Source organism: Myripristis murdjan, chromosome 13 (genome assembly GCF_902150065.1).
Source record: "Myripristis murdjan chromosome 13, fMyrMur1.1, whole genome shotgun sequence".
NCBI lineage: Eukaryota > Metazoa > Chordata > Actinopteri > Holocentriformes > Holocentridae > Myripristis > Myripristis murdjan.
This window is the reverse complement of record NC_043992.1, coordinates 15,211,500-15,279,506: the sequence shown is the minus strand read 5'-3', so window position 1 is coordinate 15,279,506 and position 68,007 is coordinate 15,211,500. Positions and strand designations below refer to the sequence as shown.

The 68,007-nt window shown below is 42.0% G+C and overlaps 1 protein-coding gene and 1 pseudogene across 1 annotated transcript; both read left to right on the top strand.

Moving 5' to 3' along the window:
- Positions 1–10,516: 10,516 nt before the first annotated feature.
- LOC115369671 (TRPM8 channel-associated factor homolog) lies at positions 10,517–24,337 on the top strand (annotated as a pseudogene).
- An 11,822-nt stretch (positions 24,338–36,159) lies between these two features.
- On the top strand, positions 36,160–63,096 carry LOC115369667 (TRPM8 channel-associated factor homolog). The gene is made up of 12 exons (XM_030066334.1): positions 36,160–36,247; positions 41,171–42,006; positions 53,688–53,901; positions 54,177–54,474; positions 55,545–55,846; positions 55,972–56,146; positions 56,273–56,367; positions 56,821–57,031; positions 58,112–58,348; positions 59,486–59,709; positions 61,072–61,185; positions 61,696–63,096. Exons 2-12 carry the CDS (start codon positions 41,360–41,362, stop codon positions 61,936–61,938), a joined length of 2,760 nt encoding a protein of 919 aa, XP_029922194.1. The 5' UTR covers positions 36,160–36,247; positions 41,171–41,359; the 3' UTR covers positions 61,939–63,096.
- Positions 63,097–68,007: the final 4,911 nt, after the last annotated feature.

Below are 68,007 nucleotides of genomic sequence, written 5' to 3'. Positions count from 1 at the left end.
CCCATCGTTGTTGCTCTGTGTTGTTGCTGCTGCTGCTGCCCTCCATATATTTTTCTGCACCTGCTGTTGTCTATAAGGCACAATTATTTAATATTATTAGACCTTTATTAATTTTATATGAGGACTTTATCAAGTGATATTTATAACATTTATAACATCTCATCTTCCTACTTACACAGGGGCGCTTTGGGCGAATAAAAAATCTCTTAATGTTGGAGTTTGGGAACGTTTGTGTACACACACATAATCAGTTATGTAAGGAATCAATAGACTGTGGCCAACACATTGTAGCTTTATATGATATGAGCAATGGGTGCTAATATAGGCTACTAGAGGCTATACAGTTATCTTAATACCTAGCTAATGTGAGCTGGACTGGATTGGACTAGTTTTTATGTCACTGTTAGCTAAGCTAAGCATGTTTAGTTACCTTACATGACGTCAATTTAAGTCAGAGAGAACTAAATGTCTCTCAGGATGTATTCAGACCTGTGGCTTGTTTGCCTTGTTCTGATTCTGGGGCAAAATCGATACAATAGTTGCATTTTTCTCCATGCCTGGGCTTTTTTAACGATATCACGGTATGACTGCAGTCTAGTGTCCCACAGCTCCCAACAGTGCCTTTCTGCCAAAATCCGCCTGTTTTTTTTCCTGATTACAATATTCTCTCCTATTGGACGCGCTGAGCCCAAGTTAAAAATTTTCAACTTCGATGAAGCACCCTGTCCAGCGGTGGCGCCAGCTTCGCGCTGCGTCCTTCTCGGCGCAGAGCAGAGCGCCCTGGCGCCCAGCAACCACATACACAATGAATGGCTACAGCGCCGAGGTTGGCGCTGAGTGCACGCTATGTGAAAGCCACTTTAGTGTGTGTGTGTGTGTGTGTGTGTGTGTGTGTGTGTGTGTGTGCGTGTGTGTGTATGTGCGCGTGCCAACCGTCCCTATTTTGGGTGGCTGTCCGTCTGTCCAGTGCCCGCACACCCATTCTGCAATTTTAATATAAGATTTTACATGTTAAAAATTGTTATTTTCGCTCAAAACACATTTATTATAGGCAATGTGGGCAACCACCCAGGGCACAATCTACTTGGGGGCGCACGAGCGCCCACCAAAAAAAAAAAAAAAAAAAAAAAAAATCGGCAGTTTTCTAGACTACCATATTGACCAGCATAAAAGACGACCTCTCTTTTTCAAGACCCTTTTTTGGAAAAGTAGGCTACTTTTTACATGGACAAAATCTTGTTTAAATAAAAAAGTCACCGGCCTGCATCAGGTGGGCTGGCCGCGGCACCGGTCGGTACCGCGCCCACCCGGTCAGGTCTGCCGGATCTGATAGGTGAGCGGCCGGCCCGCCTGATGCCGTGGCCGACTGGCGCCGCGGTAGGAGTAGTAACATGGAAGGGCGCAAGCCAGTAATTTTGCCTAGGTCGGCAACATAGGCAGAACCGCCACTGCTACTGGATAACCGCCTAAAACCTTAAAAGGCAAAAAAAAAAAATCACTGTTTCGGAACAACTGCTTGAAACGAAACTGGTCCGCTTGAAACGAGACAGGTCTGAATACACCCTCAGAGAACTTTGCCCACCGAAACGGAATCCGCAGACTTTTTCTGGTTTTCTTTGGTGATTCAGGAGGAAAATCTGTGGGATTCTGCCGGATGATTTTTTTTCGACTTCTTTTAGCGGTTAAAACAAGTTGTGTTCAAATTCCTCGAATTTCAGCAGTTTTCGTCGAAGCACCACGGGCGGGGATTCAGTTCACTGTAGCTAGCTAATCAAACACAGCTGCAATGTGATGTTACATGGATGTGATCAAACATAGCTGATGAAATCATCAACATAACTTCCTAAAATTAGTTTAAAAGCTTTAAATATGAAACCTGACTAGCTGCAGTGTGTTTACTTTCATTCTTTATTATTACTTACGATGCATCTTCAGGCTGCAAGCCAGTAGTCTCTGAGTGACGTTGTTGCGCAGGAGTTTTCGCTACAGTCCGGACTCTGGACCAAACCATTTAGCATGGATACAGGGGGGGTCCTGCTTTAAGAATCCTTTCAAAAATCCTTTAATCTCTTAAAAGTGGTGGTGGTGGTGGTGGTGGGGGGGGGGGGGGGGGGGGGGGGGGGGGGGGGGGGGATTTTGACCCTTTGACCCCCCCCGTGATTTGCGCCTATGCTGGCAGCAGCATTGGGACTACAGTCGTGTTAAAGGAGAGATCAGTGTGTAACAGCTTAGGTTTAAATAGACTGCCAGTTGTGGAAGACTGGATATGATTGGTCAGTGACTAATCAGCTGGCAGTCAGCTGACTACAGCTGGGGCTTAAAGGGAAATTCCTGAGTAAGTTTAACCCGTGGTCTAACACATCGTAACACTACGTAAGACCCCCAATAGAGAGATCACGTCTGCCAACGGCTTAGTTTTGGAGTTGTGGTAACTTCAGAAAAAAGCGCACCTTAGCAATATAAGGCTGTCTGTGTTTCATGTCCAAAAAGTGATGGGACGTTTGAAGCGAGGCGTGTACCGGGAATGAAGGGGGCGTGTCTGACGAAGCCCCGCTTCGAGGCTTGCATCGGTTTGCTGAAAGCCACGTGACGAATTACAAACGAGGCCTCGCATTACACAGGTAACTGACTGGTTCATTTTGCGTGTCGTTTTTCAAAATAAAAGCACGACAAAGCCGCAATGCTTTGTGGGTTGTAGGAGGTGGTATTTTGGTTTGCGCGTTCATAACACAGTTTGTATTATAATACAATATATAATGATTACCCTCTCCCCTCCCTGCCCCCCTCCGAACATACTGTGTCACCTAAGCACTGCACTTCCAACACACAACACCTAATGTGTTCAATAAATAGTAAACATTGATGGCCATGAAAAGCACAAACCTAAATGGGAAAGAAGTTATAGAAAATGTTTAGGAATAAAAAGGGAGAGCAGGGTTATATACAACACTATAGACTTTATTATTATTGTACAGGGATTAAACACTATTCTATATTGTGATAACATCCATCCATTCATTTTCTGTCACTGCTTAATCGCACTCGTCATTGTGATAACATTTGAAATCTATTTAAATGACTTGGCTGTCATAGTTTAACTCTAGCAACAGATGGGGCTAGTGAGCACTGAATGAAGCTTCGAGTAGCGAACCTTAAGGCAAAGCAATGGGCTGGAAAGCCTCATTGCTTCAGGAAGCTTCATTTTCCCATCACTACTCATAGCCACAAATAATTCTCAGAACAGCCCCAAACTTCACTAACAGTACAATTACAGTCCCAGCACACGATACGAGGCATCAAACAACCGACCGATTGCAGTAGCGTTCGCAGCTCATTTCCATTTGTGAGCTGCAAGCGCTACTGCAATCGGTGATCGACTCGTCAGGTCTTCCCCGCAACACAGATGCGGTCAGGGGAAAAAGAACATGTCATTTTCTCTCTTTCCAACAGAAACTAAGCAAAGCCAGGCTCTGCTTGAGCTCAAACCGTTAGGTAGTCACGCAACCAGTACGAGGTTTGTTGGACTGCTTAACCTGTGGCTTTCATTCAACCGTCAGAAAGGGTAGGGTTAATTAACCATAATTAGTGTTAACCCTAACCGTCAGAAATGTTTGCCTACGTTAAATATGTGGATGACGGTTCTAAAGACCTGCCCTGTGTTCCAATACTCATACTACCATACTATTTAGTAGGGGAAAAAAAGAATTAGCATGCATATTTCATACTAAACTACATACTTTGTAAGGGCAGCTGCAGTACATACTAAAAGTAAAAAGTATAAGTATGCGATTTGGAACGCAGAGATGGTCTCGACAACGGACATTAAAGACTTCGACATTAAACTTGTCAGCAGTGACAAAATTTACTGGGTGCGGTAGAAAGAGGCTTTTTACAAAGCTCAAATAATTTTCATCAAAGGTGAGTTAAGCTACATCTCATTTGATAGCGACACAGTTGTGTTAAGTTACGTTTAGCTATATGACTGACACTAGTGTGAGCCTTGCTTGTAGCTAAATGACTCGCTAGCTAGCCGTGAGCTAGCGAATAATTTAGCTAGCTTAAAGTAGCCGTTTCTGTGTCTGTTTTTTTTTTTTTTTTTTTTTTTTTTTTTTTTATTAGCAACAGATGGAGTAAGCGCTCGTGGTGTCTATTAATGTATGTATTATATGGAAAGCAAGTTCTTCCTTCACTTACCATTTGTGCTCTTTACCCTCGATCCAGAGAGCAGAGAGGCAGTGGAGGACGAACTGTCAATAGGGAAAACGAGTGAGGGTGCGGAAGGTCAAGGCGTCGAGCCCCGTACCTCCGCCCTCCGAACGGCAGGAAGCCAAGGCCAAACATGTAACGTTTGCAATGTACATAGATGATAACATTGGCATTAAAAATCCAGAAAACTTAAAGAGACACTATTATGTATTATTATCATTTCAGGGGCTTTTAATATGATACTGGATCTTAGTGGAGCACTACTGAAAGGGGAGGGGAGGTGGGAGAGACTGTGTGGGCCTGTCTCAATCAAAGGGCTAGATGACTACTAGGTGGCTGTCGACGGTGCCCACGTAGGAGGCGTCCGACGTAGGTGCCAATATCAGGTTTACCGGAACTAAAAGTTTAGTGAATTGGGACGGTGTAGCCTGAGGAGGATTCCTACGTCATTATTATCGAGGCTTCCCGAAGCGCATTCGAGTGATGCAGCGTAAAATGCCGAAGTAGGTTTGGGAGGTGTGTCAGTGAACACCTGTGCATGAAACAAAACGATAAGCAGCTTCAACGCACTCAAGATGGACAACATTGATTCTGTAGTTTTATGTATTTTAAAATTAAGATAATTGTTACACCTCACCTCAATTGCAAGACTATGCCAATTAAAGTAATTATTCACATGGCTACATTGTAACGTACCTGATGCGCTGATGGTTGCTATGGAAACATCATGCAAAATCCCTATCTAGCTTATCTAACTAAACTTGCATTTACAGGCGTTGTTCGGATGCAGTTAACAGCTAAACCGAATCTATGGTGGTAATTATAGGCATGAAAACTTATCAAAACGTCATGATATAAACATTAAGACGGTCTAAAACATGCTTAATAATTTCAGCAATGGTGGCTGATCCAGAAATTCAACCGGACCGAAATGCACCCTGGGAAATAGGCTGTAATGTCGGCCGCGAAGCATCGTGGAGGTGTATCCTGCAAATTAGTCAAAAATAGGCTGGATCTGTCTGCTGCATTTGCAGGACCTTGCGCGGTAAAATTGAATTGGGACAGCACTTGTCGCGCTGCCGTGACATAAGCAGCCTACAAATACGACCTAGGTAGCGTACAGCCTTTGAATTTGGACAGAGCCTGTGTGTGTGTGTGCGTGTGTGCAGGGGCGGACTGGCCATCTGGACGTTCTGGAGAATAGCTGGGTTTCAGTCACGAGATTATGATGACACACGAAGGGGGCGCGATTTCAGATGGAGGGCAGGAAGTAAAAATGGTGAGAACATCTATGGAGGAAACCGTTGCAGAGAGTCTGTATTGTACGGATTTAGATCCAGTTTCAAGACAAAGATACAAGCAATTAATTAACAATATGTTGGACGTGACCCGAAGCTCATGAAGATGAGTGAGTTTTCGACAGAACTTAAAGATTTGCCGACAAGGCTGTTGATATCACAAACTATCTGGTCCTTCAGACATCATACTACACCAGACAGCAGATGAAAGCCTATATAAGTCTGGAGGCATATAACTTTTTTGTCAGCGGGTGGGTCCACAACTTCGGTACCAAACGGCTCCACGATGATTATCGTTTGGTCTTCGCCAGGGTGAGTGTTTGTTCTTATATTGTTTTATGTGTTAAGATGCTAGCATTTAGCAGTAGCGGCTATAATCTCAACAAACATGCAACACATCTTAATGACGACGTTAGTCTGACAGTCGTTTTAGTTTTTTGGTAACCGAGGTTGACTGTCGGAGTCCAGTCTACCGACTCAACGTCACCCAACGACTACCGGTAACTTAATAATCATTACTAAGTAAACAAGCATTTAACGACAGCATAGTGCTACATAACACAGCCACAAAAAACAAGTTAGCTAGCTAACATACCTCTGACGAAGTGGTCGCTGCAGACACGGGCATTAGCAGACTCTGCTCCTCCCGACCGCAGACGTAGATTTAAAATCCACTTTTTACGGCGTTGTTCTGTGAGCTTTTTACATTTCTCACCTTTGTGAACGACAATCTTTGGCACTCTATAAAACCCCTTTTCCTTTTCTCGGTTAGAACATTTGGAGCAGCCGTAAACTACACAAAACATGGGCATTTTTTTCAGACAGCAGATCCTCAGTAATGAAGCTACTTCAGTTCCTGCCCTCCATCTGAATTTCGCGCTCTCACGATGCACCAATGTGACGTCACATGAAAGCAAGCTATACCAGAATGGCCGGTGCTGCTAGATGACCGGCGGCCGGCTGGCCGGCCGGTCTTTTTTTTCCCTCCCCTTTTTGCTTGTAATCTACTGTTGTTCCATGTCCAGACCGATAGGTGGCAACAATGCGCCGGTAGGCCCTTAGATGCACAGGCTTACACGCCACTCAGCCGTGTCAAAGATACTCGTGGTAGTGTGTGCAAGTTCAGATGACTAGAGAGAGACCATCAGGGCCGCCGCTCCCTATACGCAGACTATGCACAGCTCAAAAATTAAGGTTGATAAAATAATGCCATGATAATTATAACATTATTACATAACAAAAAATTAGTTTGGAACAGGCCCACCATTGTCTTTTTAAATTGTGTACCCCACTCAATTTGAGCAAAATAACACACACACACACACACACACCCCTTCCCTGAAATGGTACAGTCTTCAAGTGCACGTCTTTTTTTCCCATCGAGTTTGCTGCTCTGCCTCCGGTGCACCGTGCAGGAGTTATTGCCTTAATAGCTTGTTAGCCTTAAGGCTATGTTTTGGTGACTGAGGCAGGGCTCTAAAGTGTCACGCATTGGGAGAAGGGAAGCAAATCTGGGTGGCACAACCCCTCCAGTCATTTCACCTGCACCACCAAGAAAAAACATTACAACACCTGCACCGGCACCGTACGAGTCCAAAAGGCAGAGAAACTCTCCAGCTACAGCAGCGCACTGACAGATTGTGTAACAAAGTGAAGAGTTGCCACTCCACTCTATTTTTCACTGGCTAACAGCAGCACACTGGCTTAGCTTGTCTATTCATAGAAGAGGTATCACTGCGGCTTATTTTTCAATCTTATCACATGCATACTACTGCTCATTCATTGATGGCTGAATTATTAGGTCTGTTTGATAAGTAATTTACATTTTTAAAACAAACATTTTTGTGCATTTTAGTCATCCGTTGTTTTGGGCCGGGCTTAGTCAAAGTCCAAGGCTGTTTTTTAGTCCCAGTCCGCCCCTGTGTGTGTGTATGTGTGTATGTATGTGTGTGTGTGTGTGTGTGTGTGTGTAATTGCGACGTGCCACTGGACAACACACACAACTCATCCCCATCCATCATGCTCTGTTGTGGGAAAACTTTTTTGTATTCGCAGGTCATGGTTTTCAGCAGGAAAGTGTCAGATTGCTTCAAGTGAAAAGCCTGGGTGTTCCAACACTTGTTCAGATTAGAGCAGAGAGAGGAAGGAGCTATAGCAGAGGTTAGAGACAGGACTGTTTGAAAGCTTGACAAAAACATAAAAATGAAGTAAAGGTTGAGTAAACACTCAGAGCTACCGGACTTTCCTGCTACCTGTGGAAGTGCATGTTTTAGAAATAATGGAGGATTTTTTCTCAATTAATGTATGTGATAATACAATTTTTAATTCTTTGAATGAATCCCTTGCTGTGTTTATAAGTAATGAATATTTTGATATCATGTTTTATATTGATTTAATAGTTTGTTTATCTTTTCAGTCTATTTCAGGGAGTGGCTCCAATCCGAAAATGTGGACGACACAGATATACAGGCACGGTGTGGAAAGGCTGGACGCTACATTACGGAAAAAATAACGGACATTAACAAAAAACAAACAAACAAACAAACAAACAAACTCCAAACTGAACTTTATGTGCTCTTATGCCTGGGATGTTCTAATCTAATCTATTGAATTAACTGTTCTAATCTGTTACATCTATATTTTGTTTTATAGTTCTGTATTGTTATCTATGTATTATAGTTTTTAGTTAAAGACAGACTTTTGTAAAAACCTTACATTGTGTTTTTTATTTGAATAATTTTATTTCTAGTAAAGAATGTGATGCTGGTGACCAGCATGGGGTGCTGGACCAGCATCAAAACACAACATATGTTGGTATTGCTGGTATAACCAGCATACCCCATGCTGGTTTTGCTGGTGACCAGGTCTATGCTGGTTTTTCTAACAGGGCTGGCAGGCATCTCACGAGCTACCTTTTTAACCCTCCTATTATGTTTGGGGTCAATTTGACCTCAGCCAGTGTTTAACATCTCTAAATAAATGATTAACGTCATTTTTTTTGCTTCATATTAGTGAGTGTTCCTAATGTAATGGGCACTACCAGGTAAAGATGAAATTCACATGATGATATGTTTTCAATGTCCTGTACACACTTTGTAACGCCTTGGTTATAAATAACAAAAATCTGTACTTAGAAATAATATACAGCCATTAAAACATTTCCAGTTTTAGGTCAATCAGTGAGATTTTATGGAGATTTTATTTGAAATGGAGGTGGGAGGGAGTTATGTTTTATTTAAAGGGCTATTTAGGTAATCAACAAAGAAACAAAGTATTTGACACATAAACTTTGATAACAATTTTAGTTATAATAATTTTGTGGAAGTTTAAACTGCAGGGGTTAAAGCCCTGCCCATCAAGAGGAAGTAGACCACTCATGTTTCCAGATATTCTGAGCAGGGATACAGGACTGACTGTGAATGAACTATGTGCGGCAATGAACAACAGAGACCAGTGGAAGCAGCGTGTGTCACAGATCTCGAGGGCACTTGAACAATGATGATGATGATGAGAAGGAGCGCTGATGAAATTACACATGCAAGACAAGTTCACAAGAACAACTTTGGTGTTACACTGCTGGTCACCTCAGCAAGCGTTTCTCCTGTCTTTTACTAAGAAGCACGTAGACTGAAAATGTTGAGGAAGTGGAGAGTCACGTCCCCCACTCACATTTTCTCTGATAATCTAGAATTAGCACAAGTCAGCTTTTCTAACTGAGCTACCACCGCCCCAGATGCATACCTGACAAAATCTCTATATAATGCAATGCTTTATTTGTGTTTATCATGTGGCTACAGTTAAGAGTCGAGATCACTGTATCTGAGCCTGCAAATATGTTTATGTATGTCTTAAGCAAAAAACAGGCTTGATTGACAGAATTTGCTGCAATCTCTCCATTCACCAGAAACTTCTGAACAGACTCCCCATCAGATGTCCCTATCAAGAGATAGGGACATCTGAAAGTGGCATCTCATTGAATTTCCAACTCTCAAGTGATTTATTAAAAATTTGTATTGGGTAAAAAATTCAGAAAATGTTGGAATTTCAGCTAAAAAATGGCAGATTCGCATTCATCAAAGATCATTTCTGCAAAGTTTCAATCCAACAGACAGCAGCTTGTCATCACTCTGTCATTGTGACCATGACGGATATGATGATGAAGAGCTATGATGATGCAAGACAAGTTCCCAGGAATAACCTCGGTGTTAAACTGCTGGTCACTGCAGCAAGCATTTCTGCTGTCTTTTACTAAGAAGCACATAAACTGAAAATGTTGAGGAAGAGGAGAGTGAGCTTTTCTAACTTCAAAAATACCACTGCCCCAGATGCTACCTGACAAAATCTCTATATATTGCAGTACTGTATTGTGTTTATCATGTGGCTACAGTGAAGAGTCAAGATCACTGTATCAGAGCCTGGAAATATGTTTATGTATGAACCCAGTCACTCTGGCAAGAAAACAAAACAGACCAAAACGGAGGGTGTAGTGGACATTTCTCCAGCCTCCAAGTGCCCTCTGAGAGTCTGACATATTAAATGCTATCATTTTCGCTCTAAGTTGAATAAAAATGAATCAAAATATGTCAATTACATGCCCAGTTAACTTCACATTTCTACACAGCCGGTCAAAGCAGCTCTGTGCTGCTTGATTTCTTGAGTAAAATGTTGTCATCAGCTACTTTTATCACAGAGTTCATCCTGCCTTCAAGCAAAGGAATGTGTATACATGACAGGTAATTTATTTATTACTGACATGTTCTGACTTAGGAAAGTCTTTTCAGCCAAGTTTCTAAACCAGATTACCAGAAAAAATGTTCAAGTGTTCAGCTATTCACATATCCTTGACAGACAGATGACTCCCTCCAAACTGCCCTTGAGGTGTAAGCGCAGCTCTCCTCTGCTGGTAACTGGGTTTGTCATTAGACTTCACTGGAAGGCTTTTGTCATCTTTATCTGTTCCTATAAAATGCACTCTCTCGCTCTCATTCATCGTCTCTTTTCCCCTCTGCAACAGTGTTTGTGGTGGCTCTCTTCTTTGTGCATACTGGTGTGCCTGCGTGGAATGACATCAGCTAGACTGTCAACCTGAAGGTAAAAACTGAAGGATCACTGTGGTGTTAGCTGTAGTTTTAGTATCAGTACTATATATTTGCTAAATCTTAAATCTCACTTTTTGCTTTTTAAAGAGAGACTGCAGCTAAAGATTATTTTCCTTGTTGAATCTATCGATCATTTTTGCCATTTTTCTATTTAATCTTCAATTTGCCTAAATAGTCATTGTCATGGACTTGTTTAGTACTGATGTATGTGGATGTTTTCCACTGACACAGTCTGTGGGGGTTTGTTTAGTTATACTTGTCAGGCTGCAGACTTGACCCTCTGGGACGCCCAGCTCACCCAACTGGCTTATCCTCTCTGGTTTCTGAAAGTGTGAATTGGGTACTGCTGTGTTTGGCTAGAATGAAAACCTGCAGACTTTATTTGTCCTGACAGTGCCTGGTAGAGAACTACTGATTTTCTTTATTTGTGAATCATTTCACTGCTATAAATGTGTAACACATAGGTAGTCAATGATTATTTTACCTTCATTTTTAACTCTCTGAGCTCTGTTTCTCCTACCACAGGTGATCCTGGCTGACTGTACCTCCATCTGTAACCACACTGCTCACAACCATAGTCACATAAAGGATTAGACCTCAAACCTTTCAGCAGCACCTGACAACCGTTTCACTGTACTTTCTCTCAACGACTAATCTTGATTCTTATACCAGACCCTCTGCCTCCATCTAATCCTTATAGTTTGTCTAGTTACCTTTCAAGTATCATTAGTCCTCAAGATGTCCACCCAGCAAGCCCCTTCCCACCACGAGCAGGCCTACGCCTCCTTGACCAGAGGCCTGAAAGAGTTGGACATTCGTGGCCCCAGTGTTCCCTGCAACTTGGTCCTGATCGGAGATGACGCCTTCCCTCTAGCCATGAACACCCAAGGCCAGGTGCTGATGGCTGCCTCCCTGTATGGCAGTGGACGCATTGTGGTCCTGGGGCATGAAAGCTACCTGACCACCTTCCCTGCCCTTGTAGAAAACGCCCTGATCTGGCTGAGAGGGGACAAATCTGATAACCTGTCTGTGGCAGTCCACCAGGGTGTCAAGGCAGTGGCAGATAACCTCAGCAGATCAAGCTTCCAAGCTACTGTGGTGGAAAAGTTTCATGATAATCTGGGTGTTGGAGTGTATGTGACAGATGCCTACAGCGTGGAAGCTGATGGGAGAGACCTGGTGGCGTATCTGAAGGCTGGAGGAGGACTGCTGATAGCTGGGCAGGCATGTCACTGGGCTCAAGAGCACCCTAAGGAGAACACCCTCCTTAACTTTCCAGGGAATAAAGTGTCCAGTGTGGCCGGGATTTACTTCACTGGTCAGTATGCGGACGTGGGGTGGCTGCCAGTCTACCCTCAGATCCCAACCTCATTGCTGAGTGTAGGGTAGGTGTTTTCTTCTGTTCTGTGTCACAAAGACTTCGCCCTTTGGCAGAATCTATGGGCATAGGCCCTGTTCAAATTATATGAATGACCCCACTCACTGACCATTTGCATGGATTTGCATGAGCTTGACCTATCATGTGTGTGTCTTAGCACTCTGCAAGTTCCCTGTAAAAGAGGGAACTCCTCTGCTTTTTCTTCATCCTGTTTTCCTCAGGTTTGACAATGACTACACTCTTGAAACACATCATCCACAGGAAAAACGGATTCCTTGGACCAGACAAAGGAGAGCCACACCTGCCTGGGTTTCATCACCAGGCAGTGCTTCATGTGCCTTGGCGCTGAGCACACCTTATTGGACCCACTGGCTTGCAAGTCTTGCTGAGTGTTGTCTTCACTTAAGCTTTGACAGTTCTGGGAGCGCTTGTAGCGGCATCAAGACCTCCTTGAACTGTGCTGTGACAAGAATGAGGAGGAACATGACACTCCACTCAGATCACAGTCCCTGATAATGCTGGGACTGTTTTGGGACTGCAGTGCTTCCTCCCTCATTTCCACCATACAAGAGCGTATGTAATTATTTCCTGGTCTTCATTGGGGTCGGCAGTTTTCGCCAACCATAGTCAACCACCAGCCCAACATCTGAGGGTGGAGTTAATTCATGTGTTGACCTTGCTCAGTAATGTGGTTCAGGGTGGCATGTAGCTTTTCCTGCCACTTCATGTTGAACCTGAAGAAAAGGATGAAGAAAAAGAAAAAGAGGAGTTTCTTCTTTTATGGTGCTAGGACACACACAATTGGTTGAGCGCACACATGCAAATGCTCTGTGAGCGAGGTTGTTATTCAGAAGACATTTGAAAAGCCTTGTTTTGGAATATTTTGAAAGTTGCATTTTTTTAATATGAACATATTTAATATGTCACACAAATACTAATGGCATGCTGGAACATATTTTTACAAAACGGGAACCTGGTTGTCCTAGCGTATGCTAAATAACTAGTGGTGACAAACGCTCGTCGCTTTTAATTTGATCAGGATCAAGCCATTTATATCACATTTACACTATGTAATTAAGCTGTCACACATTTGTTTACCAGATAATCATTTGCTGAGAAGTTATTTATCATGCACAAAACTTTGTTAGGTTCAATAAAGGCCACACTGAAATTAAAATATACCTCTTTCAAACACCACTCTCTGCTTTCCCTTTGCCTCTTTTTCTCCCTCCTCTCCTCCTCCCCCTCCACATAAAGAATTGGTAAGGATTTTGAGGACGACCTCAAGTTCCTTCTCCAGGGTGTGTCAGAGTTTCACTTCAAAGATGGGATACCCTCTGAGGTGCTGGTCCATGGCCCACTGGCCTTCCCTATTGGCAGCAACGAGCAGGGACAGCCTTTCGTGGCAGGAGCGTACTATGGACGGGGTCGGGTCATTGTGGTCACACATGAAGCAGCCTTGGGGCATCAGGTGAATTTGAATTCCTGAAAGGTCTGTTTTATGTGTGTTTGCTATGTAATGAAGATAATATAACAAGACGTTTCTCTGGCTGCAAGTAAGTGCTATTGTTAAATGTTAACTTACAAGATTAGAATTTATAAAACTTAGACCCCAAAACATAAAGTTTGTGGTTGATGTGCCCTGATCTTTTCAATACATTCAATATCTTTAATTTTCTACTATGTCTCTCCAATAAACTGCATCATAGGAGATGGCTCCATTTTTGACAAATGCTATTCGCTGGTTGGATGAGGGTCGGAATGGAGTAGTCGGTGTTGTCCCATCATTCGATTATTCTTTCAACCTGCTGAGCAACCTGGGATTGCGCTGTGAGAAGACAAACTTCAGGAAAGACCTGAGTGTGTTTGTGTGTCAAGCATACGGCGATGGTCATGCACAGGAGATCCAGGAGTTTGTGGCAGAAGGAGGAAGCCTTCTGATTGGTGGGCATGCCTGGGCCTGGGCACAGACACGCCATGGGCAGAACCCACTGACAGACTTTGAAGGTCATTCACAGTTGATTCCACACTGACCAGAGCCACTTTCTTGATTTGATTTGATTTGATTTATTTATGGATAGAGTTAAAACAAATCCAAAGGATGACATGTAAAAGTGCATGCACTTATTTCCACATGGTCCTTCACTCATGGTTTAAAGAGTTACTAAATCAAATCCAAATCTCTCTCAAGTCCAAGCTTTAATGGTAAAAAGAACCGGGTCTTTAGTGGTAGGTGATGTCCCCTTTTACAGAGTGCAGAAGGTTGTGGCATCACCTGCCACCAATGACCTAACACCCTACTTTTGGGCTTTCACAGATATTTGGGTTTGGGATTTAGTAACTGCTTATTTAATCCCAGCTATTTTGATTTTAGCTGGTTGAATTATCTGGCTTGCCTCATTCAGCTAACTCAGTTCCTCTAAATCCTCTGAATTGATTACTTAAAACTGAGTAATGTTATGTTGGATAACAATGAGCTCCTGTTTTGAAATGGGTGGGTGTCATCCCTTCTTTCTGCCCTGTTCTTCCTTTCATTCCACTGTGACTATCAAATGGAGCAAATGATACAAAAAAAGAGTTTAAAAAGTTGTTAAAAAAAAAAAAAAAATAGAGATGATGAGTGAAGTCCAAACCAGAATTATCAGGTGTCTGATTGGCTGAATGGCACTGAGACTTCAAGAGACAGCAGCTTGTTTTACTGTAGCAGCAGCATTGCCATATGCTCTAAAATTAAAGAGCGATCATAGCAGAAATCTGCAGATTAAACTGTTGCTTGCATCTACAGCCCATATGGCATCACAGAACAGACTAGCTTTTAAAGATACTGAATATTGACAGGGGTTCCATTCTAAAAATACTGTTAGCAGTAGTAGCCTTGGATAAACCAAACCATCATCATAATAGATTCATCCATACCAGACAATCGAGTAATTCACCTCTTGTACTGCAGGGAACCACATCCTCAACAAGATGGGCTTGAGCCTGCTTGGGGCGACACTGGCAACAGGTTCCTACAAGGCTCCTGTCCATAGCCAGGCCGCTAAAGACAACTACCACTTTCGCCGCCTACTACGCCGCTTTGCTGGTCATGTTGTCAAAGGGGAGGCACTTACCAAGAATGAGGAGTCACTTCTTAAAAAGCTGGGCTCGGACTGTGCCAACTATCTGCACATGAAGGCTCATGACTGGTACCCCTACATGCAGATGGTGTCTACTCTTATGGACATGTTGAAGAAGTCAGGCATGCCGCAGGTAGGCAGCACACCAGTGTACCACTGTTTTACAGTCGCTGTCACTAAGGGTCATAGATTACTTGATGTTCTTTTAAGACCTATCTTCAACCAACATTTATTCATTATTGATGTGTTTTCATGAAGGTGGGTGAGAGCTGCCCTGTGCGCACCCCTGAGGACCACCTGCTCCTCAATTTGGGGTCAGAGGTCTACAAGGTGTGCCCAGACCCTGATGCCCTCCTGCCGCACCTCATCAAGAATAATCCTGTGATGCCTGTTGTCTACAACTATAAGATCAAGATTAATGTCAATACAGGAGGTCAGATCTCTTTGTTGATCACCAACAAGACAATATATGCTCAGCACCTTTCATACATTCACATTCATTTAAGTTAAACTGCTACTGCTGTTGTGTGTGTCTGCATGTGTGTGTGTGTGTGTGTTAGGAGCTGAGGAGTGGCTAAGTACAGGTCTTTACCTCTCTCCTGGTATGAGGACCTACATGGCCATGCCAGCAGAGATTGTCAACAAGGGTTGGAAGGTACAGTGCACTTCATCAAGGGCAGACTGCCGTACGGGGAAACCGGGGATTTCCCCAGTGGGATGATGGGCCGGTGGGCCGGGCCACAAGACAAAGAAGAAGCATAAGAAAAAGAAAAAGAAAGAGAAAAAAGTCCAGTGCAACGGCCAACAGCGTTTTTGTCCACTTGGAATTGGTGGTGGGGGGCTAGGTTGGGCAGCTATTGTTGTGATAGGCTATACCTGTGTTCACGTATCACTGCCTATGCTGATAGCCAATCAAATTTGGTCCATGTGGGTATGTCCCGCCCATTTCCTCAGGCTGTTGCAGCTGTCACTGTCACTCGTCAATCACTCTGTGCTAACGTTACAAGACAGCTTTGGTGGGTAGCGAGCCAGCGTGGGGGTGTCACGACTCGTGTGTGTGTCTGCCTGTGGAGGAGAGGAGAGGAGGCGGAAGAAAAGGTTAGAGGTGATTGAATTGAGGTTAATAAATTAATTCCCCAAATCCGGGGAAAATTAGAGGAAAGGAAGAAAGGAAAGAAAAGGCACTCCAGGAAAACGCAGTCCCGCATTGCACCCAACTTGCCCCGCACTTCACCATTGTAGAATCATACAGATATTAAATATATCAAAGTTGTCATTGTGATTCATGGAAGCTATAGACAACTTTCTCTAAAAGTTTTGGTAAAATGGAAGTTTACAGACAGAGTTGTGTCTGATGGGACTCCAGGGATTTTAGCTGCTTTTGTCCAGTTGTTTGAACAAATTTTGTATACAATCCAAAAGATGTGTCTCTGCATTGCCATCATTGTGAGACAGAGACGGCACAGTGCAGCCTGAGCCATGGTTTCACAAATCCCTTTGGACTGAAGAGTGGCACAGGGTGCATTAGTTTTTTCAGAAGCAGCTATGGGTGCAAACCTCATAAACTGCAGTGTTTGTTGGACTAAAACTCTTGGTGTATTATAAACAACTTAACCCTCTGGCACATGCTACTACAGTGGACAGCTGTTTAAAAGTAATTTTCTCCTAAATGCAATGGTTTCTATGGTGGAATAGCATATCAGCTGTTAGAATGCTCTCTGCTATACTAGTATGATGACATGGTAATACCAGTCCTGCATCCTTAAAGAAGTATGGAGACTCACAAAAGTGTTCATGCCCTAAGAAGAGTAAAAACACATAAGAAAAAAAATCTTGACTCAGGCTTTCATAATTCATGCATCAAAGGGTTAATGAGTGTACCAGAAAAACAAGTGGTTAAACACAGGATGTATGCTTCAACTCCTCAGTAGAAGTCAGTATATCACAACACACATATGTCTGCACGTATGTAAACATAAATAATGCGTTCATACATGTGTCACGTGGTGACGTTGACTCCGTGTCTTACTCAGGTCCAGATCGGCTGTCAGACGGACTATCTGAAGCATGGTGAGTTGAAGAGAGCACCACATGTCGTCGAGCACTTCCCTGTTACCTCAGAGGTGATGCAGGTGTGGAACCTGTGGGGGGGGGGCTCATCTACCTGGTGGCCCCACCCAATACACAGCTGGAGGGCCCAGAGGTCATTGTGCATATTGCCATATCTGCACCATATTACAAGTCTGGTAAGTGTGTGTGTGTGTGTGTGTGTTTGTGTGTTCTCTTCAAACTGTTTCAGTGCTCTCTGTTGAGCCCACCTGTCCACTAGACTGATGCTGATAGGCTGATAATTTGGAGCCTGTGTAGAACTTTGGAGATAACCAAACAGCCCAAGGTGGAAAGTACTTAACTGTCCAGCAGCACTTCGAACGTCAAACTCAAAACCTGATCCCCCACTCAACTGGTTGACTACTTTTTGGCAGTCGTTGGTGACTACTACTACATGTACAGTGTAGTGCACATTTAATAGAGCTAGGTAGTTTTAGACAACAAGAGGACACTGTTGCTACAGTTGTGTCTAGTGTCGGCTAGAGGTGTTGACCAGAGGCTCGAGATTTGGACTTGAGACGGACTCAAGTTGTGAAATTGAGACATGCTACTTTGAGTCCTTCAAGCAGCAACTTGACCAAGACTTGCAAATCCATTGATAATTAACACTTCAATCTGAGCAATTTCACTCAATTTCTTTCCAAAATCTGAGAAACAAGGCAATAAACAAATTAGCAAGAAATTACCTGTAAATTCACATGAAATTAGTAAAAAGTTCACTAAAGTGATCACCAAGAAATTCTTGAGGAGAATCTCTCAGCTTCTTCGTCCAGTGAAGAAGATCTCACACGAAAGTCTGAGGGACTAAAGACGAACCTGCTTGATCTGTTAAATAACTTCTTGGCAAATTGTGTTGAGTTTTGGTCTTGTTCAAGATAGCCAGGCTTACATGACAAGGAAAAAACAATACATGAAAAATAATTAAATGAGGAATCTTGTGCCATTGTAATAGGTAAAGTCAGCAGTCCATGATGCCAGTCAAGATTTACAACCAGAAAGACCTGAGATGCAATTTTCAACTGGCCCTGAAAGAGTTTCAGTATTTCTTACAGTAACATTCCCATAGCCAAATAAAACTTCACAATATCCCCCTGATTTAATCTTCAGGTGTGACGACAGCAGCTGATTGGTCACTGCTGCACAAAGCCCCGGCACCCTGGGCAGAGCTGAAGTTTGAGAACATCATCATTACCGTACCATCAGATGTTGTTCGGGGCCTGGAGCGTCCTGATGAGGTGGCAGCACTCTGGGATGACATCATGAGGGGCATCGCTGACCTGGCTGTCATCCCACACAAGTTGCCCCGCAAGGAACGCTTTGTGGCAGATGTGCAGATTTCCATTGGTAAGTGGGAACACAGCAACTTACCCCAACCTCTGATTTGCATTTTTTTTTTTTTCATATTACAGTTGCTAAAACACATTTCTTGAAACCGCCACCCATTTTCTCAAAACTTTAAACACATATCCAAAAACCCAAACTACATTCAGAAAACCCTAGACTTTTCCATCAAAATCAAACTATCTCCTCAAAACCACTTATCCTGTGTTCAAAACCAAACAATGTATTCAGATCATACACACAGCAAGTAAAAATACAGTCATCTCAGAGCATTGGTCAGACACTACATAAAATAATTTAGGACACAGCACCCAGGGCATGTACTTAACAGAAAATGTTTATTGTAAATGCATTTAGCAAAATAATATCATAGTCAAAGCAATATGTAGACTACATTCAGCACTTTCATACAGTTTTTCTCAATTGCTAAAACACTAAACTCTATTGTCTGAACCAAATGCTCCATTGCCTGAACCCACTGATTGAATCAGTCACTCTTTTGGCAAAACCATAAGCACTTTTCACCTGTTTAGACACAACTTACCAACACATTTTCATTGTGATGCACCTGTGTTGCATAATGGTGAGCACTGGTGGCAAAAGTCAAACACAAGTAAAGCACTGGTGTCACTGGTTGAACACAACAACTCAAAATTGATCACACTTGTGGCTAATGATGTGAGGGAACATATATAAGCCAGTTCAGAGAGCACTGCTTTGTGAGGCCCTACAATGGATAGAAATCTTAGAGGAGGAGTTCGTGTGAGAGGAGGTCGAGGAGGTCGAGGTGGTCAGTGAAAACAAAGAACAGTAATATCTGATGAAATCAGAGCTACTGTGATTGACCATGTTCTTGTCCATGGTATGAGCATGACAAAGGGTACAACCAAACATCAGTAGATTCACTGTGTCCACCATAATCTGAAGATTTAGAGAAGAGAACAGGTAATTACCTTTATTGACATTATAGTATGTAAATGTTGACAGCAATTACTGTATGACTATACTATATACTGTACCACAGTGTACTGTAAGTAAATATATGTTTCAGTACATCACTGTGCCAATGTACTGTAGTATTGTAATGGAGGGTTAGGCTAACTGTTTGTAGGCCTAGTATTCCATGTATATTTTTGTACTTTATTTTTACATAGGCTTACTATATACAAGTGCTAAATGCACAGGTTTTTTGTTTTGCACCATGCATTTAGCCTACAGTGAACAATAAACATTTATTTCTACAGCTTCATGTCTTGAGCATTGTGCTTTCTATTTTTCTATGTAGTGTTTAGTGACTGCTCAGTAGTGTTTTTAATTTTGATAGACTCGGGGCACAATTTGACAACATAGTTCAGGTTTGAGCACAGATTGAACTGTTTTGAGGTGAAAGTTTGGTTTTGCAAGAGGAGTCTGAGGTTTTGTGAATGTAGCTTGAAAATTGGGTTTTGTGTTCACAGATTAGAGAAAAGGAGAGCAACTTTCAAGAAATGTGTCTTAGCAATTGAGAAAAACTGTAACAAAAAATAAAACTAAATGAAAAGCACATTACTGCACAATCAAGTCACTGAGATTCATTCTCTAACATCATGTCTTTGTTGGGGGGCTGGCCAGAGGACTTCATCCATGTCACAGGCAATATTTACTCAAATTGTGTTGAACTCCTTGTCCTGCTTCCCTCATTGTCATCCCATGAACAAGGACATGGTGTACAATAGTTGCCCAGATTTTATCAGTGATGATAGTCCTTGGTGTTCCTTAGCCTCTTCCTCTTCCTCGCCCCCTTCCTCCTCGTCCACCACCTCTCATACATACGTACTCTTCCTCTTCTGCCTCTCTGTATGTTTCTGTCCATTGTAGATGGCTGCACATGTGCCACCTGTGCACTCTGAACTGACTTTTATCCCGTCCAACTAGTCTGATCTCATTGGAAACGCGTGTGTTCAGTTTTGAGTTGTTGTGTGTAAAAGGTGACAGCTGTGTTGGAGTTGTGTTCACATTTAGCTGTCAGTGTTTACAGTTTTGCAACACGAGTGTATGCCACTGTGAAATGTGTTTAGTGACTGAGAATGTGTTTAGGGTTTAGCAAAAAAGAGCGGATGAGTTTTGCAAATTGTGTCCAAGTACCTGAACAGTGTTTAAGGTTTGGCCAAAAGAGTGTTTGATTGGAAAAATGAGTTTAGGCCACTGAGAATTTGGTTCAGAAAATGGAGCTTAGTGCTTTAGCAACTGAGAAAAACTGTAAAATGGCTGAATATTCAACTTTCAAAGTGCACTCAGTACACTCAGTAGAGTGCACTCCAGGTGCCAGCTGTGGAACGGAATGAGGAGGAGACATTATGCACAGCTCATTATCATGCCACTATAAGTGATAAGTTAACCTACATAGGCATTTCTGCAGTTGAATCTACTTTCTGCTGGAAAAGTGTGTCTTGGTCATGGTGGAGCCGCCTTTTCAAAGGTCACCTTGTAAAAAGTGGAGGTCAAATTTCTTTTCCCTGACATGGCTAGATTCAGCAGAAGAAATTATACATATGTAGCCTATATGTTAAAACTGTGCAAACAACACACTGAGTAGCCTTTCACTGAAAGTCATGTTCTCCATGGCTGGGTGCAAAAACCTTGTCTAACTTAGCAACACTAAGGGGGGCAGGACTTAGGATTATGGTATAAAACAGGGTTTTTAAAGGTTTTGAGTGACCACAACCACAAGAAATCCTTGATTATTCAGTCATAACAGTGTAGTAGTTTAGCTGCAGACACATACACACAAACACACACTGTGACAGATACATGCACCCCCTCCACGTTGCAGCCTGGCAGAGATAATTATAAACATAAACATTTAATAATGGAAAGTAACAACACAAAATCACTATTACAAAGGGAAAAAAACTACAAAACCAAAAATCACTTTCGAGGAAGTAATAAACAACAATGGCAAACAATGGCAAAAAGTAGCAACAGAAAATCACTCATGCAGAGGAAAAAACCAACAAACAGAAAATCACTCTTTACGAGGATCTAGAAAACAAAAGACAAGGCAAGACAAAGTAGCAACTAAGGGAGTAAACACAAAATGCAACAATTCAAGATAATAGTCAAAAGCAACCTGACAAGGCTTGGTGTAGTTCATTGGCGAGATGACACAAGACGAACTGGCACAGGACAAAGGGAAATGTGCCCAATACCCACACTATCATACTATTTAGTGGGGGAAAAAAAAGATTTAGTATGTCCCAATACATAGTATGTCAGATGCAGTATGCCAAGAGTACCAGGATGTTCTACTACATCCGGTCAGATTTCGCAGTATGGATTTGAGCATGCTGCTCTGGCCATTCTGACCCACAATCCTTTGTGCAGCGGACGTTATGTGGCACTGACTGAGTTGCGTGTACAAGCCACGCCCACATATGGACAACAACAAAACACACATATCGCACCAAACTCGCTCAGTGACAGCAGAAGCGACAGGAAGACAGAAGATCAGAATATGACAGACGACAGCGCAGTATGAAACAGCACCGCCATTTTGACAACAACATTCAAATGTGGTGCTATGGACGGCGGCGGAAGTGAGCAAGAGTTTTGGACTTCAGGGACGATGTATGTAGTGTGTCCCAATAGTATGCATTTGCATGCATATTTCATACTAAAAAGTATAAGTATGCGATTTGGAACGCAGGGCGAGACTAAATACACACACAAGGTAATGGGGAACAGGTGGAAACAATCAGGGCGGCGCAGACAATCAGACCAGGGGAAACACGAGGAGAAGGGCAAGTGACCTGAAACGAGAGGAGAGTTAAATTTCCATATAAAACTGGAAGTGACGAGACAAGACACAACAACACTCAACATAATTTCTATACATGACAGAAAGAAATGAAATTCCTCACAATTATCTGTGAAGGCTTCATTACTGACGGAGTTTAATAGTAAAAGTCAACACTGAACAGTATCCTGAGGTTGTAACGATGAATCGTAGTAGTTTATTGTCTTTTCATGTTTTTATTCATTTTTATCCTCTTTGTTTCAATTTGTCATCTTTTATTTGCTGTGTTCCTTGTTTTTACATGAAGCACTTTGCAAACTCTTTCTAGCCATATAAGTATGCAGTATAACTAACATGTATTTTTGATATCACTCTTTCTCTCTCTCCTGTTCCTCTATCTTTCCAGAGGCCATGTTGGGGAGAACTCTGTCTCTCTAATATTCTTCCAAATTGAATGCATTTCCAGAGTCGCTGAACCATGAAGCCATTCTCTTTCTCTGTATTCTCTCCATCCAGGTTGGATGCATTCAGGCTATCCTATCATGATGCACTCATCTGACGCAGATAGCTTGGTCAACCTTGAAAAAATCAGACATACAGAGATCTGGGGTCCCATCCATGAGCTGGGCCACAACCAGCAGAGAGGATGCTGGGAATTCCGACCACACACCACAGAGTGTACATGCAACCTGTGGTCAGTGTACGTGCATGAAGAGGTGCTGGGGATCAACAGGGCAAAGGTGAAGAAAATCGTAGTGTAGCATTGTAACAGTATATATCATAGTATATTAACAAGCCATTATGTCCAAAGTGTTTGTTGTTTTGTCAAAAGCCTGCTGTCATTAATTTTCTGTCAAAAAATTTGCTTAGCTTTCCACCTTATGTCAGCGGGCAAGAGACACAAGGCCCTACTAGCAAGGAAAATTGCATGCAAAAGATTATTTGTGCCTTCTGCTATGGCCATTCACAACAGAAACATAATAAAATAGTTCCTCTTCCCCACAAAGCCCATCAACACTACTGCTTCTGCTAGGAATGCACTGTTTTTTGTTTGTTTGTTTGTTTGGTTTTTTTTAAACTATGTTTAAAAAAACTGTCTGTTTTTACTGTCACCAGAATGCTAGATAAATTTCCTTTGCAGTAAATATCATGGATAGTATATCCCTGTCTTATGTAAACTGCATGATTACTACTCCACTTGTCCTATATCATGGTCATTGCTCTTTGATCAGTGTAAAGACGTGGTGACTGTCATGTGTTTGATGTAGGCACATGGTGATATGACCCCTGATAATAGGAAGAGTCGCACAGAGGAGTATGTGAAGGGCGGCAGGAATCTGGACAAGTGGAGAATGTGGGTGGCCCTGGAGACATACATGCAGGTGAGGATTACAGTCCACTGCAGGAAAAACAGTCCTAACCCTGTTTTGGATTAAGGTTAGAGTAAATTTGGTTAGGGTGGCTCATAATGGGGAGGGGTTCAAATTAGGTAGCGATACCCAGGATATGCACACCCAGCGAATACAATTAGAATGTCCCTCTAAGCTTCATTCACCAGAACTTTTGCCCTGAATGTACAAATCTAGATATCTCTTTAAATGTGCTTCTCATCTATGCCTTTTGAAATGTGCCTGTTAATGTATATATCTTGAAGCTGCCCAGTGGATTTCCCTCTTGTGGTATAATGAAGGTCTACTGCTCTACCTCTGCCTCCTCCCCTGTAGCTCCAGGAGAGGTTTGGCTGGGATGCTTTTAAGAAGGTCTTCGCTGCTTACCACAAGATGACCAACACTCCAAGTGACAACCCAGGCAAAATGAACCTGTACGCCCAGACTTTCTCTGAGGCCGTAGGGATGAACCTGACTGGGTTCTTCAAGGCCTGGGGCTGGCCGATTGATGCAGCCACTGAGGAGAAGCTGTCCAGCCTGCCTGCCTGGACTAACCACCCCATGGTCCAGTACGGCTAACTGTGTCGATTACCACTGATAGAGCTAGACCAGAATCAAGAAAGCTCTCAAAGTACGTTGATTTACATAAGAAGCAAGAGAAATTGTTTTTTGGGAAAAAAAAAGGTTTTAAGTTTTAATTATTATTATTAATTGATTGAATGACTATCTGAGAGTTATTTTTGCAAAGCAGCAGCATATCTCCAAGCCTGCAATGTTCCTGTCCAGGCAGCAGGACACAGAGCTCTTTATTTTGTAGCTGTAAATGGTATTCTGAATTTGTTAAAACATTACTATTTTCATTGAACTATTTTATTTGTTTCTATGCAAAAGATTCTCACATATCTCTTATCTCTACACTAAAAAAAAAATTAATACAAAACCTCTGCATCATAGAGCCTGTGAAGGCTAAAGAACCCAAGTACTGAATAAAGAAGCAGGGAGACAGGAATGAGGTTAAAAGGTCATTTATTGCTGAGCTTGGTTGCTGGAAGTGGATGTGGGGGCTGCAGCAGAGGGGGTAACAGCTACAAAGGTACAATATTTAAGATGTTCCTTCTCTGGAAAGTAATTATATAACAATTATGTCATTATAATTATAATATTAGGTTCACACAATATCAGCTTAAAATTTTTCAAGTCCTAATTTTTCAAGTCTTACGTTTCAGACATTTCCATATTATGGCATAACTAACTATTTACATTTGAACATGGGAAGCTTTCCAACTCATAGTTTAAAGAGAGTTGTAGGGGAAAGAAAAATAAATAAATAAATAAATAAATAAAAAGGGAAAAACAAAACACAACCCAACATCTGTACATAGATATATAAATATACTTAGAACGTTCATTGTCCGTACAAACATACTGCCAAATCAATTAAAGTCTGATTTTATTGGTTTAATGTTTTCAGTCCACTTGGTCCAAATCAGGTAAAATTTTTCTTTTTGGATCTTGAGGGAAAATGACAGCCATTCCATTATATATATTTGATGTATTATTTCTATCCAGTCATCAATGATTGGTGGGTTTGGTTTTAGCCATCTCCTTGTGACCGCCTTTTTACTTGCCGCCAAAAGTATTTGAACCAGTTTCTTGTCATTTTTGCTCCATCTTTCAAATGGGATATCACCCATGTAGGTACTATCACTTCTAAAAGGAATGTTACTTCCAAATATTTTATTTACATGTTTATACATTTCTTGACAATAAGAGACAAGAACCTGGCAATTCCAGAAGAAATGGAAGTGATTGGTGTCATTTATCTCAAAAAGTCTCCAATAACTAACACCATCTCCAAAATGCTGTTTTTGCAAGGGAGTAATAAAAATTGTATTATATTTTTCCAACAGAACTCTCTCCATGCAGTTTAACTAGTTGAATTCCACTGCACTTCACATATTCTCTGCCAACTCTCGTCCAAAATTTTAAAATTACCCTCCTTCTCCCATTTCTCTTTAATACAAAGCGTATGTTCAGACCTACACTGGAGAATGCTGTTGTACATTTTGGAGATAATTTTATTGCATGTTGTGGATTTAGATGTTGCTAAGAATGATTTGATAATACCTAATTCATCTGTTGCTAAGACTGTATTCAGGTTGTATAGTATTTAGTAAGACCTTTTGTGTTCCATTTTTGGAATCTGTCATCAGATCTCTTTGGTACAAAATGGGAATCATAAGCATACCATCCTAACAATTTAGCTGCCTCTTCTAATTTACATAATTGTATTGTTTCCTGTAAGATTTCCAGTAATAAATTGAACCAATGACTCTCATTGCTTGCCATCTTTTTTTGTAGTACATTGTCTGTTATTGCTTCTATTGGAATCCCTTCTGCCATCGTATTTTCTATTTCCTTCCATCTTGAAGAATATGATGGTGTGCATCAACAAAGTAATGACCTTAATTGTGCTGCATAGTAGTATATTCATAGGCATGGGAGACCCATTCCGCCACATTCCTTTTTTAATTGCAGAGTTTTATACTTACTTCTCCCTTGCCATAAGTAACGAGATATCAATCTATGGCATTCAGTAAACTGTTTTTTTGGAATAATTATTGGAAGAGTCTGAAAAAGATATAGTATTCATGGTCATGATTCATGTTCAACTTGATCGATTCTACCCTAGAGTTCAAACTCAAAAAGGGAATTATATTCTGTCTTAATAGATATGGTTTTATTTTTACATTCAGTGGACCATAGTTAAGATCGAATAATTCTGACAGGTAAGATAAGCCATTAAAATCTGTTAACACACAAATGCTATTCTAAAAAATAAACCACAAACGCTTGGCTAGTTCCTGCTGAGAGCCACGATTGTACTCCTTGTTGTAAACGGCCAAGCTGCTCTTGACCGCCTGCAGGAGCTTCTTCTTGCCTTTGGAGTCACACTGACCCTGCCGTGCTCTGTACAGCTCACCAGTGTACGTTCAGAAAAGGAAATGGAGAGAGATGGAATGCTGTGTGGGGTGAAGATCTCTTAGTGTCCTGCACCTCTATAGGCTGGTGTCTGTCCTGGGACCCCAGAGGGCCTCCTGCCTCATGACATCCCTGCAGAAGTCTGGGACGCTGTAAAGACCCTGCAGGGTGGCATTCATGAAGCAGGTGTTCCCAGCATTTGGGAACCTGAGAGGAAATTCACATAAGGAAAATAAAAAAAAAAAATGTAAGAATGTGTTCTGTAGCCCAAGCTGCTTGAAAAAAACCTACAAGATAATATTTTACGTTTTTAAAGTCAGGAAGTTTTTACTAAGCACATTTTTGAAAGCACGGAGCTTGAATACATTTTAAATTAAACTATTACAGAGTATCAATGTTGTAGCTCTCCATAAGTATCAGGAACACTTCAAATTGACAAACTGTCAATATTCACAATGAACAGTCAGTCAGCAAAAAAAAACAAAAACAAAAAAACAAAACAAAACAAAAAAAAACAAGAGCAATTTGGTTTTACTTCATTTGTGCACTTTAATTTGCAATTCAGAAAACTTCCTAATAAAAGAATCTAGTTTCAACTCTGATCCTTTTAGAGCTGCTGGGAAAGTATCAGATTTATCAGATTTATTTATTTATTTATTTATTTTCATTTTAAATCAAGTAGATTTTTACAGCAGGACTTTTTGCTTCTACTTATGTATATCAGCAAAGTAACAGCACTTTTTGATGAAGCACTCTTTCCACCCAGAAGATGATCCTACATCCTTGCAGAGATTGCTCAAGGCGGAGTCAGGACAACAGTTTGATTTCTGACACATACAGCTCCGTCTTCTTCTGATGTTTTCTCCCATCGTCGATTCTGGATTTGTGGGAGCGTTTTCTATGTGGTTTCTTTGATCTATGAGGTGGAGAGGAAGGGAGAGAAAAGACCAAGACAGTATCCTATCTCAAAGCACCACAGCTAACCTCACAACAGGTTCCACAACCGTATGAGTGACCCCATTCATGCTGAAAAAAGAGATACCTCCGCAGAGATCCAGAGGAATGTGGCTCTGAGGGGACATCTGAGGAGAGACACATAAACAGGAGCTAATGAGAACACAGTTTAACAGTGGCAGATGGACAGTAAATCTACATATCTGCTATTAAACTTAGCTACCTTCTTCAGTGCCAGGGATCACAAAGGGCACATCCGGTCCGATGGCCTCCGTCTCAGGAATCCTAAAAAAAAAAAAAAAAAACATACTTTTAGGCAGCAGCACCCATATAAATACACTAACAATGACAATGAGGCATATATGATGTCATTTTCATTTCAAAATGTTATTACTCTCGTAAATTATGCAGGAGGGAACCAGTGTGATTCACTTCAACAGAGATGGCTTGTTTTGTTTGTTTGTTTGTTTGTTTGTTTTTTAACTTAACTTTGTTATTTTTCTTCTCCAGCACATGGACACAAAACAATGAATCAACCAATCAAACTCAAAACTCAAATGAGCTGCATCGGCCTTAATCAGCCTTCATCCTGTCATACCTGTTGATGGCGCTGCTGTCTCTGACGACCTCCTCTCAGTTCGGATCTGTGGAAGAAGAAACACAGTTGGCAGAAGAGATGGTGGGAAAAAGGGAGCGAGCCAATGGAGAGAGGGAGGGGGAGGAGGGAGAGAGATGGTGAGGCTCCTCGGTCAGAGTGGATGATGCTGGCGGAGGAGTAGGAGGTGAGGCGCTCTCAGCAGGAGTCTGAAAGAGAGGACAACAGGGCATCTAACAAGCTCCCTCAGCTCAGAGACAGACTGCACAGCAAAATGACATCATCAGTAATCAATAATCAGCAACATCAATATCACCGAGTCACACTGATCACATGTGACCCCCAGACCTAAGGCTACAGAGATTAAACACTGAACCACAGCCACCAAGAGTGCAATACCGTCCTTTGGCCAGCGGAGTCAGCAATGAGCCCTTGTTTATCAGTGTAGAAGTGATGTTCACGTTATTTCCTGTCTTATCCCTGCTGTGACTGTTTGAGAAAACACAACTTTACTAAAAATGAATGTTTTTATTTAGGCTCCATTTGCAGAACCACCGCTGAAAGTCCCCCTTTTTCCAACATGTTTCATTTAACGCTTCTCAGGCCCTGTCATGTCCTTGAAATTATTATGTTTTGTTAGGTTTTGTTGCGTCATGTCTTAGAAATTATGTTTTGTTTTGTTAGGTTTTGTTCTTGTGTCTTGTCTCGTGATTTCCTGTTTTATTTTGAAATCCCACTCTCCTCTTGTGTCAGGTCACTTGCCCTTCCCCTTGTGTGTTTCCCTCTAGTCTGATTGTCTGCCACGCCCTGATTGTTTCCACCTGTTCCCCATTACCTTGTGTGTGTGTATATATATAGTCCTTGTTTCCCTTTGTCCTGTGCGAGTTCGTCCTGCTTTGTCTTGTGCTGTTACGTCATGTCCATGTCCATGTTCCAAGTCAAGTCTTGTCAGGTTATGTATTTCCTTTGTTACTTTGTTTGGTCATAGTTTTGTTCTCAAGTTTCTTTGATACTTTTGTCTTGCCTTTTGTTCTAGTTATTCCTCGTTAAGAGTGATTTTGGTTGCTACTTTGTTATAGTGAATCTCAGTTGTTACTTTGTATTGAGTTTTGTGTTGCTACTTTTTCTTGTTATTAAATTTCTTTAGTTGAACTCTTGAGTCGTGCGTTTGGGTTCAATCCTCTCAGTCATAGCCATAGCCTTGACAGGCCCTGAAACAGGCCAATATGTTTCAATTACTTTTGAATAGCTTGTAATTGGCATTCTACAGGGCTGAGAAAAATTAAGTCTAATTTATATGAAACACGTCAGAGTCACATTTTTAATCAAGTTCAGCCTCTGTGAAGATGACCTGGTTTAAATTAAACTGTAACTGAGGTAGATCGGGAGTTTGTCCACATTTTATGTTCATCATCTTATCAAGAGATGTCTGACCATCTAATACATAATTGTTGTGCTCATTTGTTGAAAACCACTTAAAACAAATAGTGCATAGCTTCCCTTGAACAACATAGTTAGTCTGGTAGTTATGTTCTGTTGAAGCAAAAAAATCAAACACAGCTTCTTGTAATTTCTTCATTTCAAGCACCCCAAAAAAGACTGAGCAGTGAAATAAATATGTCTGGCATTTTGGGGGATATACTGTGTGAAAATGATGAAAATGTTCCTGTGTGTGCGTAGATGTGTGTGCCGTTGAGTTATGCCTGGCTGGGTAAAATATGCACACACAGACACATGCATTTACAGTGGCATGCTGTTATTCTGCACAAATTCAGAGGGCCCAGTGTTACAAGTGTATTTTCCTGGTTTCTGAATTTGCAAAGTGCATGTATTTTATTGATGTGTTTACCGTCACTAGAATTTTGGATTTTATTTTGATGTATTTATTTAAGGGGTATTTTGTAAAAGGATGCGCTTTGTTGTATCTTTGCCCATCTCTGCATATTTTCTCATCAGTTTAATAAACAGGTCCCTCAAATCTCTCAGCATCCTGTGCCGACAGCTCCAAAGTTTCACTCAGAATGAAGCTTTGAAGAGTCAAAATCTAGACAACAGCGCCATCTACTGTTGGTCGGGCTAACTGCTTGTTTAAGGTTGTAGTTTAAGGAGCAAGTTTTCTCTTTTCAGATGGAAATCTGAAAAATCCCAGCCTTTCTGCACTCTGTGCTGTTTTCTGACCCCAAACACAACAGGATGTAACCACGCTCTAACACTTTTATCCCAGCATTTACAGGTTGTAAAGAGTGTGAGGAGCTGTCGCTGTTGAAACAACTTAGGCTTTATCTTAAATTTGCTTGGAGGAACTGAAAATCCCAGGCTAAAGTTCAAACTTTCAACAAAATAATCATGCTAATACAGTTATCCGTGTGCAAGAATTTCATTTCCAGACCCCTTAAATACCATCAGGGTTTCTGATTACCTTTTATTGCAGGTACATTGTAAAGATTTTCAGCTGTACTGTAATTCAAGAGTGTCAGAGGCTTTTTTTTTTTTTTTTGAGCAGGGACAGTACACATTAACATCTGCAACAGCTGTAAATGTGTCAGTGTTAGCCAAAGCTAAGTTAGCCAAAGCTTAGTCCCTCCCTGGGCCGTGATGTTAAATAGGCAAGAGCTAGAAGAAGAGAAACCAAGTTAAAAAGCACAAAAGCATGCAGATTGGTTAATTAGTTAAAAACAAGGTTAAATAAAAAAATGGAAGAAAAATTAAGTAATATTGTTGTATCATTTCCTTCAAAGCCATTATTGTAAGCATCAATGTGTGATCAGACTGTGCAGACCTGCTAGGAGGAGAAATCTTACCTTTCACAGGTAAGAACCACTTTATACTTCAGGCCCACACTAAAATAAAATATGATGAATTCTGGTCTCATGTTAATTCCTAAAGCCTCTGATTTCCGCTGTTGTCCTGTAGAACTAAACGCTGGTTCAGATGTTTTGTCTCCAGCAGCAGAAGCAGCTCCTGTCCCACCTGACAGCCGAGGACATGACCAGCTGGTGACAGAGGTGAGACATACAGACAGTCCACCTCTGATTCTGTCTTAACTGTACACATTCAAGTCAGTCTGTTTCCAATGAGTCAGCAATAGAGCAAAAATAAAGAAAACCTTTGTATTTGGTCTCTGTGGAGGCTCTCACTCGAGGATGAAGCGGAAACTGAGGTTCAGCCTCTCCTCATGCTGATAAGAACATTATCATGAAAAGACTTGGAATAAATACATAATGCAAGTTTTACACTTAAAATCCATCAAATCTGAATCGTCCATCATATTTTGTTTCAGACATGGCAGGTTAACGTTGTGTCCAAAGTCCTGCAGGACTTCTGGGTCCATCCCCTGAGCCTGTCCTCAGCTGTGCCGTCACAGCAGCTCAGTCCACCAGCTGTGGGCATCACCAAGGCTGTCATGACCAAACTGTCCTCCTCCCTGACAACCACAGACCAACAGGTCAAAAGGTGAAAGGCCCTGTCCCCACCGGGTATTAACATCTGTCCTGAGAAATCTGATCACAAGCTGACATCTCTAAGAACAGGGGTCTTAAGCAGCAATGCATCCTCAGTGCATCCTGAGTCACTGGATCTCTGTACACATGCATGACAAGTTCACAAGAACAACCTCGGTGTTCCTGTGAAAAGGCTTTATAATGTAAGTCAGTGCTGAAATTGTTATAATCATGGAATTGAACTGTGTGAGATGCACACACACACACACACACACAGTCGCGTTTCCATCACTTCAGAGGACATTACATTGACTTACATTCATTTCCTGGAGATTTATCCTAACCTTAACCCTAACCTGCCTAAAACTAACCCTGACCTTAACCTAACCCTAAAACACATAGATATATTTTTTCTGTAACACACAGGCTTCATGAGGAGAAGTCTAGAAGGAGCGCAGATGAAATTACACATGCAAGACAAGTTCACAAGAACAACGTCGGTGTTAAACTGCTGGTCACCTCAGCAAGCGTTTTTCCTGTCTTTTACTAAGAAGCACATGAACTGAAAATGTTGAGGAAGTGGTCAGTCACATCCCCCACCCACATTTTCTCTGATGGCCTAGAACCAGTTCCTTCTTATTGGGCAAACTAAGTAAATATTTTAAATATTAAATGTTAAAAATGAATCAAAATATCAATTACATGCCCACTTACCTTTTATGACAGAGTTCATCTGATGTTTACTCCCAACATCTGCAAATATTGAACAGAAAGGAGAAGGCTAATGCACATGCACGTGCGCGCACACACACACACACACGCGCACACACACACACATACACACACACACACACACACACACAAATCTACAGTAAACTATTCACATATCTTTGACAGACAGGTGACTCCCTCCAAACTGCCCATGAGGCGTAACCCTGCCTCTCCTCTGCTTATTACTTGGTTTGTCATTAGACTTCACTGGAAGGCCTTCGTTCTCTTTATCTGTTCTGATGAAATACACTCTCTCGCTCGAATGATATCAGCTGGACTGTTCACTAAAGAGAGACTGTCCACTGTGACTGCAGCTAAAGATTATTTTCCTTGTTGAATCTATCGATCATTTTTACCATTTTTCCATTTAGTCTTCAATTTGCCTAAATGGTCATTGTCATGGACTTGTTTAGTACTGATGTATGTGGGTGTGTTTTCCACTGACTGGGCCTCTCATCCCACAAGCTCCTCGTTGATTTGATGCAGGACCTGCACACCCCCGGAAAGCCTCCATCTCTTTAGCATCCACGTCTTTGTGTGTGTGTGTTTCAAGGTTTTAAGGTTTATTTGGATCCCCATTAGCATGTAAACCTAGCTATTCTTCCTGGGGTCCTCATTCATCACTCAAAATCATATTATTACACATACAACATAGAACATCACATCACATATGACGTGACACAGTTTAAAAGGAATAATAAAATACAATACATAGACAAACATCCAGAGCACAAAACAGAACAACTGTTCAACAAAAATATAGACAGGACAAGCTCCAAAAATTGCGTTTCACTGAAATTACATACAGGCATAATTGCCAGCACTTTAGAACAGATCACCAAAGATATTATACCTCCATTGGGTAAAGTGACACAAATCTCAAACATGTTGCTCATATTTTAATACATCAGAATATATAATATATATATACACTTCAATCTCAGTCAAACACACACATCCCAACCAGTATGAAGGCCTACACAAGCATTAACCCAGGGAAATTGAACATAGTGAGAATTTATGTATCATTCTTTGACAGAAGGTATTGTTTTAGTAAGAATTTAAACATATTTTTGCTATTTTCTTGTTTTACATGATTAGGTGATGCATTCCATTCACTAATTGCTCTGTATATTACTGTCCCTTTTATTGCATTTGTTCTTGCTCTGGGTAGTGTGAAGTTTCCTTGTGTTGCTAGCCTGGTAGTATGGCTGTGTCTCTCTGAGATCAAGGATAAGTTATTATACAGTATAGTTGGGTTTTTGTAACTAGGATGTTTCTGAAAAATGTTATTAAAGAAAACAAAAGTTTGTTTTTTACTGTTAACCAACTGAGTACACTGGGCATTGCAATCACATTTGTTGTAACATCACAGTTTAACACAACTCGAGCAGCTCTATTCTGTACTATTTGTAGTTTCTTGATCTTCTCTTTAGTCGTACTTGACCATACTACAGGACAATAATCAATGTTTGACAGTGTTAATGGTTGCATTACCTGCTTTTGTGAGGTTTGTTAAGAGTTTTGCGCACCTTTTAACAACAGAAATACCGGATCCCATCTTTGCTACAGTTTTATTGATTTGATTTGACCATGACTGTCATCCAATATGACTCCTGAGAGCTTTGTCTCCTTAACCTGGTTCACAGGTACAATATTAATATAAATATTTAAGACTGGTTCAGAAATAAGAGCATAATTAGAGCCAAAAATTATAGAATTTGTGACCACTTCCTCAACATTTTCAGTTTATGTGCTTCTTAGTAAAAGACAGGAAAAAACCCTTGCTGAAGTGACCAGCAGTTTAACACCAAGGTTGTTCTTGTGAACTTGTCATGCATGTGTACAGAGATCCAGTGACTCAGGATGCACTGAGGATGCATTGCTGCTTAAGACCCCTGTTCTTAGAGATGTCAGCTTGTGATGGGTTTTCTCAGGATGGATGTTCACACCAGGTGGGGACAGGGCCTTTGACCTTTTCCACGACGGAGAGGGCCCTTGCATCGTGGATCGTTTGTGAAAAGTTGACCTGTTGATCGGTGGTTGTCACACACACACACACACACACACACACACACACCCGTGGCTCAAGGTATGGCGCAAGGATTTGGCTATCTCTCCTCTCGCTTCCTGTCTATCACTCTCTTTCTCGAGAGTCACTTTCCATTAACAAATATTGGTCTGGGTTTATGACGGGCCAAAAGGATATAGGCCTACAGAGGAAGGAGGATTGAATCATTTTCTTTTTAAGTTAGGTCATAGGGATAAAAGACCCATGACATGTTGAAAATAATGGGAGCAAAATTAAACAAGGACAGACCAATATTTGTTAATGGAAAGTGACTCTCGAGAAAGAGAGTGATAGACAGGAAGCGAGAGGAGAGATAGCCAAATCCTTGCGCCATACCGCGTGCCGTGTGTGTGTGTGTGTGTGTGTGTGTGTGTGTGTGTGTGACAACCACCGACCAACAGGTCAACTTTTCACAAACGATCCGTGATGCGGGGGCCCTCTCCGTCATGGAAAAGGTCAAAGGCCCTGTCCCCACCTGGTGTGAACATCCATCCTGAGAAAACCCATCACAAGCTGACATCTCTAAGAACAGGGGTCTTAAGCAGCAATGCATCCTCAATGCGTCCTGAGTCACTGGATGTCTGGACACATGCAAGACAAGTTCACAAGAACAACCTTGTGCGCAAAACTCTTAACAAACCTCACAAAAGCAGGTAATGCAACCATTAACACTGTCAAACATTGATTATTGTCCTGTAGTATGGTCAAGTACGACTAAAGAGAAGATCAAGAAACTACAAATGGTACAGAATAGAGCTGCTTGAGTTGTGTTAAACTGTGATGTTACAACAAATGTGATTGCAATGCCCAATGTACTCAGTTGGTTAACAGTAAAAAACAAACTTTTGTTTTCTTTAATAACATTTTTCAGAAACATCCTAGTTACAAAAACCCAACTATACTGTATGATAACTTATCCTTGATCTCAGAGAGACACAGCCATACTACCAGGCTAGCAACACAAGGAAACTTCACACTACTCAGAGCAAGAACAAATGCAATAAAAGGGACAGGATTTGTTAGGCTATAGCAAAAATAATTCTTTAGAAGGATGGTAGTCCTTCATAGTCCCATCATAAACCCAGACCAATATTTGTTAATGGAAAGTGACTCTCGAGAAAGAGAGTGATAGACAGGAAGTGAGAGGAGAGATAGCCAAATCCTTGCGCCATACAGTGTGCCGTGTGTGTGTGTGTGTGTGTGTGTGTGTGTGTGTGTGTGTGTGTGTGTGTGAGGTCAACTTTTCACAAACAATCCGCGATGCGAGGGCCCTCTCCGTCGTGGTAAAGGTCAAAGTGGAAGTGGTCAGTAGTGCCCCCCACCCACATTTTCCCTGATGGTTTACAATTAGCACAAGTCAGCTTTTCTAACTTCTGCACGTGCGCGCACACACATGCACACACACACACACACACACACACACACACACACACACACACAAATCTACAGTAAACTATTCACATATCTTTGACAGACAGGTGACTCCCTCCAAGCTGCCCATGAGTTATGACCCCGCCTCTCCTCTGCTTATTACTTGGTTTGTCATTAGACTTCACTGGGAGGTCTTTGTTCTCTTTATCTTTTCTTATAAAATACACTCTCACTCTTGCTCTCACTCACTCTCTCTTTTCCCCTCTGCGACAGTGTTTGTGGTGGCTCTCTTCTTTGTGCATACTGGTGTGCCTGCGTGGAGTGACATCAGCTGGACTGTCAACCTGAAGGTAAAAACTGAAGGATCACTGTGGTGTTAGCTGTAGTTTTAGTATCAGTACTGTATGTTTGCTAAATCTTAAATCTCCCTTTCATGTTGTGCTTTTTAAAGAGAGACAGTCTACTATGACTGCAGCTAAAGATTATTTTCCTTGTTGAATCTATCGATCATTTTTACCATTTTACCATTTAGTCTTCAATTTGCCTAAATAGTCACTGTCATGGACTTGTTTTTACTGATGTATGTGGATGTTTTCCACTGACACAGTCTGTGGGGGTTTGTGTAGGTGTAGTTGACAGGCTGCAGACTTGACCCTCTGGGACCCCTTTAAAACACTATACTGTACTGATGGTGTTGATAGGGTGTAATTTTACATATTAATAATTAATTTCAACTTCAATTGATTAATTGCTTTCACTGACTTCAGAGCTCCACCTTACTATAAATTATTCATTAATATTCAAGATTTTAACCTTTTAAATGCCAGTTTGTTAATGTAATGACCCTTTGTTGTATAAACTAAATGCTATGGATTTTTTCTCTCCTTATATTAACACAGTCTAGGATATGTTAATGATTTATGGTAACATTGCTCATTAAGCATAATTATTTTTTGTGCAATATTAGATTTTAAAAAAAAGTTACACTGGGACCCCTAGAGATCAAAAAATGTACCTCTTTTTAAAACTGCTGTAAAAATACAGTATATTATCTTTTTCCTACTTTCACTGAGTTAGTTTTTTTTTAATTTGCGTCAGTCTTGATCACAAATATAAAGTCATTTATTTTTAAGAATATTAACCATTTAAATACCGGTTTCTTATATGCTATCACTAATATTAGTAAGAAAACAAAAAAATTAATTATTTTCCATAAACTAAATGCTATGGATTTTTTTCTTATTATATTTACTCGGTCTTGGATATGTCAACAATTAGTAGCAACATTATTTATTATCATTTTTTGTGCAATGGCAGATGTAAAAAAAAAAAAAAAAATCTCACTTTCAGACCCTGACAAACAAAAAATGTACCTTTACTTAAAACTGCTTAGAAAATTTTCTACATTGAATTTTTCTTCTTTAAATAAGTTTAAATACTTAAAAAATCTGTCCTGATCTCAACTACAAAATGTTTAATTATTTTTTAGAGTTTTAACCCTTTAAATATGAGTTTCTGATGTGACGTCACAAGTCCTGGTCAGCTCCAGGACCAGCCTCACTCTCTGCTTTCTCTCGGGCTGCCCCTGCGGCTTTCCCCGGGTAAACCTGCATGCGCCGGGCGGACGATGTTCCAACATCGCACAGCACCCAGATTTTCAGCCCGTATTTGGCTGGCTTGCTTGGGATGTACTGCTTGAACCAGCATCGCCCCCTGAACCCAACAATCTCGACACAGATGTCTGGTTCCGGTTGTAAAGTGTAGGTAGGCGGTGGGCCTGTTTCTCTCGCAGGCCGCGGAGTGCCGCCAGCTTGGCCCCCCCTGTGTGGCGGCTGGGTCTCATCAGCCACTCATTGAGGCACAGCTGAGTGCCAATCAGGAAAAATCATTTGCGGGTCATAGTGGCCCGAAACAGGGCCCGACCAGGCCACTCATCCTACAAGCTCTTGGTTGACTCGTTGTGACCTGCACACCCCAGGAAAGCCCCCATCTCTTTATCATCCAGGTCTTTCTTCTGTGTAGGGGAGAGTGGGCTAATTTGTGCCAAGGGGCAAGTAGTGCCACCCCTGTTATCTAGAAAACCATAGAAGAAGTTGGTCATGTGACCATATATTTTTGAAGAGGCATCCATTTCACTCATCCTGCAAAGAAGGGAGACACATGGCTTGAGAGGTAAGCACATTTAAGTTCAAAAAACATTTTTTTTGCCCTCCAAAGTAAAATTTCCATGATCAAGGTTTTTTGAACAATTATAGAAAACTTTCACACAGGTTCACACAGGTTTTAGTACTTTAGTAAGCTACACCATGAGTCTATACAGTTAGCCTGATGTTAGCTCAAAACAGCTGGGGGATGCATTTTTTTCAAAATGGTGGGCTTGGGGTAATTTGTGCCAAAGGGCCTGGGGTAAATTGTTTATATACACTATATATTACTTTATTGTATTTTATTGTTATTGTACATTGTCTTCTTACCTTTGATCACTAAAACTATTCAGATTCAGATGAAGATGATTTGCAGGTGCTCATTTTGGAATTTTTTATTTTATTCTGGGTATGTGTTCATGTGGCGCCAGGCCTCGTTATAGAAAAGTGGCCTGTGATCTTGTTAAAATAATAAATAAATGTTAAATAAATAATTTTGTATTGAATTTGTTTTGCTTTTATATAGAATTATCATTTGTGAGATTAAAATGATCTGTTTTACTTCAATTATCAATGGCACAATTTAGCCCAGTGTATTCTCTCTAGGGGCACAATTTACCCCGCACCGGGCGCAAGTTGTGCCACAAAACCACTTTTTTTTCAAAAGCTATATTTCTTAAACAGTTTATATAAGATCCAAAGTGATTGTTCCCAGGGATGCACAACATCCTAAACTATATGTGCATATTTTAGTTGGAGGTATTACTGTAATCCCCTCACTTTAAAGGCACTTTAAGTAAAAACTGGCACTACTTACCCCACTCTCCCCTACGTGTTTTTTTTTTTTTTTTTTTTTTTACACACCAGTGTCCTTATGTCTCAACAACACAAACAGATGATTTTTGTTTGAATTATTTTCTCCTGGGTTTATTATACTGCACAAACACCCAACTGCAGGGGTAATTTTCCCCACATGCCCTGTACTATTTAATAGCCACATTTTATGGAAAATGATTTAAAAAAAAAAAAAAAAAAAAAAAAAAATGTAAGATTGAACACAAAACTATAGAATGCAAATCTAAATTGGTGGGGTGCATGATTTAAGGTTCCAGTGGGTGTAACATCAAAAAATGCGATTTGAATGGGTTTCAATGGTACATAAAATGTACTAAGGTAAAACAAAGTAACAAAATGAATTACACAGCACACTGTAGGCATATTAAAAGAAATTTAGGGGGAAAAGTTTTACAAAAATGCACATTTGTGAAAAATGTGCATTGCGTAAAAGATAATGACAAAGTTACCAGATTTTACTGTGAGGTCCTCAAATTGCTTCTGTAGTTTGGCTGGCAGCCAAAAAATTAACTTTGTAATGTATGGCAGGGGAAAAATAAGCAAAACTTTGTGATGTCAATGAAGCTAGAATTAACACTTTTTGGATTTATACTTGATAAATGACTAATTGGGTAACTGATGAATTGTGTCACCACTAAGCATATTGAATTTCTGTGGTTTTCAACCATGTGCCATTACATTAGTTTAGATTAGACTGACTTTATTGTCCACCTTAGTGGAAATTTGTCTTTTGCCTCTCCAAGGCATCAAATTACACACAAGCAAATCAACACACAAGCAAATCATTAAAACACTCCACAACATACAGTACAGTATACAGTATACAATATATTGCTGCAGAGTGGGGAGATGAGGTGACAGCTGACGTGTTGAAATCCCCCAAAATAAAGATCAGTTGATCACTTGATTGGGAAAGTGCAGCATTATAGCAATCCGTTATGACCTCAACGACTTCCACGTGTTTTTTCATGTCACGTAGGGGGCGGCATGAGCGCACAAAATAATAATAATAATAATAATAATCAGCGCTGCAAAACAGTTTTCTTTTACTGTATTCATCTAAATATAAGATGATATTTTCTCCATTGAAAATGCCCTGAAAAAACACCCTAGTCTAATATTGGGGGTCTAAGCAAATACAACTGTATTGTACTTGCATATGTAAACCAGTAGGTAAGCTCGCCTGATGCTGCGATTACCGGTGAATGGCCGCATTGCGCAGTCAATAATAACCATGTTGTCTGTGTCATTGTCCATTGTGCTGCTGCAGCCGCGTATGAACAAAAGTTGATTTATAATAAAAGGTATATATGGCAGTATGTGTGCGCCACTCACCTGTCAGATCCGGCAGACCTGACCGGGTGGGCGCGGCACCGGTCGGCATGAGGCCCGTGCCGCGGCCGGCCCACCTGATGCCGACTGGTGCCACGGCCGGCTCGCCTGATGGCGGCTGGTGGCTTTTTTATTCAAACAAGATTTTGTCCATATAAAAAGTATTTTTCCCAAAAAAAAAAAGGTATGTACAGGTGCCAGCGCCCCTGCCGTGCACAGCATGGCCGGCTCTGGGACGGGTGCCTCTAGCGGCCAGAGGGGCTCCGGTAGAGACCGGTAACGTCTGTGAAGGGGTGGGGTGGGGTGGGGGGTGTTAGGAGTAGTAACAGGGAAGGGCGCAAGGCAGTAATTCCGCCCAGGGCGGCAACATGGGCAGAACCGCCACTGGCCGGTTCTCATTTCCATCATTGTTCCTAAACAATGTGAAATTCTCACAGATGACAACACACAGGATGAGTAGAATCACCACTGTGCAAAGGTATGACTTTTCCACATTGCACAACGTAATGACACATGTAAAAACATACGTTAAACTCACACTTACAAGAAAAACAATCACAGCCAAGTGCGGAGAAGCACAGGGTCAGCAGCCGTGCCGCGCCCCCTCTCCTGCTTGCAACAGATCTGACTGATGGCCTACATAAGTAAAAATTTCATTCCAGCCAAACACTGCATCTGATTTCACCCAATTTGCTTACCCACCCTGGTTTCTGAAAGTGTAGATTGGGTACTGCAGTGTTTGGCTAGAATGAAAACCTGCAGACTTTATTTGTCCTGACAGTGCCTGGTAGAAAACCACCGACTTTCTTTATTTCTCTCAGTCATTTTTGAGTCATTTTACTGCTATAAAAGTGAACACAGACAGTCAATGATTATTTTTATGTCTTTTTTTTTTTTCTTTTTCTTTTTTTAGCTCTCTCAGCTCTGTTTCTCCCACCACAGGTGATCCTGGCTGGCTGTACCCTCACACGTATCTCCAAGGATTAGACCTCAAACTTCTCAGCAACACCTGACAACCGTTTCACTGTGCTTTAGCTCAACAGCTAATCTTGATTCTTATACCAGACCCTCTGCCTCCATCTAATCCTTATAGTTTGTCTAGTTACCTTTCAAGTATCATTAGTCCTCAAGATGTCCACCCAGCAAGCCCCTTCCCACCACGAGCAGGCCTACACCTCCTTGACCAGAGGCCTGAAAGAGTTGGACATTCGTGGCTCCAGTGTTCCCTGCAACTTGGTCCTGATTGGACACAACGCCTTCCCTCTAGCCATGAACACCCGAGGCCAGGTGCTGATGGCTGCCTCCCTGTATGGCAGTGGACGCATTGTGGTCCTGGGGCATGAAAGCTACCTGACCACCTTACCTGCCCTGGTAGAAAATGCCCTGATCTGGCTGAGAGGGAAAAAATCTGATAACCTGTGTGTGGCAGTCCACCAGCGTGTCAAGGCAGTGGCAGATAACCTCAGCAGATCAAGCTTCCAAGCTACTGTGGTGGAAAAGTTTCATGATAATCTGGGTGTTGGAGTGTATGTGACAGATGCCTACAGTGTGGAAGCTGATGGGAGAGACCTGGTGGCGTATCTGAAGGCTGGAGGAGGACTGCTGATAGCTGGGCAGGCATGGCACTGGGCTCATGAGCACCCTAAGGAGAACACCCTCCTTAACTTTCCAGGGAATAAAGTGTCCAGTGTGGCCGGGATTTACTTCACTGGTCAGTATGCAGACGTGGGGCAGCTGCCAGTCTACCCTCAGATCCCAACCTCATTGCTGAGTGTAGGGTAGGTGTTTTCTTCTGTCCTGTGTCACAAAGACTTTGCCCTTTGGCAGAATCTATGGGCATAGGCCCGTTCAAATTATATGAACTACCCCACTCACTGACCATTTGCATGGATTTGCATGAGCTTGACCTATCATGTGTGTATCTTAGCACTCTGCAAGTTCCCTGTAAAGGAGGGAACTCTGCTTTTGCTTCATCCTGTTTTCCTCAGGTTTGACAATGACTACACTCTTGAAACACATCATCCATAGGAAAAATAGATTTCTTGGACCAGACAAAGGAGAGCCCCACCTGCCAGGGTTTCATCACCAGGCAGTGCTTCTTGGAGCCACTGACTTGCGAGCCTTGCTGAGTGTTGTCTTCACTTTTTAAAAATTTTATTTAACCTTTATTTAACCAGGTCGATCTCACTGAGACACAGATCTCTTTTCCAAGGAAAGCCTGGCCAAGAAAGCAGCTTAAAAACATCAAGTTACAGCAAGACAACACAGAATCAAACAACAATAAAATAGACAAAATACAATCTCGTCACGTCAGAGTTAATATGGGGCTTTCAAAAGCAGGAACAAAAACAATATGAGGCAGATACTAAGTCGCTCATAAGGTTTTTAAATGTTCCAAGAGGAGTTAGTTCCCTCAAGTTCAAAGTGCTCTGTAGTGAGTTCCAGGCAGCAGGTGCGAAGTACATGAGGGAGTGCTTGCCTAACTCAGTGCAAAGTTTGGGGACATTGAGCAAATAGCAGTCATTGGAATGCAAGGAGTAAGTGCTCTGACTTCTCGAAATGTAGCCACATAAATATTGGGGGAGTAGACCTAAGATTGCTTTGTAAATAAAAATGTGCCAGTGTGAGAGACGAAGTGCAGCCAACGAGGGCCACTCGACTCTGCCATATAAGGTGCAATGATGAGTGAGGGCTTTGCAACATGTGACAAACCTCAGGGCACCGTGGTACACGGAGTCCAGAGATTTGCAGGGGCATGCATATAAAGAAGGTCGCCATAATCCAATAAAGGAAGAAAGGTGGCAGCTACTAGCTTCTTCCTGGCGGCAAAAGTAAAACATGTCCTGTTGCGATAAAAGAACCCCAGTTTTAGCTTTAGTTTTTTGATCAGGTTCTCTATATGAGACTTAAAAGAAAGCCTGTCCTCAGTCAGAACACCCAGGTACTTGTAGCAAGGCACTAGCACAATCGTGTTTCCTTGCAGGGAGAACACACTGGGAGGGGGCTCAAGTATCTTACTGCCATTTGAAAAAATCATAAATTTGTAGGGCTGGGCGATTATGGCAAAAATCAAAATCTCGATTAATTGAACATTTTACCTTGATTGCGATTAATGAGCTGCATCTCTTCTAAACAAATATTATTTCAAGTAATTTTAGTACTATATTATTAATATTATTAGTTGTGAAGTTGTGAAAAGTAGGAAATAACTGACATCTCTTTAAAAAAAAATTTACATTGTAGTTTTAAAATAACAGGCAAGTTCCATAAACATTCAGAAATAAATAACTTGCATCTAACCCTCTCCCATTCGTCATCAATACAGTGCAGCTTAAGGGCCATTTAATAGTCGACGCAAAGGCACGCAAACGTGAACGCACCACGTGTCGGGCGCTTGTCAGCCTCTCTTTTTTGTGCCATGCACTGTTCATATTCAGTGACGTGATTGTGTTCCAGGTGCTGAAACAGGTTGGTGGTCTTACGTTTCATCGCTGAAACGGGTTTTCCTCAGTGTTTACACTTCATAACTTTTTGCTCAACGACATCCCCTCTAAAGCCAAAGTGTGTCCAAACAGCTGACACGGCATTTTTTTTGGTACAAGCTGCTCACTTTACACAGTCGAGTCGTTGTTTGAGTTTTCCTCCATGTCTCTTCCATGTAATGGACTGGATGCAGTGCTGTCATGGAATGGGGGGTTGGGGGGGTAACTGAAATAACCGACATGGGCAGGATTATGTTGGTTAGAGGCCCTAAATGTTGGTTTCGAATATTTTTTGATTAATTGCCCAGCCCTATAAATTTGGTTTTAGAAATGTTAAGAACAAGTTTCAGGTCTACAAGCTGACGTTCCACAAGGTTAAAGGCAGTCTGTAAATAGCCAATGGCCTCGACAAGGATGAAGCCAAAACAATAAATGACAGTATTGTCAGCATAAAAATGTAATTTAGCATCAGGGACGTTTCTGCCAAGTACATCCACAAAAATACGAAACAAAATTGGACCCAAAACAGAGCCCTGGGGCACACCAGAGGAGACATTTAACATTGTAGAGGAACGACCACTGAAGTGTGTACATTGAATTCTGTCTGACAGGTAGTTCACAAACCAACCAACTGCTTGTTTTGACAGACCAATATTCAACAATCGTTGTTTCAAGATGGAATGATCCACAGTGCCAAAGGCCTTGGAGAGGACAACAAAGAGGACTGTGCAGGATTGTTTCTTGTCCAATGATTCTATTATGTCGTTTGTGACTTTTAGGGAGGCTATGATGGTACTGTGTTGCTTCCTGAAACCGGATTGATACGGGGAGAGAATATGGTTTGTTTGGAGAAAGTCCTTCAACTGATCATTTATCAACCTCTCAAGGACCTTTGACTAGATGCACAACTTAGAGATCGGTCGATAGTTATTCAAACAGGTAGGACCCCCCCCCCCCCCCCGACTTTTTTGATCAGAAAAGTAAAGCGATTTCTGAGTTGCCTGAATGTAAACCAATCAGCCTCAGGCCCAGTGTAGCCCAGGCCATAGCCCAAGCCAGATTTCTTTCCCGCAAAAGGTCAGATAGCTCAGGTGTGAACCATGGGTTATCTCTCCCTTTGACTTTATACCTCCTGAGGGGAGCATGTTTGTCAACAAGAGAGGAGAAACCTTCATGGGAGAGCTCCCATGAAGTCTGTACATCGTTACATAGTTCAATTCGATCCCAATCAAGATCATATAAGTCATGAAGAAATCCCTGTTCAACAAATGCCTTCATGTTGCGTTTGATCACAAAGCGGGGTTTCATTTTTGGAGCCTTTGCATTCCTGACTGCAGCTATCACACAGTGGTCACTTATATCATTGGAGAAGACGCCTATCATGGGGTACTTGTGTGGAGCATTGGTCAAGAACAAGTCGATTAATGAAGATTTGTCAGGGGATTTAACATTGGGATGTGTGAGGCTCTCTATGAGCTGTGTAAGGTTGGTTGAGACACAGACATCTTTGAAAGCATCAGATGAAGATTTTAGCCAATCCCAATTTAAGTCGCTGGTCAAAATTAACACTAGAAGGGCCAGAATTCCATACCTACTAGAAAGGCCATGAGAGGTCATTTTGGCCGCCAGATTCTAAACTAATCTCTCTCTCTTATCTCTCTTGATAAATACCCAATATGGAGAGTAATGCATTTGTTGTGTTAAGATATATATTTTTTTAATGAAATAACACCAAAATACACATTTTAACAAATTTATTTAAACTTTTTTTTTTTTTATGTTTTTGATAATCACCTAAAGCAAGTGATAATTATTTAATTCATTCACACCAATATTTTTCAGCAGAGAATACATCCAACATAACTCACTACAATAAAATAACAACTGATCATATCTGATTTGATCATACACACCAGTATTTTTCAACAGGATTCATCCAACATAACTCACAACAATAAAATAACAATTGATCATATCTGATTTGATCATACACACAAGTATTTTTCATCAGGATTCATCCAACATAGCTTATAACAATGAAATAGCAATTGATCATATCTGATTTGATTATGAAATATTTACAACACATTCATAAAAGAAAATAATTCAAAAAGCTTAAAATTAGCTAATAGAACAAAACAAAACTACGTATTAACCTGTATAACAACTGGTTATACAAATAGCTTCCTTGGCTATTTAAACATCACAGTCAACACAAGTGACCTCTGTTCTCCCCGTGCAATTTCCACACACAGGTTTTTGGCATTTACAGCAGGTGTGGTTGGTTTTATTTTGTGCGCAGCTCCTCCGGATCTGGCACTGCCTCCGTTTTGGTGTCGGCTGTGGTGACTGATGCCTCTGCTGACTGGGTCCTTGGGTCAACTGATGCACTCTTTTCTCCTCCATGAACTGTCCTCTCAGCTCCTCTGCCAGTTGCTGGATAAACTTCCTTCTAGCTATGTGGCTGCTGGTGCATTCCTTGAAGAGGATGTGAGCATTGATCCCAGCCAGGTCAAGGATGTTATAAAACACTGCAACTGGCCACCTTCTTGTGGAAGCTTTCACAGAGTACTTCCTCGCCATTTGATCGAGGACATCAACGCCGTACTTGGTGTTGTTATAGTAAATCACAGACTCTGGCTTTGCCTTTGGCCCATCTGTGATGCTCACGCTTGTGTGCACTGTACTCAAAATGCACACATTCGTCCTGGGCTTTCCCTGGTAAATGGTGAGCGTTGCATCACCACATTTCAGCACTTTTGTGCTGAACAGCTCTGCTTGATCTTTGGCAGAGGGGGGCAACTCACGCTTCATTTTACTCATAGTTCCGAGCAGGCTGGTCTTCTTGCCCTGTAAGGTGGTAGCCAGTTTGAGGGAAGTAAAGTAATTGTCAGTGGTAATATTCCTAGGGAAAGGGAGAACCCTTTCCCTAGGAATGGCTCTGCCAACCTCAGCACCACACTCTCTCCCACAAGCTGACCTTTGTCCCGTGTCTCATCCTTCCCCAGAAATGGAGCTCCGTTCAACATGTATTTTGACTCGACATCAGCAGCCAGCCAAAATTTGATGCCAAACTTGTCTGGCTTATTCCCCATGTACAGAATGAATTTACACCGTGCCTTGGTGGGGAACAGCTGCTCATCAATTGTTATGTTGGCACCAGGTTTGTAACAGGCAATGCTATTCTGAATAAACTTGTTCCAAACATTTGAAATCAAGGCGAATTTGTCATCCTGTAGACGCACATTCCGAGTCTCCTTCTTGTCGAACCTCAGGAATTTCATTATTTCCTTGAAACGACTTCTGGCCATGGTTTCCTTGAGAAAGGGAATGCCCCATTTTTCAGACCAGAGGGTATCCAAGTCCATGTTTTTAGCACCCAGCGCTCCACGGATGTACAACAGGGCTATGAAGGCTTTCAGTTCAGCCACTGTCAGGTCCCATGAGCTGTCACCACGTTGCCGATGTGCCTCAGCCACAGTGCAGTCCTTTATATGCATAAGCATGCCATCATCAGCGACACACAAGAAGGCTGTGAGAGCATCCTCAATGTTGCGCTTTGCATACGCTGTGGGGCCAGCAGCTTCATTGAGGACATTTTGGCTTTGCCTTCTCCCTGGACGTTCACTGGGTTGAAGGACCGTCCATACCGTCCCATCTCTCCCCTTTTCCACTGGTCCCTCACACAGAGATAACAAAGGTGGGCTGAGTGCTTCACTGGCCTCAAGAGCAGGTCCAGGTTCAGGGATGTCTAGAGTGGACACCACAGAATTATTATATGCACAGTGGTACAAAAACAAAAATGCTGAAGCACATTAAATAAACAAACATCCAGTAAATAATAAATAAACAATAAACATAAAAATAAAAAATCTATAATAAATAAATAATAAATAAACATGACATGTGGGTTCACTGTACTGTACTGCATAATCTACTGGATGCCTGAATTTCCCTAAGGATCAATAAAGTATCTATCTATTAGGCATGGGCGAAGCGAGCAGGCGCCCCGGGCGGCATTTTTTCATGTCACTTGGGGGGCGGCACGAGCGCAAAAAAAAAAAAAAAAAAGGCATCAACGCCGCTCGCCTGTCAGATCTGGCAGACCTGACCGGGTGGGCGCGGCACCGGGGGGTTAGGAGTAGTAACAGGGAAGGGCGCAAAGCAGTAATTTCGCCTAGGGCGGTAACATGGGCAGAACCGCCACTCTATCTATCTATCTATCTAAGTGTTCACTTCTTTTACTAGGTAGCCTAATTGTGACAGGTATTATTATTATTGCTCAGCAGTCAATTCTGGTGTAAACACCTTTTGCCCCCTCAAAAACACACACACACACACACACAGAGAGAGAGAGAGAGAGAGAGAGAGAGAGAGAGAGAGAGGAGAGAGAGAGAGAGAGAGAGAGAGAGAGGAGAGAGAGAGAGAGAGGAGAGAGAGAGAGAGAGAGAGGAGAGAGAGAGAGAGAGAGAGAGAGAGAGAGAGAGAGAGAGAGAGAGAGAGAGAGAGAGAGAGAGAGGAGAGAGAGAGAGAGAGAGAGAGAGAGAGAGAGAGAGAGAGAGAGAGACGAGCTAGCTACTCTTACCTGCTGGCCGGGAGCGCATCCAGGTGATCCGTCTCTGTTGAGACTTGCCGTCTTCTCTTCCTGGCTGGCTCATCCTCTGAATCACTCTCAGATGAGGATGAAGCGTTATCGACCCAAGTAACATCACTCTCACCCGCCTCTTCCTCTGATGGGTTACCGGCATCTGAGTCTAAAATTGAAAGATCCTCTAGCTGCTGAAACATCTTCCAGGCATCATCAGCTGTCATATTCCGTTTGATGCATCTCTTCCTCTTCTCCGACATTATTCACTAACTCTTCCCAAAATAACACGTAAGTTTGAGAATTGGCAAACAATTGCAGTCACTCACAAATTATTTTTCTGTTGCCGAATAATTTTCGCACGGCTGCAACGGCGCGAAAATGTATCAATTTAATAGAAAAATTGGAATAGGTAGAAATGATCATATTTCCTTTGCCTTTAGTGCAATTTGTTTAAAAAACATTTTAAATGAAAATAAAGACATTTTCAGGAAAAGTCAAGGACCAACAACACTGTAATTTTTAATTCAACAAAGTTATATGACATAGAAATATGAAAACGGTCAAAATGACCGCCGTGGCCGCTCTGACCTGAACTGTAGTTCAGGTCAGCCAACAACTTGGTCAGAGAGGTGAGTGTCTCAGCACCAGCTGAGGGTGGTCTATAGCAACCCACCACAGTAAGGGAAAACCCAGTTCCTCAAGATTAATGGCTAAAACAGTTTACGAACTGATTTGGACTGCAAGACGTTCACATTGAACTTAGATTTGCAATAAATCGCAACCCCGCCCCCTTTCTTGGGATGGTCAGTCCTGAAAACATTATCACCCTTAATACTAGAGATGGCTTTGTCAGAACATGATTTACTAAGCCACGTTTCAGACAAGACGATGACGTCTGCATCAGTTGATTTGGCCCAAATGCGCAGCGTATCAATCTTTGGGAGCAAGCTACGAATATTCAGATGGATTACACCTAGCTCAGATCTATCCTAAGGGCCCCCTCACAATACCAAGTTTGTTCCGCGCCCAAGCACGTTTGCCCCTAGAATCTGGATTATTTGACCAGTGTGATCACTCCGTTCCGTGCTTGAATACAGTACATTTCCTCCGCTCTGGCACGGTTGGAGGGAGTGTGCTTCAGCACAGTATGGGCACATACACGAGCACATGCACGGCCACGCATGCAGCACGCGGACATAAATCATGCAACTTTCCTCCTGCCTCTGCAAAATTGTTCAACTGTTTAATGCGCACAGCGCGATTACTGGCGAATGGCCGCTTTGCGCAATCAATAATCAACCATGTTGTGTGTCATTGTCCGTTGTGCTGCTGCAAACGCCTATAAACAAAAGTCGGTCTATAATGACAGTACGGCAGTCTGTGTGTGCGGACATCCAGCAGACCTGGTGTCGGATGGCATCGCGCCAGCACCGGCCAACACCGGCACTGCACGGTGCACGGCCACCTGGGTACCCCGGATCTGACAGGTGCTGCTCCGGCTGTCAGTTGGACCTTTCTGAAGGAGGAAGTTACCTCCGAAACTGTCAAGGTAAATAAACATCCCATGTCTGATTAAAACAAACAAAAATGTCTTTTAGTTAAAAGGAAGACATGATGAATGTATTTGAGCTACACTGATTTATGATGACATCGGACGATGCCTGTTGTCATATTTCAACATGATGACGTACATACCGGGGGCAGATGCGCTTGGGCGCGTTTGGGCTTTAGGTAATGTGAGTGCAGGCCAGCAGGGGACTTGGGAGAGGGGAATTTTTGCTTTAGCATGATACGGACCAAATGGCCCTAATGTGAGTGGGCCCTTAAACTCAGCAGGGGTGTTATATGTAGCAATATCAGGGCCAGGGTTTGGCTGTAATCCAGAAATCAATAGTAGGAGTAACAGCAAGTATCGTTTCCTAAACACGTCATGGTTGCTGGGTGATACTTTTTTGGAGTGTAACATAGTTGCAAATAAGACAAGAGACTTTCCTGAAACAACAAAGTTGGTCTCTAAGACAGAGATGCAAACAAGACACAACCATTTGGCATAGTTAAAAGGATCCATGTAAAATAGTGACAGTGCTTGCACAGTTGGATTGCTGAGTAAAGCAACCGTTTGAGGTTTTGGAACTATCGGAGGGGAGTACACATTCCCTGGTTTGCACACCCCATGAGAGCCGGTGAAGTCCCAGAGAGCCACAGCAGCAACAAGAAAGGCCAGGGTTAAACGCATTGTCTCTGTATGGGCTTCACTGCGGAGGGAGAGAGTAGGTCATGGAAGTCAGTGTGTACAGTAAGGAAATAGCTGCAGCTCCAGAGCTGATAGAGGCTAGCTGCTGCAGGGCTCATCGACACCTACTATAGCAGGGCTAGTGGGTGCTAGTAGCCTGTAAGAAGCAGTGGCGTCGCCTGGCCTGGGCATCTGGGGCTCTAGCCCCGAATGTTTTTTCTTTAGCCCCGGATAATTTTTCCTCCTCTCTGCGGTTTACTACGGAGTAGGAATATAATATCACCGTGCGCTATTCAAGCGGCATTCGCGGCAGGTGCGTTTTTGCGCAGACGTATGCCTAACGTCGGATGTAACAATAACAACATTAATAAAGTTATACTGTTAATTTACCATACATCGGCGCTGTCACACTGTGTCCGCTCTGGGTGGAGATAAAAGGCAGGTGGATCAGGAGGCAGCAGGGAGAGGTAGGCTATTTCTCCAGGGAGGCCACCGGACACAGTGGGTTACCCGGCTGCTCATATATGAATCCCCGCAGGCTTTCTATGGTTTTTTTTCGGCAGCATCTTCATGATTTTTTGTGCATTCAGGGTGACATGTTTTAGGTAATTTCGTCGTGGCGAATGCTGAAGGAGTCGGGCTTTAATTTGCGGTTGCCCTCATTCGCCCTGCGTCTGAAGCTGCACGTCAAACCAGACTTTACAGACAAGCCCCCAAGGTGTGTCTGAACTTCGTGCCTGAAAGTGCCTCATCTTCTGGCAGTCTGCCTCGGTTATGGCTTGGTGGTGGGAAGATTTGTCACGTCCTTCTCGGCGGAGTTTCTTTATCAAACCAGCGAAAACATTGTTGCTGGTGGTGAATTCAGCATCCTTTAACAGACACCAACCACTCATCCAGGCTCAGGCCACTCAGCAAATTAAAATTCACTACAAAGTCTGACATTTTGTTTACAAAGTCTTGAAACAAATGTAACCTAACGAGGAAGTTGAGCGCAGAGTAGTTGGTTGCTAGGCAACGCCATGTCCGTTTACAGTGGCGCGGAGATATTTTGTGCTGCGGTCTGCCAGTGGGTTACCCTGATTTTACAACGGCATGGAACGCGGCTCAGCCAATCACATGGGAAGCACCCATTTTATAATGCTTAATTATTGCATTTAAGCAGATCATTACAGCTAGCGCGTAAGATTGAGAGAGAGCAGAAGGTGGAGGGAGAGAGAGAGAGAGAGAGAGAGAGAGAGCACAGAAGATGGAGAGGAGGAGATGGAGAGTGAGATTGAGAGAGAGCAGAAGTTTGGAGAGACATTTGTATATTGTTCATTGTTAATTCTGAAAATAAATGGGTGTTTTTAAAGTACATGTTGCAGTTTTTTTGCAAGTAAAAAAAAGGTGCCAAAATGCATGAGAAAGCATAAAAATAGAGCTTGTTTATCAATTTTTTTCCGGGGGAGAATACCCCCGGACCCCCCTACAAGGCAGTGGGCTCAGCCCCCAATGTCCTGAGGTCCAAGAAACGCCCATGGTAAGAAGCCAGCTAGCCTGGTGGAGTCCGGTTGCTCCAGAGCTAGAGGCTGGTAGCCTGGTGGAGGCCGGCTACTGCGGAGCTGGAGGCTAATAGCCTGTTGGAGGTTAGCTTAGCAGAGCTGTCTGTGGAAAGCTGCTGTAGGGCTAGTAGGTCCCAAAAAATGCCCAGGCCTCAAACAATTCAGTAGCCTCAAACAGAGCTGAGACAAACTGATTCAAAAGTATCTTAAAAATAAGTCCCAAATATCATGTTGGGATATCAAAAAGAGCTTGCAAAGTGTCCCATATTCAACCCTATGTATGACAAATATTGACTTAAAACCAGACTTAAAACATTAAAATCCACAGACCTCACAAACAAAGGGGTTAGGTAGCTGCCATCTTGGATCTTGGATCACTTAAGCTTTGACAGTTCTGGGAGCACATGTAGCGGCATTAAGACCTCCTTGAACTGTGCTGTGACGAGAATGAGGAGGAACATGACGCTCCACTCAGGTCACAGCCTGAGTGACCCTCCCTCATTTCCACCACACAAGAGGTTCCTTCAGTAGGTAATTATTTCCTGGTCTTCACTGGGGTTGGCAGCTTTCGCCAACCATAGTCAACCACCAGCCCAACATCTGAGGGTGGAGTTAATTCATGTGTTGACCTTGCTCAATAATGTGGTTCAGGGTGGCATGTGGCTTCCCCTGCCACTTCATGTTGAACCTGAAGAAAAGGATGAAGAAAAAGAGGAGTTGTTTCGTCTTTTATTGTCCTAGGACACACATGATTGGATGAGCTCACACATGCAAATCCTCTGTGAGGAAGGTTGTTGATATTTCAGAAGACATTTGCAAAACCTTTGGAATATTTTGAAAGTTGCATTTTTTAATATGAACATTTTTAATATGTCACCCCAATACTCATGGCATGCTGGAAGAACACTTTTTTTTTTTTTTTTTTTTTTTTTTTACAAAACAGGGACCTGGTTGTCCTAGCGCAGGGCTATTCAGTTACAAATTCAGTTGGGCCAGATTTTTAACCGAGACCTTAAGCTGGGCCAGACATTTTCCAGACATTTAAAACGGCGTTTTTCATCGTCAATTTTTCGTTTAAGGGTTGAAAAAGACATACTTTTGAGCCGCTAGCATCAGTAGCTTTCAAAACAGCGCGCTGCAGTGTGAGTTGGTTGTGTGTTGCTAGGCAACGTGGAGTGTTGCATTCACTTTCTGAACTACTGCAGGGATTTCGAGTTCATTCTCGCGAATGTTTTTCTCTGCTTTTTTGGTTGAACCACGAGCTGGGCCACTCGGGAATTGCTTCTGGGCCGCATGTGGCCCGCGGGCCGCCAATTGAATAGGCCTGTCCTAGCGTATGCTAAATAACTAGTGGTGACAAACACTCGTCGTTTTTAATTTGACCAGAACCAAGCCATTTATATCACATTTACACTATGTAATTAAGCAATCACACATTTGTTTACCAGATAATAATTTGTCAAGAAGTTATTTATCATGCACAAAACCTTGTTAGGTTCAATAAAGGCCACACTGAAATGAAATTATATCTCTTTTAAATGGCAGTTTCTGCTTTCCCCACCTTGTCTCTTTCTATCTTTTTCTCTCTCCTCTCCTCCTCCCCCTCCACATACAGAATTGGTAAGGATTTTGAGGATGACCTCAAGTTCCTTCTCCAGGGTGTGTCAGAGTTTCACTTCAAAGGTGGGATACCCTCTGAAGTGCTGGTCCATGGCCCACTGGCCTTCCCTATTGGCGGCAATGACCGGGGACAGGCTTTCTTGGCAGGAGCGTACTATGGACGGGGTCGGGTCATTGTGGTCACACATGAAGGAGCCCTGGGGCATCAGGTGAATTTTGAACTCCTGAAAGATCTGTCTTTGTCTCTGTGGAATAAACTGATCACTAGGTTAAGATTTTTATGTGTTTGCAATTTAATCTAGATAATATAACAAGACATTTCTCTGACTGCAAATAAGTACTAATGTTAAATGTTAACTTACAAGATACGAATTTATAAGACATAGACGGCAAAACAAAGTGTGTGGTTGATGTGCACTGATCTTTTCAATACATTCAATATCTTTAATTTTCTACTATGTCCCTCCAATACACTTAATCACAGGAGATGGCTCCATTTTTGACAAATGCTATTCGCTGGTTGGATGAGGGTCGGAATGGAGTAGTCGGTGTTGTCCCATCACTTGGTCATCCTTTCAACCTGCTGAGCAACCTGGGATTGCGCTGTGAGAAGACAAACTTCAGGAAAGACCTGAGTGTGTTTGTGTGTAAAGCATTCATCAGTGATCACGCACAGGAGATCCAGGAGTTCGTGGCAGAAGGAGGAGGCCTTCTGATTGGTGGGCACGCCTGGTACTGGGCACAGACACACCGTGGGCAGAACCCACTGACAGACTTTGCAGGTAATTCACAGTTGATTCCACACTGACCAGAGCACCTTTCTTCACCCATGGTTTAAAGAGTCACTCAACCCCAAATCCGAATCTCTCTCAAGCATAGGCGTGGGAAGTGGGGGTGCTGGGGGCACCCCCAGCTTTTTCTGCAAAAGCAAGCTGGCAGCTTGTGTCATTTGCTTTCTTTTGGTCCATGAGACATTCCAGACCGCGCACCCCTTGCACGAATGGCAGCGGGATGAGCACCCGCTGGCGAAAATTTGTTCCCGCGTCCTTGCTCTCAAGTCTGAGCTGTAATGGTGAAAAGAAGGGCACAGGGTCTTTAGTGGTAGGTGATGTCCCCTTTTACAGAGTGCAGAAGGTTGTGGCATCACCTGCAACTAAAAAAACCCTGCTTTTCGGCTTTCACAGATATTTGGGTTTGGGGTTTAGTAACTGCTTATTGAATTCCAGCTATTTTGATTTTAGCTGATTCAATTATCTGGCTTACCTCATTCACCTAACTCAGTTCCTCTAAATCAGGCAGTGAATTGATTACTTAAAACTGAATCCTGATATGTTGGATAACAATGAGCTCCTGTTTTGAAATGGGTGGGTGTCATCCCTTCTCCCTTCTTTCTGCCCTGTTCTTCCTTTTATTCCACTATGACTATCTAATTGAGCCAAAATGCTACAAAAAAAGAGTTCAAAAAGTTGTAAAAAAAAAAAAAAATAGAGATGATGAGTGAAGTCCAAACCAGAATTATCAGGTGTCTGATTGGCTGAATGGCACTGAGACTTAAAGAGACAGCAGCTTGTTTTACTGTAACTGAGCAGCGTTGCCACAAGCTCTAAAATTAAAGAGTGATCATAGCAGAAATCTGCTACTGCTTAAGGAGCCTACAGTTGCTTGTATCTATAGTCCATATGGCATCACAGAAAAGACTAGCTTTTAAAGATACTGAAAATTGGCATAAAATATTGGCAGGGGTTCCATTCTAAAAATACTGTTAGCAGTAGTAGCCTTGGAAAAACCAACCCATCATCATAATAGATTCATCCATACCAGACAATCGAGTAATTCACCTCTTGTACTGCAGGGAACCACATCCTCAACAAGATGGGCTTGAGTCTGCTGGGGGCGACACTGGCATCAGGTTCCTACAAGGCTCCTGTCCTTGGCCAGGCCATTAAAGACAACTACCACTTTCGCCACCTACTACACCGTTTTGCTGGTCATGTTGTCAAAGGGGAGGCACTTACCAAGAATGAGGAGTCGCTTCTTAAAAAGCTGGGCTCGGACTGCGCCACCTATCTGCACATGAAGGCTTGTGACTGGTGCTCCTACACGCAGGTGATGTCTACTCTTACGGACATCTTGAAGAAATCGGGCATGCCGCAGGTAGGCAGCACACCAGTGTGCCACTGTTTTACAGTCACTGTCACTAAGGGTCATAGATTACTTGATGTTCTTTTAAGATCCTTCTACAACCAACATTTATTCATTATTCATGTGTTTTCATGAAGGTGAATGAGAGCCGCCCTGTGAGCACCCCCAAGGACCACCTGCTCCTCAGTTTGTGGTCAGAGGTCTACAAGGCGTGCCCAGACCCTGATGCCCTCCTGCCATACATCATCAAGAATAATCCTGTGATGCCTGTTTTCTCCAACTATAAGATCAAGATTAATGCCAATACAGGAGGTCAGACCTCTTTGTTGATCACCAACAAGACAATATATGCTCAGCACCTTTCATACATTCACATTCATTTAAGTTAAACTGCTGTTGCTGTGTGTGTGTGTGTGTGTGTGTGTGTGTGTGTGTTAGGAGCTGAGGAGTGGCTAAGTACAGGTCTTTACCTCTCTCCTGGTATGAGGACCAACATGGCCATGCCAGCGGAGATTGTCAACAAGGGTTGGAAGGTACAGTGCACTTCATTATCTGAAAATATCTGGGGTATTGAGTTCATCATGTCTTAAATTCAAATCAAGGCTAAATTCAAAATATACATAATGCATTGTCATGTAGCTTAGTAGTGGTGTTTATTTGTACAACAGTTTACAGCAGCCTGTTTATATAATGCTATTCATCATTGTAAAAGCAGACGGAGACATATTAAATATCAAAGTTGTCACTGTGCTTCATGGAAGCTATAGACAACTTTCTCTAAAAGTTTTGATAAAATGGAAGTTTGCAGACAGAGTTGTGTCTGATGGGACTTGAGAGATTTTAGCTGCTTTTGTCCAGTTCTTTGAACAAATTTTGTATACACTCCAAAAGATGTGTCTCTGCATTGCCATCACTGTGAGACAGAGAAGGCACAGATGTGTTCATACATGTGTCGCGTGGTGACGTTGACTCTGTGTCTTGCTCAGGTCCAGATCGGCTGTCAGACGGACTATCTGAAGCATGGTGAGTTGAAGAGAGCGCCACGTGTCGTCGAGCGCTTCCCTGTTACCTCAGAGGAGATGCAGGTGTGGAACCTGTGGGGGGGGCTCATCTACCTGGTGGCCCCACCCAATACACAGCTGGAGGGCCCAGAGGTCATTGTGCATATTGCCATATCTGCACCATATTACAAGTCTGGTAAGTGTGTGTGTGTGTGTGTGTGTGTGTGTGTGTGTGTGTTCATTCTCTTCAAACTGTTTCAGTGCTCTCTGTTGGGCCCACCTGTCCATTAGACTGCTGCTGATAGGCTGCTAATTTGGAGCCTGTGTAGAGCTTTGGAGATAACCAAACAGCCCAAGGTGGAAAGTACTTAACTGTGCAGCAGCACTTTGAACATCAAACTCAAAGCCTGATCCCCCTCTCAACTACTTTTTGGCAGTCGTTGGTGACTACTACTACATGAACAGTGTAGCGCACATTTGTGAAATTGAAAAGATCTCTTTAATGGAGCTGGGTAGTTTTAGACAACAAGAGGACACTGTTGCTACAGTTGTGTCTAGTGTCGATCGAAGCTGTAAACCAGAGACTCAGTATTTCGACCTGAGACGGACTCAAGTTGTGAAATTGAGACTTGCTACTTTGAGTCCTTCAAACAACAACTTGACCAAGACTTGAAAATCCACTGATAATTAACACTTTGAAACCTGAGGACTTTCACTCAATTTCTTTCCAAAATCTGGGAAACAAGTCAATGAACAAATTATCAAGAAATGACCTGAAAATTTGCATGAAATTAGTCAAAAGTTACAAGAAAATTACCATAAAATTTACATAAAAATGTCTACATATTTTATGAATAAAACTTATTTTGAAGTCCACTAAAGTGATCACTAAGAAATTCTTGAGGAGAATCTCTCAGCCTCTTTGTCCAGTGAAGAAGATTTCACACAAAAGTCTGAGGGACTAAAGACGAACCTGCTTGATCTGTTAAATAACTTCTTAGCAAGTTTTGTTGAGTTTTGCTGTTGTTCAAGATTGCCAGGCTTACATGACAAAGAAAAAACAGAAAGTGAAAAGTTATTAATTGAGGTCCACAAAAGAGGAATCTTGTGCCATTGTCAAAGGTAAAGTCAGCACTCCATGATGCCAGTCAAGATTTACAACTACAAAGACTTGAGATGTGATTTTCAACTGGCCCTTAAAGAGTTTCAGTATTTGTTACAGCAACATTCCCTTAGCCAAATAAAACTTCACAATATCCCCCTGATTTATCTCCAGGTGTGACGACAGCAGCTGGTTGGTCACTGCTGCGCAAAGCCCCGGCACCCTGGGCAGAACTGGAGTTTGAGAACATCATCATTACCGTACCATCAGATGTTGTTCGGGGCCTGGAGTATCCCAACAAGGTGGCGGTAGTCTGGGATTACATCATGATGGGCATCGCTGACCTGGCTGCCATCCCACACAAGTTCCCCCGCAAGGAACGCTTTGTGGCTGATGTGCAGATTTCCCATGGTAAGTGGGAACACAGCCACTTACCCCAACCTCTGATTTTTTCATATAAAAATGATTGAATATTCAAATGTCAAAGTGCATTCAGTACACTCAGTAGAGTGCACTCCAGGTGTCAAGTGTGGAATGGAATGAAGGGGAGACATTATGCACAGCTCGTTATCATGCCACCACAAGTGATTAGTTAACCTACATAGGCATTTCAGCAGCTGAATCTACATTCTGCTGGAAAAGTGTGTCTTGGTGGAGCGGCCTTTTTGAAAGTCACCTTGTAAAAAGTGGAGGTCAAATTTCTACGACCCTGACATGGTTAGATTCAGCAGAAGACAGTATACATATGTAACCTATATGCTAAAACTGTGCAAACAACACACTGAGTAGCCTTTCACTGAATGCCATGTTCTCCTTGGCTGAGTGCAAATACCTTGTCTAACCTAGCAACAGTAACTAAGGGGGGCAGCACTAAGGATTACGGTATAAAACAGGTTTTTCAAATGTTTTGAGTCACCACAACCACAAGAAATCCTTGATCATCCAGTCATAACAGTGTAGTAGTTGGCAAGATTAGCTGCAGACAGATAAACACCAACACACACATATGGACAGATCCAGATCCAACCCCTCCAGGTTGCCGCCAGGCAGAGATAATGGTTACTGAATATTCAAATTTCATATTCATATTTTTCTTATATTCTCACCTGAATCTGTTGTTGAAGACAATAAAAAAGAAAGAAATGAAATTCCTCACAATTATCAATGGAAGCTTCATTACTGAGGGAGGTTAATAGTAAAAGTCAACACTGACCAGTATCCTGAGGTTGTAACAATGAATCATAGTAGTTTATTGTCTTTTCATGTTTTTATTCATTTTTATCCTCTTTGTTTCAATTTGTCATCTTTTATTTGCTGTGTTCCTTGTTTTTACATGAAGCACTTTGCAAACTCTTTCTAGCCATATAAGTATGCAGTATAACTAACATGTATTTTTGATATCACCCTTTCTCTCTCTCCTGTTCCTCTGTCTTTGCAGAGGCCATGTTAAGGAGAACTCTGTCTCTCTAATATTCTTCCAAATTGAATGCATTTCCAGAGTCGCTGAACCATGAAGCCATTCTCTTTCTCTGTATTCTCTCCATCCAGGTTGGATGCATGCAGGCTATCCTATCATGATGTATTCATCTGTAGCAGATAGCTTGGTCAACCCTGAAAAAATCGGACATGTGGGCATCTGGGGTCACAGCTATGTGCTGGGGTGCAACCAGCAGAGAGCATGCTGGGAATTCCCACCACACACCACAGAGTGTACATGCAACCTGTGGTCAGTGTATGTGCATGAAGAGGTGCTGGGGATCAACAGGGCCAAGGTGAAGAAAATCACAGTGTAGTATTGCAACAAGCCATTATGTCCGAAGTGTTTTTTGTTTGTCAAAAGCCTGCTGTCATTAATTTTCTGTCAAAAAATTTGCTTAGCTTTCCACCTTATGTCAGCGGGCAAGAGACGCAAGGCCCTACTAGCAAGGAAAATTGCATGCAAAAGATTATTTGCGCCTTCTGCTATGGCCATGCACAACAGAAACATAATAATATAATAATAATAATACAAAGCCCATGTAGTCCAGTAATTTTAGACCAAAATTGGGGTCAACCTAGGACAAATTGAAAGAGAAGCAAACTCAACTGATTTTGTATCCTCACTATGTAGAAAAAAAGGCCCAAGAAATCCCTTTGGTGGAAAGTTTTGAAAATCACCTTTTTATGGCCACATATTACAAAAAAACACTGTTTTTAACACACAGGGGAAAGGGGTTCAAAATTTTACTTTCAGATATCACTATAAAAATTCACAGGTTGATTACACACACAAAGACAAGAAAAAAAGTCAATTACAAGTTCTTTGAATTTTTTTGTTTACACATGCATATCACACATTATTTGATTTGATATGCGCTAATAAGGAATATAAGGAATAAATGCCAGAACAGATATTTAAACAGTGAATTAAAAGGTTACTATATCTATAGTAACCTTTTAATTCACTGTTATCTAGTAACCTTTTAATTCAAGGTTACTACATATAGAGACCTCTTAATTTAGTGTTTAAATGTCTCTTCTGGCATTTATTCCTTATATTCCTTATTAGCGCATATCATATCAGATAATGTGTGATATGCATGTGTAAACAGAAAAATTCAAAGAACTTGTAATTGACTTTTTTTCTTGTCTTTGTGTGTGTAATCAACCTATGAATTTTTATAGTGATATCTGAAAGTAAAATGTTGAACCCCTTTCCCCTGTGTGTTAAAAACAGTGTTTTTTGGTATTATATGGTCATTTATAGGTGATTTTCAAAACTTTCCACCAATAGAATTCCTCAGGACTTTTTTCCTTCACTCAGGACAAACTGAGGATACAAAATCAGTTGAGTTTGCTTCTCTTGCAATTTGTCCTAGGTGTTTTCATAAAATGACTGGACTAATGAACAATACTGCTTCTGCTAGGAATGCACTGTTTTTTGTTTTTCTTTTTTAAACTATGTTTAAAAAACAACAACAACAACTGAGTCTGTTTTTACTGTCACCAGAATGCCAAAGACAAATTTCCATTGCAGTAAATATAATGAACAGTAATGTATTTGTACCCTCTATCCCTGTTTGAGGTGTCCTATATCATGGTCATTGCTCTTTGATCAGTGTAAAGTTGTGGTGACTCTCGTGTGTTTGATGTAGGCACACCCTAATATGACCACCAATGCTAGGAAGAGTCGCACAGAGGAGTATGTGAAGGGCGGCAGGAATCTGGACAAGTGGAGAATGTGGGTGGCCCTGGAGACATACATGCAGGTGAGGATTACAGTCCACTGCAGGAAAAACAGTCCTTGTGTCACACTGGAGTGTGAATCTTTGTAGGAGTGCCACTAGCAGTCATGGATGTGTTTGTCTTCCTATTTAATTGCATAACAGTTGTAGTTTTCAACCTGATCTCCAACTTCATGGTTGAAAATCAGGAAAAAGACTATGAATTAGGCTTGATTTCTGAGGTTCTGCTGACCTGTTTTGGATTAAGGTTAGAGTAAATTTGGTTAGGGTGGTTCATACTGGGGAGGGATTCAAATTAGGTAGCGATACCCAGGATATGCACACCCAGCGAATACAATTAGAATGTCCCTCTAAGCTTCATTCACCAGAACTTTTGCCCTGAATGTACAAATCTAGATACCTCTTTAAACGTGCTTCTCATCTGTGCCTTTTTGAAATGTGCCTGTTCATGTATATATCTTGAAGCTGCCCAATGGATTTCCCTCTTGTGGTATAATGAAGGTCCACTGCTCTACCTCTGCCTCCCCCCTGTAGCTCCAGGAGAGGTTTGGCTGGGATGCTTTTAAGAAGGTCTTCGCTGCTTACCACAAGATGACCAACACTCCCAAAGACAACCCAGGCAAAATGAACCTGTACGCCCAGACTTTCTCTGAGACCGTACGGATGAACCTGACTGGGTTCTTCAAGGCCTGGGGCTGGCCGATTGATGCAGCCACTGAGGAGAAGCTGTCCAGCCTGCCTGCCTGGACTGACCACCCCATGGTCCAGTACGGCTAACTGTGTCGATTACGATTGATAGAGCTAGACCAGAATCAAGAAAGCTCTTAAAACATGTTGATTTACATCAGAAGCAAGAGAAATTGTTTTTTGGGGAAAAATAAAGGTTTTAAGTCTTAATTTTGTTATTGTAATAATAATAATAATTATTATTATTATTATTAGAATTAGAATTAGAATTATTGTTATTAATTGATTGTTTTCATTGAACTATTTTATTTGTTTCTGTGCAAAAGATTCCCACATATCTCTTTATGGTTTAGGAAAGAGCCCCATGACTATGCACTTAGTTCCTTATTTTCCTTATTTTCCTATCTTCATTAACATTTGATATCATTATATTAAATACTGCTCTGCACTTAAACTTTCTCACAGACCACTGAGATTAACATGACTAGATTCCCCCTTGGTAACTGCAGGTCTGTTAGTGCTGGGACACCCATCTCAAAAGCTATACAGCTGAATGTTGTACAGAGAAATTAAATGACAAATGCACCAAAAGAAACTGAGGTCAACAAAATGTCTGTGTATGCAAAATAAATCAATGGAAAACTTTTTATATTCTACACTAAAAAAATTAATACAAAACCTCTGCATCATAGAGCCTGTGAAGGCTAAAGAACCCAAGTGCTGAATAAAGAAGCAGGGAGACAGGAATGAGGTTAAAAGATAATTTATTGTTGAGCTTTGTTGCTAGAAGTGAAATTTAGCCTCCTTCCTCCCATTTCTCTTTAATATAAAGCGTATGTTCAGACCTACACTGGAGAATGCTGTTGTACATTTTGGAGATAATTTTATTGCATGTTGTGGATTTAGATGTTGCTAAGAATGATTTGATAATACCTAATTCATCTGTTGCTAAGACTGTATTCAGGTTTTGATTGAAGTAATGCCAAACTTGAAGGTAGCTAAAAAAAATCACTCTTTTCCAGGTCCTATTTTTCCTACAAGGATTCAAAACTTGTGAATGCCCCCTTGTGGACAAATGTATAGTAGTTAGTAAGACCTTTTGTGTTCCATTTTTGGAATCTGTCATCAGATCTGTTTGGTACAAAATGGGAATCATAAGCACAACATCCTAACAATTTAGCTGCCTCTTCAAATTTACATAATTGTATTGTTTCCTGCCAGATTTTCAGTAATAAATTGAACCAATGACTCTCATTGCTTGCCATCTTTTTTTGTAGTACATTGTCTGTTATTGCTTCTATTGGAATCCCTTCTGCCATCGTATTTTCTATTTCCTTCCATCTTGAAGAATATGATGGTGTACATTAGGGGTGGTGAAAAAAAATCGATGATCGATTAATCACGATTATGTTGTGGATGATTATGAATCGATTATTAAATTTTTAAGAATCGATTATTTGGTGACACTGTTCTTCGCGCTTCACCAAGCCAATCAGCGATTCGCGCTCGATCCCCTCGCGACAGGTTAGACAAACACCGCGAGACAGCAGAGGAAAGACACAGACGAGAAGGAGCGCGGTAATCGAGAATCGCTAATAATCGAAAATCGGTTGTTAATCGAATCGGGACCTCAATAATCGTAATCGAATCGAATCGTGAAATCACACAGATTAACCACCCCTAGTGTACATCAACAAAGTAATGACCTTAATTGTGCTGCATAGTAGTATATTCAAAGGCATGGGAGACCCATTCCGCCACATTCCTTTTTTAATTGCAGAGTTTTATACTTACTTCTCCCTTGCCATAAGTAACGAGATATCAATCTATGGCATTCAGTAAACTGTTTTGTTGGAATAGTTATTGGAAGGGTCTGAAAAAGATATAGTATTCATGACAGAATGTTCAACTTGATCGATTCTACCCTAGAGTTCAAACTCAAAAAGGGAATTATATTCCGTCTTAATAGATCTGATTTTATTTTTGCATTCAGTGGACCATAGTTAAGATCAAATAATTCTGACTGGTTGATTTTTTTCTTATAAAACAGAGTACACAATTTTATTTTTATATATTTGAAAATAATCAAAATGCAACAGTATGCCCCATGTCAGTCATACATGGTCTCTGCATCTAAAATCTGTGTGAATGTAAAGGTTCAGTCTGTTGGGACGCCATATGTGATGGCCATAATCGAGAGAGAGAGCAGGGGAATGAGGTGAAGATGGTACAACAGGCGTGTCCAAAAGCTGTGGTTGGCCATGGGCATGCAAACTGCTGTTGAGGGTAATGACAGAAAGCTGAGGAGAGAACATGCATGCCCTCTCATCTCCAGCAATGTTATAGCGTTCCAATAAAGGCTCCTCCGAACAAACCATTATGATTTTTGAAGGCTTTGGCTCTGTCTCATGCAGACTGAAATGACTGCAACAATAGTAGGAGCCCTCAACCTCCATCAGGTATGACCGTGGAGCCACCTTCTGCAGACACACCTGCTGCCAGATGCCTGTCCTACCCACTGGTAGCTGTCATGGTTTGGTGTTTTCTGTGTTTTTGTACTTTGGTTGGACACTTTTTTTTTCTGTTTTCCTTTGGTCTCTTGTCCTGTTCCATTAGTATTTTCACCTGTGTTTGGTTAGTCTTGTTTGCCCCTCCCAGTGCCACACCTGTCCTGTGTCTGTCAGTTATCCTTGATTGTTCTGATCCCTCCAAGTGTTTAACCTCAGCCTATCCTCTGTGTTGTCCTGTTTTGTGCTCCAGCCCCTTCCCCAGGTGTGTCTTGTTAACTATTTAGTTCTGATGTATTTAATTCCTGTTTTGAGTTCTGTTCCTTGTCCAGTTATTGTCTTAGCTGTCGTTTGTTCCCCGTGTTTCCTGAGAGCGTATTAAATATTTTTGCTGTTTGCTGAACTCCGTGCCTCCTGGCTCCTGCATTTGGGTCCTCCATCACCTCCCGGCGTGACAGAAGCGGCTTCATCCGAACTGCTTCTTGCACTGCAAACTCAGGCAAGTCCTTAGCTGTCCTGTCATGATGAGCTTAGAGACTTATTTCCTGTGCAATAATTTGTCCACTACAGCCGTAACAACCCGTGGCTCAAGAAGTGCTGGAGCCACTGGCAGAGCGGACTTCAGACGCCGTGACATAAGTTGTTATGCAGTCCCTACCCTCTGTTGGGGTTGTTTTGTTGTTTACCCTGCTTTTTCATGTCTACATGGCTGCTACAGCTGTGATTATGAGCTGATATTCAGTATAGCAGCACAACCTCCAGCATGATATCACTTAAAGATTTTTACATCTTTTTTCCTTAAAAGCTGAGGAGAAGCAACAGGAAAAACAATGTGTTTGCTCTGTTACTAACTGGAAGAAATGGGTAATGATGAGGTCTGTGTGGAAGTTATGTCAGACTCTGTTCCCATTCTTTATTTAAAATCCCTACAAATACATACCCTGCCTAATGTCTGAAAATGAGATATCTCAGTTTGTAAATTAGAGACAGTAGCCAATCATTTTGATATTACAGAGAGCAAGGAAACTGAACTGTGTGATGCAAATACTGGCCAAATGTGAACCTGGGTTACAGTGTTATCTTCAACTAGCCCCTCCTAGTATTCTTTAGTGTGGTTTTAGTGTGGGTCATGTGTGGAGCATCTGCTTCATCTCTCCCAGCTCTGAGGATGATGCTGGTGGCTGAGGTCTGAGAGCAGCTCATGCCTCGTCTGCTGTTGGTGTCGAGGAGCTTGGCTGATCTGGAGCCTCCTCTGGCTGTGTGGAGCATGGGGGAGAGGGGAGATGAGGAGAAACAGGAGGTCTAGGTCTAACAAATGTTGTGATACTGTCTGTGTTATAGGAGCAGGCGTCGTGAAGAACCCAGGGGCTGATGGTTGTGTCATTTGGCAGATCTCAGGCTATCCACCAAGAAACATTTGCTGGCTGGTGCAAACAGCTCCTGAAGAGCCTGGATCCTACAGAGCTGCATGAGCCCTCTCACCGGCTCCCCTACAGGAATATGGGACAAAGAAAACACGGCTGTAAGTCAGTACTCACTTTGCTTGGAGGCTCAAAGACACTGATTCCTCTTGAAGTCACTGAGGTCAAAAGCCTTACCCAAGGACATGAAACAGGATAAGCTGTGCCGTGTCGCTCTTCCAAAGCCGTAGCTTTGATCATCTTCATCATAATGGCGTTGCTTAGGGTGAGCCATTCTCCCTTTTCCACAATGTCACTGATGTAGTGACCTGTGAGACACAGAAAATGCAATGAAGCAAAGGATTTATGTGGTGTTTTTGTTATGTGTGACTGTATCCCAGATCTGTATTGATGTCTGATGTATGGCGAATAACCTCCTACAGTTAAATGCGGCCAAGACCGAGGTGCTAGTCATTGCCTCTGACAGTGTCACAGCCAGGGTAGTAGATCATCTGGGCCCCCTCAAAAACAACGCCCATCCTAGTATCAGGAACCTTGGTGTACATTTTGATCATTTAATGCTCCTGGACACTCATGTAAAGTCTCTCAGTTGGAATTCATACAGTCATACAGGCATACAGGATTCTGAAAGACCCAACTAATATTCTGTTGCCGGAATACCAGATCCTACCTTCAGGTAGATGCTTCAGGGCTAGTAGGTATAAAAGCAACAGGTACAAATTTTCCTTTATACCTACATCCACATCACTTCTCAAACAACCAGCACTGTTCCCTCCGTAGTAAGAGTATGCATTTTATATTCTTTCATTTTATGTTCATTATATACCCTTTTTATCGACAGCACCTTATGTGGATGATGCCTGTAGGTTGCCTGTGCAGTGGCCATAGGTTAACATATACTGTACATGCTGGCACTGTCATTTCTGTATATTTTACACTATGTGTGTATTCACTGCCACTGTCTTTTTGTATAAGACATTGTGTATTGGTTGTGTTGGGTTGTGTGGTGTATGTAGCTGTTTATCAGCACCCGCTCAAGCAGCTCAAGACAAATTTCCTGTAAGGACAATAAAGTTGATTTGATTGATATTCCTCTCTCACCACAGACACTCCCAGCTGTGACCTCTGTCTGTCACCTGAGCTCTCCAGCTGATCAGCTGATGCTGAGAAATACACCACAACACCTTGTTTAACTTTGAAACTTAGAAACAAAAGTTGGTATTTCTAAGGTTAGCTATTCCTCAACAAGTTTAAAAGTGTACAGTGTCTTACTTGTGTCAGAGATGGGTTCTTTGTCAGGAGATGCCAGAGACAGCAAAGGTGGGATGGTGACAGCATCACCCAGCCTCCTCATCTGCTGCCCATCATAGCTAAAGTGCTTCATGTGAAGCACCAGCACTCTGTTGAAAGGTGGAGAAATAGCACTTGAGTAAACCCCGAACTTAGAAGGACAGGCAACACTTTACAGCATCACAGAGGCTGTGGGCAGACTAACCGGGGCAGAGAGAGGAAACTCCGAGTTACAGTGGCCTGGCTGCCAAGGGACTTCCAGCAGGTGCACTCCAGCTCAGATGGCTGAGGAACAAACCACAGTCAGTACATTGCTATGCACAGAAAACAAGCAAAACATGTACACTGACTTCAAAGAAGAATTTGAGGCTGTCTTCCAGGGAGGGGCTGATGTCCTGAGAGCCCTTGAGAGGTTGTTGTGGTCCTCCCCTTGGTCCCTGCTGTGTTTGTACACTGCAGGGTCAGTTGGATATGTTGAGTGAGTGTAAAACACTGCTGACCATTATGTCTTCCCATGCCATGCAATAATAACTAACAAACTAAATAATACTGTAATACTAAAAGAACTTCTTACCTTTCATACAACAGCACACGCCACTGTGATATTTCTAGTGGATGTGTTTTACTGTATTTCCTATTCAGCATCACTGCATGATACAGGTGTCACATCACTAAAGCTGGACACTGTAGGAATATTGGAAGTCAGTATTCTCCACATTCTCTCCGTGTAAAAGCATTTTCAACTGCTCAACCCTATTTTTAAGTTAAAATGTAGGTTGTGGTGCTTGTCAAGCTGGAAACTCAAACCTTTAACCTGGCCAAGACATGTTCGGCATCTTTCCCTTTGGGCTAGATGATAATAAACATTTTGTTAGGTAAATGTTGAGGGCCGTGCATATACCAAAACAGGATCAGCGAGTTTTTCCAAGTGAAATTCTCTG

Excerpts from the sequence above, each read along its gene's own strand:
- LOC115369667 (XM_030066334.1), top strand. The coding sequence starts at position 41,360 with ATGTCCACCCAGCAAGCCCCTTCCCACCACGAGCAGGCCTACACCTCC. Across the intron at positions 42,007-53,687 it reads ACCTCATTGCTGAGTGTAGG|AATTGGTAAGGATTTTGAGG; the intron begins GTAGGTGTTTTC and ends CTCCACATACAG. Across the intron at positions 61,186-61,695 it reads CCCTGGAGACATACATGCAG|CTCCAGGAGAGGTTTGGCTG; the intron begins GTGAGGATTACA and ends TCCCCCCTGTAG.